This window comes from Vigna unguiculata, chromosome 1, assembly GCF_004118075.2.
Source record: "Vigna unguiculata cultivar IT97K-499-35 chromosome 1, ASM411807v1, whole genome shotgun sequence".
Taxonomy (NCBI): domain Eukaryota; kingdom Viridiplantae; phylum Streptophyta; class Magnoliopsida; order Fabales; family Fabaceae; genus Vigna; species Vigna unguiculata.
In genome coordinates, this window is record NC_040279.1 from 18,256,531 (window position 1) to 18,328,619 (window position 72,089).

The window sequence follows — 72,089 nt, forward strand, 5'->3', positions numbered from 1 at the left end:
AAAGAATATTAAAATTTGAATATAGTTTTACATTGCTTTTGTATCTTATTCAACATGCTTTTGGTATAAGTAATACAAAATTGAGGAATAACTTGAGGAATTATTAAACCAACTTGCCCCAATGGTGCTGCTTGACCATTCAATCTCAATTACTAGGAAAGCTTCAATTTCTTTTTCCTCTGCTCTTAGATTTTGCCAGGTGAGGAAAGACTGTCAAAATGTTGTGTGCCAGCAGATCTTGCCTGGTCAAGATCCCAATTACTGGGGATACCTGTGACGAGGTGACATCATTTGTTTAGTCATAACATAATTAAATACTATAAGAATTTTTCAAAAAAAATTGAAAATGAACAATGAATTTTGTTTATCTCCCTGAAATATTAACATATGTATTTCGTTTTTGAATTATGTTAATATTATGTGCTTGAAAAACTCACCCCGGATGCTTGATACTTGGGTACTACAAGCAGATGACGAATTCCAACTTGTCTGAAGAGAATCATTGCTTTTGCTACTGACATGCTCTCTAGCACGGTAAAGGGAGTTGTATTGGTTAGAGGATGTAGATCTACAAACATCTCCATTTCCTCGCTGGTCACAGCCACCCCTTCAATACTTCCTTCTCTCTCAGCCAGCTCTACCCAGGTAAATTTCTCTCTCACTTCCCAGTCCATTGTTCTCCTTCTTTCTTTAAAGAACCACTTCTTCTTTAGTGCTTGGATGAGATGTGCTCTTAAAACTAGTCCATGCAACTCTGTTGCTCCATTGGCTTGTCCTACTACTGGTGGTACTGCTACTCCTCCATCACCCAAAACAGGGAAGCCATTATGCGCATTGTTTTTCAAGACATCTACTATTTTAGATACCTTTTCTATTCCTTGGAGGGTAACCACAGATGGTTTTACATCAACAAGCTCACCCACAGTGAGATTTCTCATCCATGGCTCGGGATTTGCATCCATGAAAGGGAGGCCTTTCAAGTGCAGTATAATCTCGTAGATACTTGGGTTGAAACTGTCTCCCACAGTTTTGGCTATTAGGAGAACAATCATCGTTATTGGTAGTAGGAGAAGATTATTGGTGAGTTCAAGAAAGATCACACAAAGGGATACCGTCATCCTCATGGAACCAGCCATGAGGGAGGCTGCACCAAGTACGGCAAACAGCCCTTGGTCAATGTTTGTATGAGGCCCCATATATAAGCCAAGAAGGCGTCCATAACCTGAGCCCATTAGAATAATTGGGAGGAAAAGCCCAGATGGCACTGCAATTCCAAAAGTAATTAGTCCTAATATGCAATATAGTACAAAGAAAATTAGGAGGGACATGGGTTGATATTCTTGAGGGGTGTTGGTTGAGAATATGTTTCGAACAGCATCATCATTAGTGGTAAGCAGCAGAGTGGCCAGATCGTTATAGTAGCCAGGTGGACAGTTGAATTGTTTGAAATTTCCGGATCGTCCATTGGTGGGGCATGCCGACTCTGGAATCGATGAATCACATGGGGTACATTTTGCTAAGAATGGGAGACCATATTGGCACATGGACGTGAAGAGTGCAACTGCAAGACTGAGGAGGAGTTTATGTATCTTTCCTTTCCTGCAACAATTAAAGGTAGGCATTACCTTAGTAATCATGATATTTTTTTTTCCTTTCACTCTTATTAAGTGTTTTTAAAAGTTAAGGATGTGCAATATGTTGAGACGAGGGTTGGATGATTGCTTACTGATTGATGAGATTGTAGAGTCTGAGGATCTTGTGTAGAACATGATTGTAAAGGCTTCCCAATACCCCGCCTATGATACCGATGACTACAACGATGACAATATCCATAACATGGTACCTCACTGTCACATTGCTTACATCAAACATAATCAAACCTCCTTCACCAAAAAGACCACATTTTCCAGAATTGCAGATTTCAATGAAGGCCCTGAGAATCACCACCACCACAGCTGTGCTAAAAAAAGTTCTCCATAGTAGAGCACTTCTCCACCAGGTTGCCACCTCTTCAAGAGCAAAGAGAACTCCACCCACCGGAGCCCGGAAAGCTGCACAAACTCCCGAAGATGAACCACAGGTGATAAGATCACGACGGTCACGATCATTGTTAAAATATCGAAGCCAACGCCATTTGATCCTGTAATTGTCGGGACCTCCCTGGCCTAGTAAGGAAGCAATGCAGCTTCCTATATGTACCAACGGTCCTTCTTTTCCCAAATCTAGTCCTGCGGACACTGCTCCAATGCTTCCAATTATCTACAACAACCAATGCATGGTATATGTATGTTAGTAACGCGTCACTGTGTTGTGCAGAAAATAAAAAATGGCCAAGTCCAGTACTAAATCATTCCATTCTGTGTTATAGTAATTAAGGATTCCAGTTGGAATGTTAGAAACATTGGATGAGAATTGGTATCTAAATTTTTTTATGTATTTCTAATTGGTGGCTCGTTGAAGTTTCCAACTTCAGCATCAATTTTCTAAATTTTTTTATTAAATTTGGTCTATGGTTTAGACAATTTAAAAATCCTACATAAATTTCATTATATGATAAGAAAGTATCTTACATCCAAATTGGAACTCTGTTAAATTACGCGTTTAAATTTAAAATTCTCAATTGGAGCTTATTATATTAAAAATTGGTCTTGTTCATCAAATCTATGATTATTTTGTACGATGAATAAGAAAATTTTTATAAATTATATTAAAAATAAAAAATAGACAGACAAATAAAGTACAAATACATGCTCATTTTTCCGCCGCAGAATCAAAATATAAGGAAGTTCTATAGACAAAATAATTAAGCAATAAGAAAAGGCTATACACAACAAAAATGGAGAAAAACTTCAATTATAATCATAAAACAAGTATTTCCTTAAGCATTGCGCCAAGATTAATTCAAAATTAATTGGAAATAAAACTGAATTTAAATTTATCATATATAACAAAATGTCAATTTTATCTAAATTAAATGGGTTAAACGGATATAATTTACACTGATTTAAATGAGATTAAAAAACCCAATCAATTTAGTCCAATTAAATGGATCTAAATTTGAAATAAAATCAATGTTGTCGAATTCATGATATCAGATATAGATTAGATTTAAAAATTTTGAAGTCATGCCCAGCCTTGTAAGTTATAAACGAGTTTTGTACCTTTAAACTGGTTTGTTGTGAGTTGAATGCAATGAAGTTACCTTGACAATCAATGTTGTAGCACCAAACATGTTAGGAGTATCTACACCATTAAGATAAGCTTTGATTTCAGGAATTCCAGGTCCTGCTGCTGTGGGTGCAAAACACACGCAGAGAATTGCAGCAACAAATGTCAAAATGAAATTAATGCCCGTGAAATATAGGAAACCTGTCAAGTACCTGTTCCATACACATTCACTCGATCACACACTAATAATAACTCAACACATTCTCACTACTTTAAGAAACTAGAAATCATTCATTCACCTTTCTCTGTGGATGTATTTAAGAACAGCCAGAAGCTTATACCCAGCAATGTTCTCAATAGCAAGATTGATGAGAGTGGCTATGATACCAGTCAGAAGTCCAACAAGGAATGCTAATAACCATTTCAAGAATATGTACTGCAACACTTGAACTCTTGATCTGCTCCTCCAGTCATGCTTGAATAGATCATTCTCATTTATTCTGCAAACAAAACTCTTTTCTCATTAACAACAACCACAAAAAATCAAGCATCCACTACGCTAATGCCTTCTTACTCATAATCCAAGCTTTCTATGTACGAAACTTTTTCTCCAACCAGAGCAAGAGGGTTGGAAGACAGTGTTCGGTTCCTCTTCAAAAGTGGCTCATTCACTGGATTGCTTTCTGGGTCTATTTCTTCCTCTCTCTCAACTTCTTCCATCTTCTCCTTCATTTTGGTGCTTTCTCCAAACTCCCTACAATCCTCCCCCATTGGAACAAACACAGAGATGTGTTTCTTTTGGATCACACAACAACTTCACACTGCTAATTATTTTTTCTCTCTCCCATCATTCCATCCTTTATGATATCATCACTCTTAAAAGTCATACCAATAGTCTTGAAAATAATTGAATCCGGATTCCACATCGGATAGAAATTACAAACATTTTACCTTAGAACAAATTTTTAAGTTATATCGATTTTTTTTTTCATTCATTGAGATGATGCCATGTGTATATTATTAAAAGTTTGATAAAAAGCAATTTTCTAAAAAAAAAATTATAAACTTAATATTTCAAAATTTTGAATTAAAAATGACACTAATCTCTTGTATGTTGAATAATGTGATATACATATAATATTTTTCTAATAAATCTCTATATGCAAAAATCCATTAATAGTATAAAAGTTAAAAATGATGTCAATTTTTTATCCTCTGAACTATGTTACGTTGTACATATAATATATCTTAGAATCTTTTTCTAAAAAAAAAAAGAAAAGAAAAGAAAAACCATTAGAAGAAATGTTATATGAGAGAAAATTTAGGGAAAAGAAAATGTCTTTTCAAAGTGAGAGTAACTACTCCAAAATTGAATCTTTTAGGTAAGAAAGTTATAATGTATACGTAGCCTCAACTAAGTGTATATATTTGTTAAAGAAGGTGTTACCTTTTATAAATCACTGATTCTTGGCTAAATGGTTGGGACCAGAGACAGTGAAATGCAATTGTTGTTTGCGATGAATGGATAAGTCTTATATTGTTATGATTATGTGCCATTCAAAAATAATCTAGTTTAGCCAAATTGGTGCTTCCAACTTGCCATCTGATGTGTGAATTTGATCATTTTTATCTATAAGCTTTTGTTCTTTTTTCCAAGGATTCCTTTCCAACTATCAAGCTAATTAAAAAAAAGTTGAGACCTTTTCCACTTTAATTTTGGGGGTGGGGTGGATCTAGCTTGTTAAAGTAGTATCTTCCAAAAAGATGATGCACTTTTTGTTTTATTTGAAATCTTAATACATATATGGATCTATCATCAACAAGTGCTAAGAATAAATAAATAATTGAAAAACTACCTTTATGCTATTCAAATAGCTAAAGTGTAACTATACATGAAATGTTTAACAAAACCAGGGCAAACAAGGTGGACAAAAGTATATTTTTGTCTATTAATATTTGGTATATTTTGTACAAGTAGATTTTATATATTTAGATAAAAGTCTTGTTATTATTATTGAATTCAAATGGAAATTGATATAACTCTGGCCAAACTATGCAATTGACTTCAGCTCAAATGTCTTGTTTTTTAGATTGATTATATGCATATATTATAATAATTAATCGTAATGTCATAACAAGTTACAGAAATATATAACGCAAATTTTTTAAAATTATAATATCATTAGATCCAATACTGAACATATACCAAAAACATATAGACTCTGCGTCAAAAGAGATGCAATGCAACACTTTGACAAAAGTACACTTAAAAGTAATTATTCTAGAATAGTCAATTATGAAATAAAAAGTTATTATATGTCTTTATTGTTATGAAAACAAGTTAATCATGTTAGGAAAGATTGCCTCTAAACTTTTTAAGAAATTCAAGTATAAAAATAATTTATTTTGATACATTAATTTATAAATAATTATAAGATACGTTTTGTTTTGAATCGAAAAAAGAAGAAGAAATGAATGAAATTGTGAAACAAAAAATATAAAATAACTAAGCTAGTTAATATTAAAGGCGAACCATACATGTATAATTGTTTGAATAGGAAACTTATTGTAAAAAATATAAACACATTATTGAAACCAAAGAAACATATATTGAAACTGATCGTAACCCCTACCGGAAATGGTTATTATACTACTTTCTATTTAACAATATTTATTTTAACATTTAATATTTCTCAATATTGATTTTAACATTTAATTTTATCATTTCATAATATTAATTTTAAAATTTAATTTTAACATTTAATAATATTAATTTTAAAATTTAATATTTCACAATATTAATTTTAATATTTAATTTTATCATTTCACAATACTAATTTTAACATTTCACAACATTAATTTTAACATTTAATATTTCGCAATGTTAATTTTAATATTTAATTTTAACATTTCTATTGAAACGTATATTCCTTTTTTCTGTTTATTGAAACGTATATTCCTTTTTTCTGTTTATTAACATTTAATTTTATTATTTCACAATGTTAATTTTAACATTTCACAATATTAATTTTAACATTTCTATTGAAACGTATATTCCTTTTTTCTGTTTATTAACATTTAATTTTATTATTTCACAATGTTAATTTTAACATTTCACAATATTAATTTTAACATTTCTATTGAAACATCTATTCATCTTTTTTATTGTGTATTAAATTTTAGTAAGTTGATTCTAAAATTTTAAAACAGACTATTAGTCAAACTTAATGGATTCTTCCTTCCCCTACAAAATTTAAGAACAGTATTGTCAAAATAATGATGATGTAGCAGAAAAGAAAAAAAAACACCTCATTCAAAAAGATATTGGTAGCAGGGATAAGGATAAGTTTTAGAGCCAGTTGTGATGTGCCACGTGGATCCTTTTAGAGGAGTAAATGAAATTGATGATTGAAAAAAAATGGCCATTGACCTCTTCCAAAGGCCACTTACACCCACATCATACATCTCTCTATTATTACTACTAATCAATCTTCATACATCATCAATTATAATTCTTTTCAAATATTTTTTTTCTCTTCCAAATTTAGGTGTTTCGATCCAACGAAAAATAATCATCTTATCCACCAATGCTTCAAATACCACTTATTTTAAAGCAATTGTGAAAATATTAATGCTATAAAAAAATTAAAAATAACACTCACACTCACGTATGTATTTTATCATTCAGGGTCAATTTTAATTTACTAAATTCTATAATTAGATTTGAAATCCGATTATTTTTAATCAAATTCATAATATGAATAATAAAGAAATGTAGGGAGATAAATAATGTTTGAATATGTTCCCCTTTTTTTTAAAAGGAATATTGATTTTTCATTCAATTTCTTTTCTTTATTTAACTATCAAATTTCCATTTCGTTTTTGTTTTTCAAAGTCACCGATTGGTCAAATAATTTATAGGGTGATGAGTTGTTATAGATAAAAGTTTTGTAAAAATAAAAAACGACATAAAAATTCGACAACAAAATGTGCTCTGTTTTGTATTTTCATATATTTTCGTTGTTAGAATATTATGATAAAAGTAAAAATATTATATGATAAAATATATAAAAATTAATTCAATGATAAAATCTTGATTATAAATTAGAAAGTAATTTGCTTTGTTTCACTTTTTAATTCTTTTGGCCTTTTGCGCACGTTGGAAGCATGAGTACCACTGCAATCAGATCCATAGACACCCAAGTCCTCGTGGCTCAGTCATTGGTGAACCACACCAATTATTCTATTTTGTTTTTTTATGAATATATAATTCATTTTAAGTTCTTCACTCTCACGAGAATAGGATGCTGTTTTTTCAATACCCATTTTATTTTATTTTTATTCTTTTAAAGGAGAAAGTGAGTGAAATATACTTTCGAAAAAAGTTTGATTCTTATAAATAGTTGATGTAAAAGGCTTGCACCCTATTTATCATTTAAAAATAATGTTTTTTATTCCATTGAACGGTTTTATATATATATATATATATATATATATATATATATATATATATATATATATATATATATATATATATATATATATATATATTCTTGGAGGACGTGTGACATTTGAAATTATTATTTATATAGGAATATAAAAACAATAATATAACTATGCTTAAATTCAAATGTTTTTGAAAATTTCTTATCAACATCAAACAGTTAATTTTTACGAAAGGAAAAACTATAATTAAAAAATAAATAAATGTAGACTTTTTTAGGAAAAAATTTAATATGTTCCTTTCAATACTTCCTGTTTTCCCTTTTTATATTATTTTTTCCTTAACACTACTATAGAATATATTTTTACTTTGCTTATGACTGATCTTTTAGAAGACTGATTTTTTTTTTAATCACAAGAGTATTTTAAGATAATCTAAATTATTGTTCATTCAAATCAATAATATGTTGTTTTTCCAATCATATAGTCACAATAATTTTTGAGAAGCATTTCCCAACATTCCGTGCAGAAGATTGTTGCGTATGCATGTAAGATTAGTGGAGGTTGCAAAAGACAAATAATGATTGGGCCACAAGAACAACCACATAATTTGTGTGGTGGGGACTACCAATGTTGTCAATTACTTGTAAAACATGTCACATGTTTAAAACTGTTACACATAATCAATCAGTGGCGACTCGAAATTGTGGTATATATACAAGATGTGTTTTTGCATTTATGGCTTTCATTTCATGACCTTATTTTTTTGTTTCTTTTCTATGTTTTTTCTTTTCCTAGAAAGAAATGAAGATTTACTTAGGTTTGACAGCCATATAAAATGCAGCAATTCAATTTGAGTTTTCTAATTTCAGATGGTACCTTTGTAAGTTTCTAGGGAAACTTAATTTTAAAGGAATATGAAGAAGGGGTATTTATTTATTTTAAGGAACATAGAAAATTTTAATTGGTTAAAATATTACATAAAATTTAAGAAAAAGGATTATTAGATTTTTACTTTAACAGGTAAAATATAATAGTAAGTTCCATTTTCACCTTTCCAAATTGTTACAACATTTACACTTTTTTTTTAGTATTATATAGTTTTATATATCATAATAAAAAAATATAGAAGATCTATGTCAATAAAAAATAAAGTTAATTAAAATAAAATATGGAAGATCTATCTCAATAAAATATAAGTGGAAATGATCTTTATTTCACAAATAAATTTTAGGTTAAAATATCTTTTTGGTCCCAATTTTCGTCAATTTTGTTCAATTGGGTCATTTTTTGCTAACACCGTTTAAATCATTAACGGGCATGAACAGTGACTACCACGTGTCACTTCGTAGGTTTTTTTGAATTTTTTTTAAATGTCCACGTGTCAACCCAGTAGTGTGCCACATGTCAAAGTCAATATTCTATATTCAATTTGGTCCCTATGTATGTTATTTTTGTTCAATTAGGTCTCAATTTTTGTTAACATTAACCAATTTGGTCCCTATCGAAGATGTGACCAAATTTAATTTTTATATCAAAGTTATAATGATGTGAATTTTAATATATTATATAAAAATATTTAATAAAAAATGTGAATTTTAATATAAAAATTAAATTTGGTTTTAATTTGGAGAGGGACCAAATTGATTAATGTTAACAAAAATTATGACCTAATTGAATAAAAATAACAAATATAGGGATCAAAATGAATTTAGAACGTTGACTTTGACACATGGCACGCTACTGGGTTGACACGTGCACATTTAGAAAAAATTTAAAAAATTTTTAAAAAAATTCAAAAAAAATTCAAAATAAAATTCAAAAAAATCACGAAGTGACACATGGCACACTCTTGGGTTGACACGTGTACATTTAAAAAAAAATTTAAGAAAATTTTAAAAAAATTTTAAAAAAATTTTAAAAAATAAAAATAAAATAAAAAAATTCAAAAAAACCACGAAGTGACACGTGGCAGTCAATGTTCATGGCCGTTAATGATTTAAACGGTGTTAGCAAAAAAGGACCCAATTGAACAAAATTGACGAAAATTGGGACCTATTTGAACACAAAACCAAAATTAGGACTTATTTGAAAAAACTTGATGAAAATTGGGACCAAAAAGATATTTTAACCTAAATTTTATGAAGATTTCATTTTCTAAAAAAAAAAAATTAAAAAAGTATTTGTAAGGCCCACTTTTCTGCCCTTAGTGTTTAAAGGCCTAGCTTAACTGTTGGGCCTAAGGTCAGCCCATAGGGTGTCCCAAAACCCCACTTCCAGCCCTAACTCTCTCATTCTGCTGTTTTTTCAGAAAATTGTTCCCATCCTCTCTCTCACAGCTGAAACACAATGCTTTGCTAGAGTTTGAGTCAGTTCCTCTTTGGGCTAGTCAGAAGCCTTCTCCAAGTAAGTCGAACATCCCTTTTCTTCCTTTTTCATTGTGTGTGCGTTTGTACGGTATATGGTTTATCCTTATAACCCTATCTTCGTTCTTGTATGTGTTTTTTGGCTCCTTAATATGTTCCTAGGGCTGTAGTGCTCTTCCTTGGGACCCTGTTGCTTTTGGCTAACTCTTATGAAGGTAACAAAAGCTAGGGCTTTACTGTTTTTAAATTAATCTGCATGTTTGGTTTTTTTTTTATGTTTGGGAGCTTTATATATGTTGTTGGTCGTGTGATAACATGTTGCTTATACTGTTGTTATGGTTTGAATCAGGTTGTGCACACGTGAGAGCAGGTGGGTTCTGCTGAACTCGCCCAGGCAAGCTGAATGGTCGCTCAAACGAAAAGCTCTCGCTTAAGCGAGATCCCCCTCTCTGTTTCGAGGGCTCGCCTAAGCGAAGGTCACTCGCCTGAGCGAGAATTATCTCGCCTAAGCGAGATGTGCTAGCTTGAGCGAGACCTCAACGCGCCCTTTGTTTGCAATCTCGCCCAAGCGAATGCTGGTAGCTTGAGCGAGGGGTTCCTCTCGCCCAGGCGAATGCTGGTAGCTTGAGCGAGGGGTTCCTCTCGCCTGAGCGAGAGCTCCTTAGCCTGAGCGAGATTGACAAAATTGGTTGGTTTACTGCTTTAAAAAGTTTAAGTATGATGCCTTGTATGTTCTATATGATATAATGGGAGTGGAATTGATGAGCTTGGTATGAATAAATGCATGAATCATGGTTGGTTGGTTGGTTGGATATTGGCATGAGATTGTTATACTTGATAAATTTGTGGTTGGTTGGAGAGACATGGTTGTGGTATGAGATTAACGTAATTCTATGAACCTCTTAATGAGATTTCATGGTGGTGTTAGAGGTGATGGACGTAATTTCATGAATCTCTTGGTGAGATTTCATGGTGGTGTCGTAGTATATATATGTATCTGGATAAATTGAGTCTTAAAGTCTTGCTTGTTTGCTATCACATGCTTGGATGATTGATGTGTACTTGATTTTAAATTGCATGCTTAATTGTATGATAAAAATCTTTTTACTCTAGCTTACCCTTCTTGCTTGTGTCTGTCTTCTTGTGTGATTTTCCTTCTTGCAATGATCACCAATTCCATGGTGTAGCAGATATGGGAACCCCTGGTGATCGCAATGACGATGGGAATGCTGTAGCGTAGTTGTTCATGTGTTGATGTTGGACTCATGTTTAAAGAACCCTTTATTATTTTGTAATCCCTTGTTCTATGAGCAAGCTTTATGGTCATCTGTTGAACTTTTATTTTCTGTCCTGGCATTGTGTAGTGCATCTGCTTTCCTTGTTGGTATATTTAGATGACTGTAAAATCTTTTATACTTTAAGTCTCGTACTCTTTGGATATTATAAAGTACGCGATGTTTTATTTAATTAGATTTATCTATTAAATGTGATATTAAAGTATTAGTCTCATATTAGTGTAAAAATAATCAAGTTATCTTTAAGGATTAATTTGATGAAGATGATTTTCTTTGAGTTGGTATAATCATCACGATAGGATTTTCTTTGAATATTTAAAAAAATTCTGTTTATAAAATTTGAATTTGAGATCACTTGTTAATTTTGAATAATTTCATGTTATTTTATTTACGTATTTAATAATTGATGAATTAATTTACTTACTTTAATAAAATATTATTTTATCTTAAACTTTATATATTATATTTTCGATCTTATAATTATTGAATTATTTTTTATATGACGATTATAGTTTTACAGTAAATTATAACATTACATTCAACTTTTTTTAAATGATGTTTTTGTTTTCAAAGAATTTAGTTTCTGACTGTTGTTTCATTATTACTCATAATTAAATTGACCCGACATGAGTTATTTGTCCACAGAATAAAAAACACTTGATTTTTTAATAGTTATGGTATTTTACTTTTGAACGTCAACGAAGAAAATCAATTTGACGCAAAAATCGTTACTTTTTTTTAAATTAGTCTTATTCAAATATTTAATAAATTCAATTTCTTTTTTATTTGAATTTCAAAAGAGTTTTACACATAACCAACTAACACAATTTATATTCTTGTTTACGTGGAAAATTAAAATAATGATAAACAAAATAAGATTGAGATATAGATAAAAAGAGATGATCAAGTCAAACTCTTCTTATAACAAATAATAATAATATAAAATAATGTAAATGAGGGAAGGATAGAAAAGGCACAAAGAATGTTATCCTTGGAGAGAAAAGGTTCCCATTGTAAAGGGCAATACACAATATTATGCTCTCTTCCCCCAAGATACAATAGCTCGTCCATCATATCGATCGATTGCAGCAAATGATTTCTGAACTTATGAACACCACTGTTTTAAAAGACACTATATAAAAGAAAAGAAGAATATTTTTGTGAGAACTCTAGTGTTTATTGTGTGTCTTTCCCCATGCACTTAGGTGGTATTTTTAGGTAGAGAAAAGGAGACACAAAAGTAAATAGTCATGAAACTGATCTAAACAAGAATAATTCCTAATCAATGAAATAAATAAAAAAATTGTTTATACATAAATAGTATTTAACTCTGGAATTAACAATATATTAAAACATCAATAACAACAATATTTTATTTTAATTACTATTTTTCTTTAAATTATACTAATATTTCTAACAATCCCCGCATAATTTTTAAAAAATTATATTATCTTTTAAAATAAAATATTGTATTTCAGTATAAGGAATATTTCGGGTTTGAGCCTTACACCTAGTGCTTATAAACTTCCAAACTTCCATCCGAGAAAATGCAGAGACTTAATTGTCTTGAACTACATCTCTTTTAATTGGGTTTTAGTAAATAACACATACAATATTGGTGTTTATTATAGGTTCTAATTAGTTATTGCACGTTACGATCTTGTGCATATATTTTGTTTCATGAGTGTCACTTAGAGACTTTGCCCATGTCTCACAATGGCAATCCCAACATCACTCACTAGGTAAACTCTCAAAGGGTGATTTGTGACTCACACCCTTACAAAAATTTTCATTGCATTTATTAAGAGGTATTTTACAAAATAAGCATAATAATACATATACCTCAACCTTATTATTCTTACCATTTATATTACATCTCCCCATAGGAATGAGACATAACATTTAATCAAATCAATTGGTGTACTTTAGTCAACAACAACTTCGTTATTACCCATTGAACTCCATTCCATGGAATCACCATTCATGTGGAGATGAGTGTCCATTGTTGCAACTAATTTATGGGCTTTAGTCCTATTCCCCTCGACAACTCAATTACTTGTTGATGCGTCAACCTTTTGGTAAGCGGATCCAAAATATTTCTTTCTGATTTGACAAAGTCAAGAGAAAAAATACCATCAATAATTAAGTTTCTAATATATTTATGTCTCACTCTCAGATGCCTTCTTTTTTCATTAAATTTTTTGCTAGAAACTTTAGATATGGCACCTTGACTATCACAAATTGAAATATGAAGTATATGTTTATTTAACAATGGTAAATCATATACTTGTTGCTCTTAGGGTTATCTTTGTGTGTATATATAGCACACCTCTTGTAACATTTTATATACACTCAATAATACATAATTTCCTTCTCCAAATATTTCTTTGTTTTCTACATGGTATTAAGAGCCCTAAACGATCCATGATTGTGAAAGGATCCTTGTAGTAGTTTGTCTTTCCTAAACCCTTATCCTTTATCCCTTATCCCTTAGCCCTAAGTCTCTTTCACAAATTTTATGATTGAGAAGGGATTCTTGCAATAGTTCCTCTTTCCTAAATCCTAAGACCTAAGCCTTAAACCTCTTTTGCACTTTTTTAGGTTTCACCTAATTCCAATTTTGTTTTCTGCTTTGAGGCGTTTTTAGAGCTTCTGCCCTATGTTATTTATGTCTTTTTAAGGTATTTGCAATTCTCTAATATTGTGATCTATTTTGTTCGTTGCTTCCACTGTGTGATTAATATTTTTGTTTTATATTTGATTTATTATGGCAACTTATAAAGATGATTCTCTTTAGTCTATTAGTGTGCAATTGGATGAAGTCATTTTATTAAAAAAATTCTTCATGGAAAGTCATGTGGGGTTATGTTTCAAGTGATTGGGAGAGGGAGTAGGCAAGGTAGACTCTATGTCTTGAATCAGTTCAAGGAATCAACAATTGCCGCCTCTAGTGTGGGTTTATCTTCGTTTCGCTTGTCTTCTTCTTCCTCAGCTTGCATTTAGTGGTGTTACAAGCACCTCAACATTCAATATTTGGACCTTTTGTAATTTTGGCATTTGATATTTGGATCTTTCGCAATTTTGGCTTTTGGTATTTAGAATTTTCGCAGTTTTGGCATTTGGTATTTGGACCTTTCGCAATTTTTGCATTTGATATTTGAACCTTTTGCAATTTTGGCATTTGGTATTTGGACCTTTGGCAATTTGGACATTTGGTAGTTGGACCTTTGGCAATTTTAACATTTGGTACTTGGACCTTTGGCAATTTTGGCATTTGGTATTTGGACCTTTTTGCAATTTTGGCATTCTTGTTTTGTCATGTGTCTATATCTCGTTTAAAGTTTTTAGCGGTCTATTGGAGTCTTGGGGGGTCTATTGGAGTCTTGGGTCCCAACCACTAATCCTAGTGTCATTGGTCGAATGCAAAATAATTATTATCACATCCCCAATGACCATCCTAAGCGTGATTAATCACACAATAATCAGAACTCGGTAAAACCACTAATCACTGGCTGTTTACAAAACACAACATCGTTGGAACACCAACTAACAAAAACCAATCGCGACTTTGAACCCACCCAAACAAATTAATACATGAGGCGGCTCGAAAAGTCTACATACATGGTCATTCTGTAACCAAACAAGCAACCATACAAATATATCACAAAATTCATGCATACCAAACTAAGTTGAAACAAAGCAATATAAAGCACATTACTAAACAAAATTCACACCAAAGAGGTATTTAATTTAACAAAAAAAGTATGAGTTATCAAACACATACAAACTTTGATAGTATTCCTTAAATAAGACCAATAGGCCACCCCCAAATACAAAAAGATAACTAATCGACGCCCTCGCCCTAATCTACAAAAAAAGCAAAATATTCGGCATCCTTGCCCTAATCTACAACAAAGAAAACAAATCATTCGGCATCCTCGCCCCTATCAACTTCTTCTTCAGTCATCTCTTCACCGCCATCGTTGTCCCCTCTAGCAGCTTCCTCCTCCATATCCTCCTGGACATCATCATTCAGTTGAGAGCTTGCCATTGTTGTCCCCTCATCCACAACCTCAGTAGCCTCCTACGCTGTCTTCAACCTAATTATCTCAGCCACATCAAGCAAGCAGTTGTCATATACATCCAAGTTAACATCAAAATGATAGTTAGTCACTAACACCTCTCGATAAAGGAAATATGCATGGCTTTACGTTTTCTGGAAACCATTGACATGCTCCGATTGCTTCAGAACAAAAATTTCGGCAGCTGCCTCTCTCGCTGCCGCCTCCTTCACAATTCGGACCTCATCCATCTCTAACAGCTTGCTCTTCAACTTCTTCTCCATACCCGCAAGACTTCCTTTCAACTGATCCTCCAATATTCTCTTTTCATCCGCCCATGCTTGTTGATCACGGTCCATTTGCCCCTTCAAGGCAGCAATCTCCTCTACCAACTTCTTCTTATCCCCTGCAGCCAGCTCCTCTTGTAACATAGTTGTTACCCTCCTGCTTAAAACAACACCCCAGGCCAAATATTCGTTCCTGGCTCTCATGATTAGTCTCGGGTCAGACACCAACACAAAACCTACCTCCGCATCACTCAGCTTGATCTCCACACCCTTCCTCATTTATACCTTTGCCTTTTTAAAACCACCAAGGTCAAGATTGCTCGACCCACTAGAACCAACCCCACCAGTCTTTGTGAGGGCCCTTAGCCTCTTTCTATGCTTTCCAACACCCTTCATCTTCGATGGTGTCGGCCTTTTTGTCACCTAGGGGCGGTGTGTGTCAACAACTTGTGCAGCCAAATTTGGAACCTGAGATTGCCCCTCTACCTTGGTAACATCCGCCATCTAGTCCCTTACTAGATAAAACTCATTTTCACAAAATATACTTTAATAAATTTAGACATTATAGATAGTTCCCAAGCGCGGGAAATTTAAAACTTATCTCGCTATAATCCATTCATATTGTCTCATCGTTATTACATGTTCATAATGGATAAAATATCATAATGTCTATTACAAAAAGTAGGAAAGCATAGTATAATGAAAATCCCCCATCGGTAGCCCCGCTCTGTCGCTAAGCATCAGCATGATCACCTGAATTCACGTCTGCTCCCACGTAACAAGTCACGTGATCATCGCCAAACACAAACACACAAACAAGAAAGGGTGAGCTGAAAAGAACACAATATAATCATAAGATAAATTAAACTGTCCCCTTGCCCAAATCCAACTTCATAAATTTTAGTTTGGTACACTTGTTATCACAATATACTTCCAATCTCCCACGAACCTACCCATTCGTGGTCCAACTCTACGGACCTCTCCGCCCGTAGTCCAACTCTACGAACCTGCCCGCTCGTAGTCCAACATGCGTGAACACCTACTATGAACCTCCCCGCCCATAGTAGCCTCAGGTGTGAGCTCGGAACATACGAACTTACCCGCTCGTATCCCCACACAAGAGTACAACCGATACGAACCTCCCCACCCGCATCAATCACGCATCTCACAACTCCGTTACGAACCTCCCCGCTCGTAACCAATCCAGCATATCCCTGACCAAGCTACCAAGAAAAAGGAAATAAAACGTCCATGCAAATCCATCTGCAAAGGACCCCTGCCACTGAACTCCCGCCTGGCGCCTCTCCATGAACCACTAGGCGAACTCGCTCCAGGCCGCCTAGCGGTGTCTTTCTACCACCGGGCGCCTGTCTTTCTACCACCGCTCGAAGCCCCGCCAAGCGCCACACCAGTAAGGACACTCCCTTACTGGTTTAGACACTTGCACAAATTTTCATGCACATTCAACCATTAAATCTCACATCCAGATCACTAGTTACACATATTTACAATACTACAATCATCAACTCATCCAACTCACAAGCATTCAACCAAGTAAGCACTCATTCATGAATATTGGAAGTTAAACATACACAAATCAGTCCCCAACTTGCACATGCAGTACTATGACCCGAGTATCATTATCAGCTTTACCTCATTTCTTTACAAAGACACTACTTTCATATCATACATTCCTGACAGATAGTTTATAACGATACTCACCACCCAAATCATTCACATTCTCTGTATCAACTTAATATGACACTTTAACCATTATCAATATATCACACATTTCATAAAAGCACAACTTCATACTAGCATTCTGAACACGCATACAATGGTACCAAAACAGTCCTGCCAGGATACTAATTCGCTAATCTTCAGTCCACATAATATAGTTCATGCATCAACCCATCCCACTAGATAACTCTTACACCACACAAATACCCCAATTTTATATTCAAAATCATTCCCCAACACCCATACCTAAATCTGTGATTCTCCGCTGCACACCCCAACCCACTAGTCATGCTAACCTGCTACTGGCTGCCCGAAATCGCCTAGCGGTACACCAGATACCGTCGGGCGGCGCTTCAGTGATTCCTTAACCATTCAGGTTCCCTCACCTCTGCAAAACCTATTATCCCTAGTTTTTCCCAATTAAATTCCTCATCACAGATTCAATTCATGGATCCATACAATCAACATGCACCGTTCAATTTTTATACAAACTGATTTAAAGCTTCTTATTATCATATTGTTGGTTTACACATATCACAATAACAATCGCACGCACTCCATAAGTATCATGGGTTTGCACCCAACCCCGTATCCATCAGATTCTCATACACAAATTCCTAATCACATCAATGACATATTATTTGTATCATACAAGTGCAACAGTCCAAGCATATTCCAAAAACATCAAAAATAGGTCAAAATATGCAGCTCCAGTCCGCGCCGCCTGGCGGGTCCTCCAAGGCTACCAGGCGGTTCATCACAGAACCCAGAAAATGCTAAAAGATGTTGCGTCGCCTGGCGGAGCACTCTTAGCCGCCAGGTGGTTTTGGTAATTTTTGCCCAGAACTTACGATTTTGAACGCGAAAATGGTAAAACACAATTAACGAGCCACAGAGTCATTCCAGAACAAAGAAAATACGAATAACACAATTACCTCTGATCCTCGCTCCAATTGCAATTTAACTACGAAAATTCCCAGCCTCCTCTCTGTTTTCCTTTGCTATCACTCACTCTAACTCTTTGCTTCTGCTTTCTTAGGGAATTCCTATAGTTTTTTCAGATTTTCCATCACCTGGCAAAAACAAAAATATAGGTAGAGTCCATTTCCCTTAACCCAAGGTTCGAACCCATGACCTCCCAATTACCAAGTACATGCACAACCATCAAATTAATTCATGTTTCTTGTCAACTTACCCATTCGTATGAACTTAAATCATGCTTTCACATTCACAATATAGTAGCAAAATAAAACAAAATTAATTAAATCTACTAACGACATGCTAGGGACGTGAACCCAAGTCCCCTCAACGTAACTAAGTGCTCAAACCACTTAGGTTCACATTGTTTCTTGTCTAGGATTTATCAAAGAACTCTCATAAAGTAGTCTCAACCCTTCATCTCTTATATTCTTTTAATTATTAATTTTTATGAATTTCTTGGATCTCACAGTAATTAAACCAATTTTTTTATATAAAAAAAACTAGCGCATCAGCTAGGCCGACTCTTTTCACAAAAACTAGAAAAAAATATGTTTTTGGTCCCTGATAAAAACTTGGTCACTGTTTGGTCCCTGTACTTTCAAAATCATTGTTTTAATCCCTATTTTTGGACGACGTTAAAAATTAGAAACGACATGCCATGTGTTATTTAATGTTATATATATATATATATATATATATATATATATATATATATATATATATATATATATATATATATATAAACTAGCGTGTCGGCTAGGCCGATGCTTTTCACAAAAACTAGAAAAATATTGTTTTGGTCCCTGAAGTTTGAACTTAATTTGAAAATGGTCCCTGGTTGAAACTTGGTCACTGTTTAGTCTTTGTACATTGAATAATAATTATATAATAATAATACTATAATAATAATATATAATTATTAATAGTATTATTATTGTTAATAATAACAATTATTATTATTAATTTTTAATAATATTAAAATAAATAATAATATTATAATAATTATTAATATTGATATTAATAATAATTACATAATAATAATTATAATAATATATTAGTAATAATATAAATAATAATTAATAATATTAATATATAAGTAATAATATTAACAATAATTAATGATAATAATATTAATATTAATATTATTAAAAATATAATTATAGTGTTGATATATAATTATTAATATTATTAATTATTATTAATATATGATAATATTATTATTACTATATAATGTTATTATTATTAATAGTAGTATTATTATTATATTTTAACAATGATTTTGCATGTGAGGGACTAAACAGTGACAAAGTTTGAACCAGGGACCATTTTCAAATTAAGTTGAAACTTCAAGGATCAAAAGCATATTTTTTCTAGTTTTTGCAAAAAAAAACGTCGGTTAGGCCGATGCTATTTTTTTTATAAAAAAATTTAAATAACACATGACACATCGTTTGTTATTTTTAACACCGTCCAAAAATAGGGACTAAAAACAATGATTTTGAAAGTACAGGAACCAAACAGTGACCAAGTTTCGGCTAGGGACCATTTCCAAATTAAGGTCAAACTTGAGGGACAAAAACATGTTTTTCCCAACTAAATAAAAATCTTCCCTGATGTTTGCAAGAAACTAAACCATCCTTAACTGCACTTGGCAAACACATTTGTAGTTTTTTCCCATGTATAAGGAAAGAAAACAGAAACCACCACGACAATTTGAGATATTGATTCCAGAGGCCCTACAAAACCCACCAAAAAGCAAATCCCACTGTCCACATTAACATTTGTTTTCATGTTAAGAAACACAACATTATACATGTTAAGAAGTCTCAACAAATATATTAATCATATCAATAGTTATACATGTTTGCAAGCAGCACAAGCACAATAAAATTAGTAACATAACAATTAAGCCTATCCACCTTACACCTCACCTAAACCTCTCAACAATTTTTATTACTTACACATTCCCCATATCCTACTCTCTTTATTTTTGCTCCTAAAAGTTTTCTCTCTAATTAAATCCTAGATTACTAAACAAAAAAAAAAAATAGTCAAATCAAAATAAGGGTGGGGGAATATTATGTTATATTGATGTTTAGGGACCAAAATCCATGAGAATCGGAGTTTTTAGTTGGAATAGTCATGTTTTTGTGTGCAGGAACTTTATATTCATAATATTTGTTTTCAAATGTGATTTTATTGTTTTTGTATGCACAACTAATTCAGTTTGGATGGAAAGCTGAAAGAATTGATTAATAACTAAGAACCTCCGTAACATAACTTGGAATCTCAATATCTCATATTGATCCATATAATTCTATGAAAGTTGTACCCTAACCTTGTGATTGTTAATATTTTGGATATAAACCATACTTCTAGTTTGCAACCATACCTCTCTCGATGGTTGATTTGATCCACCTCCACCCGGAGAAGGTCGATGACATTTTCAATGGAAGATACCCTTAATGATCAAGAAGTTCAAACATACACCAAGAAGTGTAATTCTTAATGATTGAAAATATTAACAACATCAAGTCCTTCATGGCCAAGTGGATAAATGATTGAAATTCTTAATGAGTTAGAGGAGACAACATCAAGTCCTTGACAAACACCCTTGGTACCTTATTTGATCAACGATGATAGTAAGTGTAAAGTACTTGATGATATATATTCTTTAGAAAAAAATATAAAAACCAGATTATTCTTTTGTCATTTATTATAACAGGTCTTGTTATCAAGAAGAAAAAGGTCCAACAAAGTGTCTTAAGACTCATGGTTTAAGTTTTGAAGATTGCATTCAAGTTAAACTAAATATTTTTGGCCAACCTATTGGTTAATATAGAGCTACCTTGAGTTCTTATTTGGGAACATTGGCTACGAATACACACATTGCTCATTTGACATACACAACTTGGAGAGAGTTGAAAGATAATTGGAAGGATATGTGGCAAACAATCAAGGTATCAATTTTTTTCTTATCATTGATATATGCTTTCTATTTATTTTTGAATTGATTTTGGACCAAGATTGAAAATTAAATGCCAATGTATTAGTGTTAAGAGCAATACAACTCGCTATTGGTATCGGGCAGCAAAATGTTTGGCATTTGGACAAAAACCAAGAGGAGGGTGAAATAGGTTCTTAATAAAAATTGTGCTTTTAAAATTTCCCTTTTAATGTCAAAAATCAATTAAAATTATCTTCTTTATTTTAATAAACACAATAAAATAAAGAGAGTAGAGAAGAGAAAATTGCACAAAGTATTTATACTGGTTCAGATCAAAAGTGTTAGACCCACTAAATTTAAATAATTAAATAAATAATTATTTAATAAATGCGGGTAGGAGAAGCCTTTATGGCATTAAATGTAAACCTTAATTATGTGAAAAAGTACTAGCTCAAGTGGTTGAGAGTACTTTGATTGTGTGAGAGGACTTGGGTTCGAGTCTTATGGATGCCAATTGTGTGTACTTATTTGATATTATTTTAAATATATGTTAGTCGTGATGTGAAATAATATAATACTTGAATTTTATTAGTTAACATGAAATATGAATTGGCATGATTGGTTTGGCATTGCATGGTTATGAGTTCAAGTCTTGGGGAAACTCAAATTAAACTTCATTTTTGGCTATTTGAAGGGTTAAAGGAAAACCCTAATAGACATGGCAGCCAAGCCAAGCCAAGCCAAGGGTGACTGAAAAACAGATTGTAGTTAGGACAATTGAATGGTAATTAACCTACGATTAATGTCATTTTCGTTTTTCACATTAAACCCACATTAAGACCATATTAAAAGGGCATTTTGAGGTAAGAGAGAAAGTTTGGTTAGGCTGTCATTGTGGTTGCAGAAGAGAGCACGAAAATTGTGAGTTTTGAGTGAGGTTTGGGGGCCGAGTTGAGGAAAAGGCAAAGGAGGACATTGGTGTTCAAGGGAGAGCTTGCAAGAGTCAAAGCTAAGGAAATCCAGGTTAGGGGAGTTCGTATTGCTTGTTTTTATTTCGTTATTTTATGAATGTATGATCTGAATCATAATGGAATTGTGGAACTTGTTTTCTCTTGTTTTTATTCGCGTTTCTGGAGTTTTCTAGAAATCGCCTGGCGGTAGTTCATGAGCTGCCAGGTGACACATACACTTGCACCCATTTTTTTGGGTTTCACCATGAACTGCCTGGCAGTCGGGGGTGACCCGCCAGGCGACGCATATTGCACAGCCCAATTTTCTTTATTTTTGATGAGTTGGTCAGTGGTGTTATGGTGTTTGAATTGGGTTTCTGCTGGAATTATACTGTTGTCTTTGTGAATCATTAACCACCAATTGTTAGTTGGTGGTAAATTGCATGAATTCTTGAATGAATTTGGGGATAAGGATTCTTGTTGGGGTTGGGGTAAATAAGCATAAGTTTGTCAATGTTTGATGCACTCATTTTGTATAAAAGATGATTGTATGAATAAAGCAAGAACCTGTATGGTGTGAGCGAGTTAAAGTTATGCTAGTATGACGTGAATATTGTGTTTGGGTCATCACAAAAGGTGCGAACAGACCTGGGGAGAACCCAGTTTTTCACGCACCGCTTGGCAGCGCTAAGGCTTCCGCCAGGTGCCCCATCAGACTAGCAAAAAGGTGGTTTTGGGTGTGTTCGCATGATGGGAGTGGTTGAGTGGGGAATTAAATGCATCGTGGTATGTGATAGACTGGAATTAGTAAGCATGATAAGATTAACTGGTTAAATTGTAATGTGTAATGTGAAGTAGAAGGGCATTCATAGTTAATTAGATTGTATGTTAAGAACTGAGAAAATGATAGGTGCAAAGTGTGTAAATATGCTTATCAGATTTATACTCACGAATGGACTATGGAGAGTGATGTTTCGAAGTGATGGAGATTATATGCATCCATATTGGTGTATTCCAAAAGTACATGTATATTATTGACAATCTAGATGGCATGTTATATTTAATTGTTGATTTGCATTGATAAAATATTTGAATTATATTGAGTGGAATAGGATAGAGTTCAATTCAGTACATAAAAGAAAGCATGGTGTGTATAAATGAGAATAATTGTCTTATTGACTTGATTAAGATGTGTGCATTGTGATTGAGTCATTTTAGCATAAATGGATAATTGTACATGTAATGTGAGTTGTGAAATGTGTGATTTGAGGTCCCTTAGGACCTATTTAATGTGCCAAAAACCAGTAACAATTGCGCAACTGGTGTGGCACCTGGCAGCGAGGGCGAGCTGCCAGGCGATATCAACTTAAAACAATGGTAGTGGGCCCTGTATGTGCGAGGCGCCTGGCGGTAGTGTTGGTTTTGCCAGGCAGAAGTGGTGCAGCATATGACCCTGATGGTGCAGTGGCGCCTGGCGGTGCGAGACGGGTGCGCCAGGCGGTGGCGGTGTGAGGCGCCTGACGATAGGTCGGAGTCCACCCAATGATGATGGTGTAATGATGATTCTGCAGGCGCGTGGCGCTTGGCGGTGTGTGATGCCCGCCAGGCGGTCTGGACCCAGTATCCGCCTAGCGACGTGTGATGCGTGCCAGGCGGATTTGGTTCAGTGACGATGCGTGAGGAAAGGTTTCTACACAGCTTTAGGTGATGTTCATGATGTGAGGCTTTGGATGGGGGCCCAGTTACGAGTGTATCCTGTATTGGGGGAACACATGACCATTCTAGGTTGTAGCCTGGTGGTTGAGGAAGTCCAGTAGAGTGTGCGAGTTGTGGCTCGTACGGCGAGGTTCGGGTGATTGCCTTCTTCAGTGCATTCTGATAGAGTTTTGGTAGTCTGGAACAACTACAAACTTATGTTTGTTTTGGGGAGCTCCACTTGGTGTCACGGTGAGATGTTGTGTCAAAGTTATTCCCACGTGTGGACTATCAGGTGGTGGCCTGTAGTCAGAGGGGCGAGTAGACACTCGTGCAGCAAAGATCGATCATTGATCTCACCTAAAGGGTATAGAAATGATAAACATCTAATGCAAGTATTGGAAATGGAGAAGTAAGGAAAAATGGAGAAGAATACTAACCCGGGGTTTTAATGTTGAGATGTTATATTTAATATTATAATTGTTTGGTTTTATTTACATGAGCTCACCCTATCTGTGTGTGATTGGCGATGATCATGTAATTTGTTACATGGGAGCAGATGTTGGTGCATGTGAGCAGGCTGATGCATAGACTCGGAGCGGGGATAGCATGGGAGTCTTTTTATTTATTATGTTTAAGAAATAAATTTGTAAACTCTCTTGAGATACCTTGATATCATTTCTGTTTTATAAACTATGGATTATCGCTTTTATTGTACCTTAATAAAAGTTTTAAATATTTCCACGTTGTAGAAAAGTTGTTGAATAATAAATGAGGTTGTTTTATTAAAATTTATTTTTTGTTTATTTTAAATAGTAATTTCCGGCTAGGACGTTACAAAAAGACCCTACGTCCAATTGTTAATCTCTCAAAAACGAGATTAACTCAATCACTAAAATAAAACAAACTTACAATCAATGATATGAAAGATTAGGGTTTAGAAAACACCTCTCTTAAATCACACAAGAGATGAAGACACCTCCCTTGAAATCCACAAGGGATGAAAACACCTTCCTTGAATCACACAAGGAATGAACACCTCCTTTGAATCACACAAAGGATAATCGGCTTCTCCTAGCAACAACAACAGCACTCAATCACTCAAGATCCCACTTGATGAAAGTTATCGCTCTACCCACACTAGGTTTTTCAAAGCCTTCCCACAGAGAGTTCTCAAGTACTCAGACTTCTCTAACTTCTGTATTTTGATAATAAAATACTACCACTCTATTTATAGAAGCCTATTTAGAAATTAGGTTAAGAATATGAAAAGTTAAGTTGCAACTGCCATATGATAATCGATTATCACAGAAACTTTTATGAAAATATTTTTCTCGCTGTGATAATCTATTATTAGTCAGGATAATCTATTATCAGCAGGTGATAATCGATTATCAATATTGATAATCGATTATTCCAGAGGCTTTTGTCAAAAATTAGTTTTAATTGAGATAATCGATTATCACTAAGAATAATCAATTATTCCAGTGAGTTTTGCAAATAAATAAAATTCTCTTGGTGCTCTACTACTTGGGTTTTGCCTTTTGACTCTTGAAATACTAATTTAACTATTTCAAATAACATACACATATTACAAGACCTAAATAACTAAACTCCCAAGTCTTCAATGTATCTCTTGAATCAAAGCATTCTTTTAAGTCTTCAACATTTTTTCATGCATCATCATCAAGTCTTCCATACTTCTTCATAACTCATCATCATCATCAAAACTCCTTATTGGAGGAAGATGTCCATCTTCTTCTTTTTGTCAACACTCGCATCACTTTTTGGAATAGTACTAGCTCAAGTGGTTGAGAGTACTTGGTCATGTTAAGAGGACTTGGGTTCAAGTCCTACATGTGCAAATTGTGTGTTAATTAATTATGTGTTATTATAATGATATGTTTTACAGTGGTGCGTGATATTATATTTCTAGAGGTGTAGGAATTATCACGAAACATGAATTGGTTGATTTGGTTGAGCACTTGCGGGAGTTCTAAAGGCTGTTTTGAGTGAAAATTCAGGAAATCGAGTGCATCAGCAAGGAGGCAAGGGCTGATTGGTTGTGGTGCAAGAAGGGGAGCTATTTTCGTATGTTTTTAATTGTGTATAATATATTGTGCCTTATTATGATCAAAATTGCATGAAATCCCTTTTGTGTACGTTGTTTTCGCAAGTTTTTGGGTTTCTACCGATGAGTCATTATTTTCCTCCATTCCACTAGCCTTTGTGTACCCATTTGATAATTGTTTAGTGTTTAATTTTCTTTTGTTAGTTCATTTTCCTCAATTGGGCTTCATTGAGCCATTTTCCGAATTTTAAGTAATTTGGCATTAATTGGTATAATTATTGTTTGTAATTGTTTTGAGGTATTATGTGGAGCAAATTTTGGAGCTTGGACATTTATCTTAAAGTCAAGAGAGAGTTTCCACGTGTTTTCCACATCATTGCCATGTCTACGCCATGTTAGTCAGCCTATCCACGTTATTGGGCCAACATTTTTAACTCATAGTGGCAATTTTGTAATTCTGAGTGACAGAATGACATTTTTGTAACTTTGAGTGGCAGAATTGATGTAACCACGTGTTTAGGTCATTTTTCTCAGGCAACCGTTTCTTCTTCTTCCCCCAATCTGTTTTTACGTTTTGGAGAGCATTCATTGTTAGGGTTCATCCATTTTGTTGATTCTTCCACAAATTGGAGCAATTAGTAACGTTTTTTGCACATTATCTCTTTAAATTTGAGTTTTCTGTCTTATTTTCTCTTCTTAACTATGCATTTCAGTTCGTATTTTATTGTTGATTCGAATTCTATGGGCAACTAATTTTCGTATGCACTGATTCCTTGCAAAGAATGAAATGAAACCTTGAAATTAATGTTTTGTTCGGTGGATTTTGTTATTTCTTTGTTGTGGATTTGCATTTGCATTTTAATTGAAGAACCCAATCTGATTTTGCTTAATTTTCAGAGTGGGAAATTTGTTTTAGTTGATTTTCATACTTAATGAACCATGACAAATTCATGAACGCTTGCATTGCTTAATTGCATGTTCAATTCATGGTTAACCTTCACTTTGTTGTTTAACAACGAGTTTCATGAGGAATAACGAAACCAATTTAGTTTGTAATCTGTGATGGGTGAAATTTCTTTCGAAGCAAGGAATCACTGTTGTTTTCTTGGCTGTTTAATCAAAATTGCAATTACGTTTTATTGTTGTGTTGAATTTTTGGAATCTGTCAACCCCCCATTTTTGGTGTTGTTTTTGAATCTGGAAATTAAGCTTTAGACGAAAATATTGGTCGTTGGAAGACGACTTGATTCAACTTTCACATATTGCATTTAATCTATTTTATTTAATCAAGTACGACCTCGATCAAATTTGGCGCTATTGACGGGGAACAATAGTTTTGTTCGAAGTAAAATTTTCAGTGTGTTTGTGTTCAGTGTGTTGGTGTTTGTGTCGTTCAAGTGTGGTTGATTTGGTATATGTTTATTTTGATAATGTTTCTGTGTGTTTTGTGTAGTGTGCGTGTTGTTTGTGTGGTAGATAAATAGTGTCACAGCGCATGAATAGTGTCATTTCTAGAGTAGTGAATAGTGCATGAATAATGTCGAATTTGCCAAAAGATGGAGAGATAGCAATTAGGCAGGAAAACATAACAATATCGTGTGACAAATTTGAATAACGTTTTTAACTGGTTAAATGCAGCAAACACAACGCTATCATGCTCATTCATGGCATTCCAGAATCATTCAAGGATTGAAGATATTGAAGGTGCAATGCTTACCTTGTGATGACAAATTTGGGAGTCACATTGTTTGGATGTTTACTAGTATAACATTCATTTTGTTGTTTGGTGTTTGTTGTAGGATGGTCTTTGATCCTGGAGGAGGAAGACACAAGAAGAACAATAATAAAGGCTGCTGTCATGAAGAAACATGTAGATCTGAGGATAGATCATTCGCAAGAAGGAGGGGATGATGACAAACGCCAACCTTGGCCAAATGTAGACAAGAAGAGTGGTCCTCAACTGTTGAGAGGGCCCAAGCTTTTATCTTTTGGGCCAACATTGTTTAAATACTAGATTAGGATTTTATTTTGGGCTTTGTATTTTGGGCCCAGTAAAATAGTGTTTTCTTTGGGCCATGTATTGGGCCTTAGAGGAAATTGGGCTTTAGAAGTAATATTGGACCAAAAAGGGGAATTGAGCCAAATGGGCCAAGAGTAGTGTGTCTACTCTAGAAAAGCCTAAAAGCTTCTCAAACTTGCTCTCCGAGGATGAGAGTTAGCTTCCCATGGCAAGACAAGTGTGACTTGCTTAGGTGGCAAGTCACACCTCCCACATGCTCCTTTTTGGCTTCAAAATTTAACTTTCTAGACTCCTTTTTCCCTTCACTTTTTGGAGACTCCTTGGTCTCATTTTAGCCTATAAATAGAAGGCTTAGGAGATGTATTTTTCAGCTTGAAATTGAGTAATGAATTGCTGTCCAAATTTGTGCACAAATCTCTTTTGAGCTCACCTTAGAGTAAACTCTTCTCTAGTTTACTCTAGTCTTCTTCCTTAGGAGTTGGCCTCACCTCTCTTAAGAATCCTTTCACCTACACCAAACCAAATACCTTAAGCTTCTTTCCTTCATGCTTTCGCATCCAACACCATCTATGGAGCCTCCATTCTTCATGCAAGCTTCAATGGAGACAAGAAGAAGCCATCATGGAGCTTCCTTCACTTGTGTTGGTGCTTTGTGATTTTGGTCCCTGTGTTTTCCCGTCTCCGACTCCAAGTTTGTGGTTTCTTTGTATTTCTTCTTATCACTTTGTTGCTTCCTTCCCCTTTCTGTTCCCCTCTTTCTAGATGTACATCTTTAATCTTTAAATGTTTCTCCTCGAGAGTGTACTCAAACCTTGTGCTCCAAAAAATATCCCCCCAATGGTAATCCATTTTTTTTGTATTATGCTATCCTTGTCTCAACTTCTTGTTCCCTCCTTTTTTCGTCCCTTCCAACCTCAGGTCGTGGTATAAGGCTGAAAAAAGTGGTTACTTCCTGCTCCTTCAGCCACCATGAGCATGACCAGTAAGCCACCACAACACGTAATTCCCATTTGACATACAAAATGAAAGGCAATATAGTTGATGCATTAAACTTTTAATTAACCAAAAATGGAAGGATATAGTCTGCTGTTATCAGAGACCTTACTTTGACTTCTTATTTTTCCATTTTTTTTAAGTTTGGAGATTAACGTTCTATTTTTGGTTGTTTGTTTTTTCCTTTCTTTTGTGATGAAAGATTATCTTGTTTTCTTTTAGAGTTATGAATATGGTGTAGTTGTTTAAGAAAGCTTTTTGAAAATTCCCACTGGACATTAAGATAGCATGCTATCTAGATGTGAAGGTTCATTTCTCAAGCTCATGAAAGGAAGAAGAGAGTTGGATTCAAGTTAACACACACACACACACACACACAAATTCAACAACACTTAAAGAACAAATGAAAGAAGAAACATTAAAAATGGAAAGCATAGAAGATGAAACATGGAAGAAGCACGCCACTCATAGGGGGGGATCTAAGCCAACCAAGCCCTAGAGATGAGTGATGGTGCCACCACTTGCAAGCAAGATAAGGCAAAGGTAAGTTCACTTTTAGGAAGGAGAGCTCACGAAAAAACAATGGTTGAAACACAATAGTTTAGCAACAAAATGATCAACCCTTTTACAAGACAAGGAGCACCCTTTAAATAGGAGTTCATATGGGTCTTTAAGCAAATACACAAACATGGAATGGACTAACAAGCAAACCCTAGAAACCTAAAACTAATGAAGTCTCAGCCAAATGATTGAATATGATTGGTGGATGCATTTCCATGAGGATTCTAGGCCAAAAGAGGAAGGAGACCAAGTAGCCTTCAACGGAATAAACCAAAAAAGTCAAAAGGAGACAAGGTACATGTCTACTTTTGCTTTTGCTTTATGCTTTTTGCTTTCCTCTCTCCTCCACATCATCCATGTGCTCCAATCACCATTTGCCACCTATCCATGCTCTACTTCTTCTTAATTACCTACAAAACAAGACAAGAAAGGATTAGCATGTTGGTTTAAGTTAATCTAATCTTGGTCAAAGGTCAACTTTGGGGTCAAAGTCAACAAGTCAACCAAAATAAGTCAACTAGGAACCAACTTAGGGAATTCAAACTAAAGTGATGCCAAATAAAGATAAAGATGATGGAATAGAAGATTCCCCTCTAGACATGCTTCTAGTGATCCTTCTCGAGGGAGCTTCTAAGGTGGTGGTGGTGGTCACACCTTCATCATCCTCCCTTCTTGGAGAGAATTCGACCATGAATTCTTAAACCCTACATCAAAAGGAGAAAGGTCACAAACATTGAATGAGTTACTTATATTGTAGATTGGGGGTAGGTCTAACTCATAAGCATTGTTGTTAATTCTCCTAATGACTTGAAAGGGGCCATCCCCTCTAGGGAGGAGCTTAGACTTCCTTTGAGTAGGGAATCTCTCCTCTCTCAAGTGAAGCCAAACCCAATCTCCCTCTTGGAAGATGACTTCCTTTCTTCCCTTATTACCATCCTCTTGTTGTTTCTTAACTCTCCTGTCAATGGTTTTCTTGACTTGTGAATGCAAGTCTTGGATGTACTTGGCTTTGGTCTCACCATCTTGGCAAGTCCATGCCTCATGAGTGGGTAGGGGAAGGAGGTCTAAGGGAGTTAGGAGATTGAACCCATACACAATCTTAAAAGGGGAATGAGAAGTAGTGGAATGCACAACCCTATTGTAGGTAAACTCTATGTGGGGAAGAAGTTCCTCCCATTCTCTAATGTTTTGCACTATCATACATCTTAACATTTGCCCTAGGGTTCTATTAACCACCTCGATTTTGCCATCACTTTGGGGATGACAAGTGGTGGAGAAAAGAAGCTAGGTGCCAAGTTTACCCCACAAGGTTCTCCAAAAATGGCTTAGGAACTTGGAGTCCCTATCACTCACAATGGACCTAGATAGGCCATGTAGTCTTACCACTTCCTTAAAGAAAAGATTTGCAATATAAGTTGCATCATCAATCTTATGGCAAGGAATGAAATGGGCCATCTTAGAGAACCTATCCACCACTACAAAAATGGAATCCCTACCTTTCTTGGTCCTTGGGAGGCCTAAGACAAAATCCATAGAAATGTCAACCCAAGGTTTGGAAGGGATAGGCAAGGGATTGTAAAGATCATGAGGTTGGACTCTAGACTTGACTTTCATGCATGCTATGCAACTCTTGCAATGCCTATCTACATGCTTCCTTATGTGAGACCAATAGAAATTTTATACAAATTTTATTCTCACAATTTTACGAATGAATTTATGAATTTTTTATGATCGATGACAATAAAATAATTTATAATATAATATGATAAAACATTAAATCGACACTAAATATATTTACTTTTAATATTTATTTCTGTTAGTATAAACTAAATCAAAACAAATCCGAAAATAATATAAATATCTTTTTGTTATTAAAAAAAAGTTTAAAATAATTAATTTCAACTTAGATTAAACCATATTTGTTATTGTCAAATGTTAAGAGTTCACTGCCTATACATATATTTCTACTTATTAAAAGGTCACGTCGACTGACTCTATTTTTATAGTGAACTTCAACGAAACTAACATATATGTTTTAAACTTTACAAAATTTATTTTATGCTTTTTAATTAACATCGCACATTTATTAACACTATTATTTAAAAGCTAATTCGATGATTTTTAAATGCTTTCAATAAAATAAAATTATTAAAATTATTCTTTATAATATAATTATTTATTAATTTTTTAAAAATTAACATTTATTTTTATATGTTTTTTAATTTTTTTAATTAATAGTTATTTTTTATTTTTTTATTATTTCAATTTATTTTTAATAAACATAAATTTATTTTGTATATTAACTTACTAATATTATAATATTATTTATTAATATAATATTATGTACTGGGATTTGTTCTGTATTAAACTTTTTTATGATGCAATCCCACCTTTTCTTAATTTCAAACATTCTAAACCATGCTGTTATTTAGTAGTCTTATTAAATATCATGTACATTGCTTTAAGTCCACCATTATTGCTATATTCTTCAGTTAAGTCCTCCAGCAAGAAAAAAAATAAATAAATATATATATATATATATATATATATATATATTATACTTATTACTTTTTATATTTATAAAGGACTAAATATGGAAGAGAATAATACTTTGAAAACCAAATTGATAGTTTTCTCTTTAATTTTTCTTATATATTTAATTAATCGAAAGGTGAAGATTAATGGGCTAGAAAATTGAATAGTAAAATAAATAGAAATGAAAATATCAAAAGTTGGAATCAAACTTTAGTAACCTCTTTTTCATGATTACCAGTGATCATATATAGGCATTCATCATATAAACCAAAAAACATTAATGGAATAAAACAGGTAGCAATTTAATTATCGAAAGCACAAAATGTCTGATGTAAACTCTAACTATGTGAAAAAAAAAATACAAATTAGTCTCTTAATTTTATAACTTATTGTCAAACTGGTCCTAAATATACCAATTAGGGTCAAATTGGTTCTTAAACGTTACAACTTAATGACAAAATAGTTTAACAATTCAATGGAATTCTTTTTTGATTTGATTTTAAGTTTGTTTATGGATTAATACTTACTATAACCTTTTTAATAAATTTTGAAATTAGTTAGGGTAAAATCGTATTTTGATATGTGTAGCTGTTTTTTTTGAAAAGATTTAAAAAAAATAAAAAATTATAAGCTGACATATATTACACTTAACGTCGTCAATCCTAATCGAAACGATGAAATTGAAAAAAAAATTAAAAAATATGACCTAATTAAAATTTTATAACTAAAACAGATAATTTTGGTGTGATTAAACCTTTAATTTATCGATGTAACTGTAATTTCATTAAATAAGCACTCGTACTGATCTGAATTCTTTTAGTACTGTGTCTTTCAAAATCTCTAACATTATTTACGAATATTTATCACATTGACCTATGCATTCCACCACGCAACTCTTCCGTTCGCCTTCCTAGAAAGTTGAAAAGATCTATACGCAAATTGCTTCATTACGAAGGACATCGTAAAGATGACACCATTGAAATACGCAATCGAAAAGCCAACGGACACATCATGAAAAAAAATGAAAATTATGTGACCGTTTTATTTCACCAATCTCTGCTAATTCTCTTTGTCTTGAATCTCTCTTCATTAATGAGAGTCACGTTTTCTATATAAATACTTGAAATGCGTAGATCTCTTTCCACCAGAAGAAACATATTTTCAAAAGAAAAAATATTATTGCCCTAGATTCTTGGATGACCACCATGGCCCCAACTGAACCTGAAAAGCAGATTTCGTTGAAGCTTATGGTAAACAAAGAAAGGAACAAAGTAGTTTTTGCAGAGGCGGGGAAGGACTTTGTGGATGTTCTCTTTAGCTTCTTCACATTGCCTTTGGGAACTATTGTAAGGCTTGTGCGTGAGGAATCAAATATGCTGCCAATTGAAGTTGGATCACTTACCTCACTCTATCAGAGTGCGGAAAATCTAGACAAAGAGTTTCTTTGCACAGATTCATGCAAACAAATCATACTGCGACCCAAGAACTCATTGGAACGTTATTGCATGAATCTGAAGCTGAAGATCGACGACACAGAGCCCGCAGAGTACTTCGTTTGTAACAACTTACTCAGCTGTCGATTCCACGACCCTGTCTTAATAAGCATGTTCAAGAATAGAAGATGCAGATGTGGGAAAATGTTGGACAAACCCATTTCTCCTAGTACATCTTATGACGGTTTTGTCAAGGACAGTGCTACTTTTATTATCACAGACGATCTTACAGTTGAGCCAAACTCATTGAATGCATTTTTTGATATGTTCAAAAATTGTGGAATAGAAAGCATGTCTTCGGTGAATGAAATGATGGTTACCATAACCAAAACTCAGGTGAGTTTCTATGTTATTATGGTATGTGGACTAATTTGGAGTTGTGATGAGTAATATGTGCTTTTTATAACTTTTACAGGTAATGGATCTGCTGAAGAGTTGTTTGATCTCAACAGCAACTTTGACAAGTTTGTTCTTAGAAAAACCGTATATTGAGAAGTGTAGGAAAGTTGAATTTCCTCCCTTTGATGTTAATGTAGAGGGGGGTATGAAAATCAACGTGACCATAATGCAGAGAAAATCAAACGGGAAGATAGTGTTTGCTCAAGGAAAATAAGATTTTGCAGACCTCCTTTTTGGTTTCCTGACAATTTCTTTAGGAGGAGTGGGACATTTGATGGAGGGCTTTTCTTGTATGTACCAGAGCATTGTTAATTTAGATGAAAACTATTGGACTACAAAAGATGTAAAGATAAGCTTGTTGAACCTGGTTTTGTCCCACAGTTTCTGCTAAGCAACCAGCTACTCCCACTCTACGATGACTTCGAATATTTTTGTCTCACTCACAAATATGCCAACAACTATAGTGCATCGGATCTATATCTTAGTGCCTATAATTTAACTAATATATTTCAGCTAGAAAACAGTGATTTTCGTTCAATTACAGCTGTGGATTTTGTTGATACCATATTAACGAGAGGAAATAGTAAAGGATATGTGAAAGGGCCAACAATGTACATGGCAACAGATGATTTGGTTGTGACGCCAATGTCCACAACTTCTGTTATATCCTTACTATCAACTCTCAGCATTCCCTTCAGTGACTTGGAAGAGAAAGAGGTTACCATTGGCATCAAGGAGGTAATATTTTTGTTCAAAATTTACAATATCTCTTTGTGCTTAATTTATCTGAATATTATGTCGTGTGTTGGTGCAGGGTGTTGGAATACTACAGGCATCATTGACATCAAAATCAGTCCTAACAACTGCTCTCAGCCACCTGTTAACTGAAGTTAAGCAGGAGTAATCATTGTCATAATAGTGTCATTTTACCTTTTTTCTTCGTAGTACTTTGAAATGTATTTGCTTACCTTAATGGTAAATTGTGTCCTTTTGCCTTTAATAGGTCGGTCCATTATGCTTTTTTATAAAAAATATATATGGACATATATTTTGAACTCACTTTTGACATTAGTGATATGGCACAACATTTACTTTTTAAATTTATTTATTAAAAATGTTTTTAATGCTTGCACGTGCGACATTTCTTGGAGACAAAATTGAAATGACAAAACATTTGGCCATTGTGTTTCGCATAGAGAAGAGATACACGAGAATCCACTATGATGTTTTCGTGTTCGATATGTATTGGACACCGACACTCATACGATATTTGTAGGACATATTATGTCCAATTAGAAATATTTTTTTTTTATCTTTCTCATGATTTTGATGATTAAAATAAGGAACAAATATTATACTATCACTACTTTTCGCATATTGAATATTAGATAGATAGATAGATTAAATTCATTTCTATATTAGTTGACAATGTGTTAGTTGACAATTTCAAACTTAACATGTATATACAAGTTGTATCCTGCGTCCTATATTTTTTCCATTTAGTTGTATCTTCGTGTTCGTATTTGTGTCGTATCCATACCTGTTTTCGTATCCGAGCAACATAGAGAACCTATCGAGTTCGAGGGGAGTGAAAAGCAGGGGGTTTTGTTGTCGTCTATCACTTTGACGGTCGATTGTTAGTTCCCTTTTGTTTAGTGGCACACATGAACCATAACTCAAGCGTGGTTTGTTTCCAAAATGATGTTTTTTCACCTTTTTGAATCTCTATAAAAACCCACCTCAGATCTAGAATAAAAAAAAAGTTTATGTGTAGCTCTCTTTCCTTTAGTCTATCAAAACATGATTTTTCTTATTTGGTTGTTGTTGTGGTGTAGCTTACAATGTTGAATTTGCTTTAAGGCTCACGAGTATATTCAAGGGGAACCAAGGTGCTGTGAAGTTTTAACTCTTAGAAAAATAACCCTTGTTTGCATTGTGTGATTGGTTGAAAAAAAATAGGCAAAACCAAACCTTCATAATAAATGGGGCATGATGAACAAAGAAGTGGGAAGCTATGTGTACAATTGTTTAAAACTTACTAATTGATCTTTTTTGTCTTTCAAATGGGATGTACTTCTTATGTATCATGAATTCCATTACAAGTCACAAAAATCAACATTTATTGCTTGCATTGGGTGATTGACTTGAAAATAAAAAAGACAAACGAAATCTGCAACATAAGTAAGACACAATGAACAAATAAGTAAGAGTTACGTATTACTTTTTATATAATTTTTTAAAACTTATCTATCAATCTTTTTTGGTCATCCAATGGGATGTACTTCTTATCTACCATGAATTTGATTATAAGTCACAAAAATCAATCCTTATTGCTTGTATTGGGTGGCTTGAAAATAAAAATAGAAAAACTCAAATTTGCAACATAAATGGGACATAATGAACAAATAAGTAGGGAGTTGCGTATTACTTTTTGTAAAATTGCTTAAAAATTATCAATTAATATTTTTTGTCATTCAATGGATCTACTTCTTATGTACCACGAATTTGATTACAAGTCATAAAAATCAACCCTTATTGCTTGTATTGGGTGATTGACTTGAAAACAAAAATTAGGCCAAAACCAAATCTGCAACATAAATGGGGCACAAAAAATAAATAAGTGGGGGACTGCGTATTACTTACAATGGGATATACTTCTTATATACCACAAATTTTATTATAGGTTACAAAAATAAATCATTAATTCTTGCATGGGGTGAATAGTTTGAAAAAAAAAAGGCTAAATCATATCTGCAACATATATGGGACACAATGAACAAATAAGCGGGTAGTTGCATATTACTTTTTGTACAATTTTTCAAAACTCATCAATTTGTGTTTTTTGTCATTCAATGGGATGTACTTCTTATGCACCACAAATTTGATTACAAGTAACAAAAATAAACCATTAATTCTTACATTGGTGAATAACTTGGAAAAAAAGGCCATATCAAATATGCAACATATGTGGGGCACAATGAACAAATAAGTGGGTACATGCGTATTAACTTTTTGTACAATTTTTAAAAACTTATCAATCAATGTTTTTGGTCATCCAATGAGATGTATTTCTTATGTACCAGAAATTTGATTACAAGTCATAGCTCACCAAGGTAAATGTCAACTACAACAACACTAACGTTAGATCTGTTTTGGACTTCTTGTAGAAAAAGTGTTATTTGAGATAGATATAAATCATAGTCTTAAGCACTAATTTCCTCTACATGTTATCTTCATTGAGTAACCAATCACATATATATTTTCGTCTAATTTGTTGGAGATCTTGCAAAAAAAAAATGAGTATGTCATACCTACCTATCTAAAAATCTAAAAAATTAACACAACCATATACACATTCAATAACAACCTCAATGGTGTGCATTCTCATACCTCGAAAACAATTTCAACCGCATCCTATTCATAAAATCAATTTCAATTATTTTTCAATAGAAACGAATTCATAAACCAAAGCATAACCTACAAAGATAAATAATAATAATAATAATAATAATAATAATAATAATAATAATAATCAAAGAAAAGGAAACATCAAAGATAAATAATAAAATAAATTATAAATATACACTAGCAATATTCATAACCATCCAACTACTTGTGTTAATGACAACTTATATCACAACTTTGACTACAATTTTTTTTGCTTTGCATGTCCAAAAGCTTTCTAACTATAACAAGAACAACATTACAAAATATCAAACCATGAGGCGTGCACAAACTATAGAGCATTAACTACAAATCAAGAAATTAGAAATTGGTCAAGGTGGCCCTTGACACCTTCAATGAACTCTGTAATGTTTTGAACAACTCCAATTTCACTCAGCATTTTAAGGACAACCTGCAGAGTTAGAAATTGTACAAAAGGTATGATGAAGGATTCACCCCAACCAAGGATGGAGGCACATGCTTAAGAAGACTAAGCATGTTTAGAAAGGAAGTTCACTAATCCTTCATCCTTTTCATTTGTGTTTGTTATTTTTGATTCCCTAAGTTGACTTAGTTGAATCAACTTTAGTTGACTTGTTGACCTTTGACTAGGTTTGACTTGTTGACTATAGTTGACTTGACTTAAGCCAACATGCTAATCTATGTTTATTTGCTTTGTAGGTTAATTAGGAGTAAGAAAGCAATGATAGGTGGCGCATGGTGATTGGGGAGCATAAATGATGTGGAGGAGAGAGTAAAGCAAAGGCATAAAACATAAAGTAAAAGGCATAAAACAAGTGTACCTATGTACCTTTGGTCTCTTTTGTTTTTAGCACACTTTGGCCACATTTTGGAGACATATGAGACACATTCTTTGTCTCCTTTTGTGCTAGAACGAAATTAGCCTTGCACACACCATAATTAGCTCTTTTGTCTCTCTTTTTTGTAACCTTATTTGACCTAGTTTCTAGAAGCTAGGGTTAGGTTTTTGTAGAGACATCCTTAGGTATCTTTTATTTGCTTAGAGGCCCTTAAACTCTTCTATATAAGGGGTGCTCCTAGACATGTAAAAGGGTTGAACATTTTGAAGTAAAAACACTCTTGTGTCTCAACCATTTGTGAGAGTTTCCTCCCTAGGGAGTGAATACTTTTAAGCCTTATCTTGCATAGCAAGTGGCGGCACACATCCACTCATCTTCAAGGTTTCCATGGCTTCTAGCCTAGCCTTGTAGTGGCGTGCTTCTCACATTTTTTACCATTTCTTTCCTTTCCATTTTATGTTTTATTCTTCCTTTAATTGTTCTTGGTTTTCTATGGTTTATGTGCTTCCCATTTCCTTTTTGTTTTGGATCAATCCATCATCTTCTTCTCTTGAGCTTTGTGAAAGGAACCTTCACATCTAGATAGCTTGCTATCTTAATGTCCAGTGGGGATTTCACTTAGCTTTCTTAATCAACTCACACTATATTCAATAATCTTAAAAAGGAACAAGATAATCCTTCATCATTTGGTATCTAGAGCCTAGGTTATCTTGAATATGGTGTTTTTCATGTGCTAACCTTGTCTTGTTGTAGCTATCTTTGTATGGTTCAAATCCACTTCCATTGCACACAAAAACAATGCTGGCAAAAACTGTTCACGATTTTAAAAGATTAAACTGCACTTGCTCAGTGATCCAAAAATTACGTTCTTGATGTCAAAAGAAAGCTCTGTTAGTCTAGTTTCTAACAAAAAAAGAACCAATGCATTTGGAGTTTTTTGGAGAGAGTTATGATTGAAATAGTGAGCAAAGGTCAGAGCTGCCGAGATCACCGCGAATCAACGTTTTTCAGGTTATGTTGGGCAGTTTTGGCTACTGTTTTTGTTACTCTTCTTACTCCTAAATGTGGTTGGATAACATGTCTTTGGATGCTTAGTCTTTGAGCCTCAAATCCATGAGTTTAAATGCATGATAACTACATGTTTGTGTCTTTGTGTATGTCATGTTGAGTCTTTAAATGTGTCTAACTTTTGCTTGAGTCATATGTCATATGCTTCTTTGAGTTTTCTTATTCTTGTTTCTAAGTATTTGAGCTATTGCGTGAGATCTATGCCTTTTGTTGTATCATGCTCCTTGAAATTGATTTTGACCTAATTTTAAGGAACTAAGTGTTCAAGACACCCTAAAACATCCTTCTCATCATTTTAAGTACCTAGTTTTGAAAAGAAAAAGTGTTTTCAAGACCAAAAACAGTTTGGCTGAGAGCTAATGTGTTGCTTGGTGAATCCATTTGGCCATTTTTACTAGGTATTATGCTACCAAATTTTATACTTGGATTTTGGGTGATATTGACAAATTAGTTCCATGTTTTAACTTGGTTATGATCTTTCTTGGTGTATGCATAATTTGAGGTATAATCTTGGCTTGTTCAAATGCTTTCCATAGAGTCTTTAAAAGTGTTTTTTCATTGCTTTAGTCTTATTCAAGTTTTGTATTTAAAACAAAATTTCCTTAGAAGTTAAACTTTCTTGTTTTTGTGCTTTTCTTGCTTGTCCCTAGGTGTTCTTTGTTGTGTCTTAGTAGTTTTCTTTTCTTGAAACTCTTGGGATGTTGTGGCCGAATCACTTGTCTTGCATTTGAAAGGTTTTGAACAAGTTTTAAAAAGTGTTTGCTTCACTCCTTTGGTGGATTTTGAGTGCTAGCCTTGCCTTGTTACTTTGGGAGAGTGATCTAAACACTTGGGTTATAATTTGGGTTGGATTTGGTCTCGGTTTTCATGTTGTCTAACCTTTAATCCATTTATTTTGTCTCAGATTTGAGTGTTTTTGTTGTAGGAATCATGGCAAGTTCATCAAATGCACCTACACCAAACAAAAACAATACATTGATGAGATTGCTTCGGCATTTGGAGTTGTCTAGGAAGGAGGCCTTTGAACAATTAAGAAAAGACAAGGAGCAAAGTGACCTAAGAATCCAAGAGCACATTCAAAGGCTTGAAGCTAAAGAGCAAGAAAGAGAGGCTAGGAAAAGAGGGCATTCTAGGCACAACCCATCACAAGAGAAGCAAACTCCAAAGATTCCTAAGTTCTATGGAGGAAGTGATCCCAAAGTCTTCCTTGATTGGGAAGCTAAAGTTGATCAAATTTTCAATGAAAATCATGTAAAGGATCAAACACAAGTTGATCTAGTAGTTTTAGGATTTTTGGAGTATGCCAATACTTGGTGGCATAAAGTTTGTAAGAATTATGACCAAGGGCCACCCGCGGCTTCTTGGATGGACATTAAAACTCTTATGCGCACTAGATTTGTTCTTCCCTCCTATAGGAAGGAACTTCTTTTGAAGCTCCAAAGGCTTCACCAAGGTTCTATGAGTGTGAGTGAGTACTTTAAAGAATTAGAGTCTCAAATGCGTAGGGTTGAAATAAAAGAGACTAACAAAGAGAAAATAAGAAGATTTATGAGTGGTCTTAGGAGAGACATACAAGACCAAGTAGAGTTGTATGAGTACTCCACTCTTGAAAATGTTTTCACACTTGCCCTTGGGATTGAAATTCAATTGAAAAGAAAAAGAAGGGCAAGGAAGAGTTACTCACCCAACCACTACTTTAGTCACTCATGGAAGGGAAAGGATAAAAAGAAACATGATAAGTTCCCTTCTAACTCTCATCAAGAACCACCAAGTAAAAGTAAGTCACCAAGTGATCACATTCACCATTCTACTTCTCAAAGATCAAGTTCCATTAAATGTTTTAAATGTTTGGGTTATAATCACATTGCTTTAAATTGCCCAACCAAAAGGACCATGATCTTAAAGAAGAGTAATGATGTTGAAAGTGAACACTCATCTCCCCATTCTCTTTCAAAAGAATCTTCTTCCTCTAGTAAAACTAAAATTTTTGAGAAAGACCCTATGTTATTAAGGCACATGATAGGTCAAGATCAAAGTGAGCTTGAGCCAACTCAAAGAGAAAACATTTTTCAATCTAGATGCAAAATTAACAAATGGGTTTGCTCTCTAATTATTGATGGAGGAAGTAGTACCAATGTAGCTAGCACAAGGTTGGTGGAAAAGCTTAGCTTAGAGACCATTCCTCATGCTAAGCCCTACAAGCTTGCTTGGATAAGTAAAGAGGGAGAAATAGATGTCAATAAACAAGTCCTAATTAACTTCTCTATAGAAAGCTACAAAGATGAGGTGCTATGTGATGTTGTTCCCATGGAAGTCACACATATCTTACTAGGTAGGCCATGACAATTTGATAAACAAACTTTACATGATGGCCATACCAACCAATACATTTTCTTCAAAAATGGGAAAAAGACAACTTTACTACCTTTATCACCTCAAGAAGTTAATAAGGATAGAAATATAATAAGAAAAGATAAAGAAGAAAAAGAAAAGGGGCAAGCTTTCACCAAGGTGTTACTTGCCTACAAAAAAATTCTTCTAAAGCAAGATGTGCATCACCCTTCCTTCTCTTCCCAAGCCAAAAAGGAAGGCCCAAAACATAAGCAAGAGAGGAAGAATAGTTTAGAAAATAAAGATGGCCTAACCAAAGTTAGGGGTAATACCCTTAGAAAGGATGGAACAAGAACTCATAAAAGGGAGGCGCAAATCCTCCCCCAAATCAAGTCAAGCTCCATCTACAAAGGCTTAAAGAATTTGTGGTCAAATTCTCTCCAAGGAGGGGAGGATGATGAAGGATTCACCCCAACCAAGGATGGAGGCACATGCTTAAGAAGACTAAGCATGTTTAGAAAGGAAGTTCACTAATCCTTCATCCCTTTCATTTGTGTTTGTTATTTTTGATTCCCTAAGTTGACTTAGTTGAATCAACTTTAGTTGACTTGTTGACCTTTGACTAGGTTTGACTTGTTGACTATAGTTGACTTGACTTAACCAACATGCTAATCTATGTTTATTTGCTTTGTTAATTAGGAGTAAGAAAGCAATGATAGGTGGCGCATGGTGATTGGGGAGCATAAATGATGTGAAGGAGAGAGTAAAGTAAAGGCATAAAGCATAAAGTAAAAGGCATAAAATAAGTGTACCTATGTACCTTTGGTCTCCTTTGTTTTTAGCACACTTTGGCCACATTTTGGAGACATATGAGACACATTCTTTGTCTCCTTTTGTGCTAGAACGAAATTAGCCTTGCACACACCATAGTTAGCTCTTTTGTCTCTCTTTTTTGTAACCTTATTTGACCTAGTTTCTAGAAGCTAGGGTTAGGTTTTTGTAGAGACATCCTTAGGTATCTTTTATTTGCTTAGAGGCCCCTAAACTCTTCTATATAAGGGGTGCTCCTAGACATGTAAAAGGGTTGAACATTTTGAAGTAAAAACACTCTTGTGTCTCAACCATTTGTGAGAGTTTCCTCCCTAGGGAGTGAATACTTTTAAGCCTTATCTTGCATAGCAAGTGGCGGCACACATCCACTCATCTTCAAGGTTTCCATGGCTTCTAGCCTAGTCTTGTAGTGGCGTGCTTCTCACATTTTTTACCATTTCTTTCCTTTCCATTTTATGTTTTATTCTTCCTTTAATTGTTCTTGGTTTTCTATGGTTTATGTGCTTCCCATTTCCTTTTTGTTTTGAATCAATCCATTATCTTCTTCTCTTGAGCTTTGTGAAAGGAACCTTCACATCTAGATAGCTTGCTATCTTAATGTCCAGTGGGGATTTCACTTAGCTTTCTTAATCAACTCACACCATATTCAATAATCTTAAAAAGGAACAAGATAATCCTTCATCAAGGTAATACGAAACTTCTCACTTATTTGTTCATCGCGCCCACTTATTGTGTAAATTTGGTTTTGCCTATTTTTTATTTTCAGCCAGTCACACAAAGCAAACAAGGGTTGTTTTTCTAGAAGTTAAAACTTCACACCACCTTGGGTCCCTTGAATATCTTTGTCGACAGATACTCGTGAGTCCCAAAGAAAATTCAACATTGTAAACTACACCACAACAATAACCAAATAAGAAAAATCACGTTTGATAGACTAAAGGGAAAAGAGAGCTATCCATAAACTTTTTTTATTTTATTCTAGATCTGAGGTGCTTTTTACAGAGATTCAAAAGGGGTGAAGAAAAACACCATTCTGGAAACAAACCATGCTTGGATTATGGTTTATGTGTGCCATTAAGCAAAAGGAAACTCACAATCTACCGTCGACGTGATAGACGGTAACGAAACCCCCTGCTCTTCACTTCCCTCAAACTCGATGGGTTCTTGCATACCTCTTGTCTCTGTGATCTCTCTATGAAACACAGTGGCTAAAAACTTTGCCTTTTCAGTTTTGCCTCCAAGAATTGTCGCACATGCAAACGTTTTAAAACATTTTTAATTAATAAATTAAAAAAACATAATTGTTGTGCGTAGTCAACCATGTAAAAATGAGTTAAAAAATGTCCAAATATTATTTTCGGTTTCAATTTATTATTATTTTGGCAAAGTTGAATGAATATTCTGTTTTCAGTGTCACAAGAAAAAAAAATCAATTCAATGTACTCGGATATAACGTCCCACTTATTATTTCAGTTTTTATTTATTTATCAACAACGCATTATACTAAACTCATTTTACGTGGTGTACCACAAGCCAACCTACTTATGGTGTTATTTTATTGAAAAATCTACATGCCTCGCATCTAATAAACCTAATGATATTGTACTAACGCTTTTTGGTATTATTCTACCAAACATATCAAATTGCATCACATTTTTTAAAATAAAAACTTCATTGAAATAAATAAAAGATTAACGAGACCAATTTAAGATTCTTGTACGAAAAAGAAGACCACAAAAACATAATTTAACCAAAATTCTACTATTTTTTCGTATTTCTATGCATAAAATGAGCATAGAGAACAAACAATGACATTACAATTGAATTGTTTTATATATTGAACAAATTATTTTTTTATAAATAATTTTAGAATAAAATATATATTTTAAATATAAGCTATAATAATTTTCTAGTGAAGCTTGGAATTATACTTCGTAACTAGTTATCTTGAATTTATGTTGATTAACTCATAATGTTAAAGTGATTTTTTTATAAATCCAATTGAAATTTTATATTAATTAACTAAATTAGAACCACTTAATAAAACTTTGAAAATAAGTTATAGAATATATTAAGTGATTATTTTAATCAATAATAAGTGATTATCAATATTTTAAAGATAACTGACATTTGTCAAAGGGCTTTAAGAAAATGGAATACACATGTGTCAATATCAACAGCTCAAGGGTATGCACATGAATTTAAAGCCCTTGCTTTATGAGGCAAACCCAATATCATAATGCGAGAGGAAATCATGGAAAGGTGGGCCACCAAGAGAAAGAAGGATACCACTTTTGAAGGAACCATCTGCCCCAAGATCCTTGACAGACTTGATAAGGAAAAAGAGTTAACCAAATATTGGATCCCAAGGTTAGGTTTTATGTTTTTACCACATTCTAGTTGGTTTTGTATTTATATGTGTACTGATTAGCACATTTTTACAATTGGTTAGGAGATAAAACTATTTGAAGTGAGGCACATATTCATGGTTGGATATAAGTACACGATGCTCAACACCACAGCTACAGGAAGTGGCTTCTGAATGCTATCCCTTGTTGCCATGCTATTATAACAATGAATTTCATTGATGTCAATGTTGAGGACTTCATACCAATCTGGTTCAGGAGGCCTACCTACAAAGAAATGTATCAATCCATCATCCTTCCAATTAATGGTGAGGTCCTATGGGAAAGAATTCCCTACCTTGACGCCCACCTACCACATAAGAGGATCTTACTTGGAAGACCTAAGAAAAAAAAGAAGGTTGGAAAAGTGAGAGTTAAGGAAGGATAACACACAAATGAGCAAAGGTGGTGACAAAAAGAAATGTAGCATATGTCGTCAGATTGACCATAACAAGAACAATTTCCCAGAAAAAGCTGTGGATGAGGAAACTGCAGCAGAAGTACAGGCTGAGGAAACTGCACCACCTACTGAGCCTGCTGACCTTGTTGATTCTGTTGATCAACCACCACCCACACAACAAACAGAAGGACCCCTAATAACTCAACCACCACGAAATGAAGTGGAGAGTCAATCCACTCAAGCGCCACAATCAATGAATGAAAGTCAAGCACCAACACTATCAGCACCATATTAACCATGTCAACAGTCACAACCATCAACCACCAAGATGAAATTGTAGTTTAGGAGGCCATGCCCATGAACGTCTACGTGCTATTTATTTTTTGGCATTTCTGATGTAGAATTGGAGAACCTTAGTAGGCCATTATATGCATTTTAACTTTTGCCAAACTTCGTTCAATTTCGCTTTTGCCAAGCATTGGCAAAAATTGATGTACTGAATTTTTATGAGGATGACTTAATGTACTGAATTTCACTTTTACCAAACTTAATTCAATTTCACTTTTGCCAAACTTAGTTCAATTCAAGTTTTGTCAGGCATTGCCAAACATTAATGTAATGAATTTTGATTGAGGAGGACTTAATGTACTGAATTTAAATCAATTTCACTTAGTTCAATGCTCAGGTACTAATATCAATATCATATGATTTTGAATGGGTTGGGACTAATATCAATATAACAACACTAATTCATTTCTTCATTTGAGAACAATACAAAATAGATTGGACTTTAAAACCCCTATGACTTTAAAATATTACACAAAACAACACTATGTAAAATACAATAAGAATACAATTGAACCTTATTACTAATTGCAACCTCTTCATAGCAACCTTCACCTTGTGTTTGGATAAGGTAATTTAACAATTCTAAGAAATTGAAATGTATAGCATTTGAAATTCTTACAATTGAATTCCCATTATTTTCTAAATAACTTGTTTGGATAGGGTAATTAGAATACCATACATTTGAATTTCTTGTTTGGATAAGACAATTGAATTTCTTATAAGATAAAATTTTATTTTAACAATATTTATTTCAATGTATAAAATTTTTAAATTAAATTTAAAAAATATTAATGAACTTAAAATATTTAAATAATATTTAATAGTTCAATTTAAAAATATTAGCCAACTTTTTAATATTAATTAATATTAAAAATTCTGGATCAACAATAATATAATTTTATATCAATATCGATTCACTCTATCAAAGAAATATATTATTAATTACTAATTACTTCATTTATAAACAATAAAACAATTAAGTATAAAAATCACAAGCTTAACATATAACGTAAAAACACAATATCATTAATGTGATATAATTAACCCACAAATATAACATAAATCCATAAATTGATATCACAATTAACCAAACTCATTATCCAAAGTTATGATGTCAAGAATTTTACCGTTAAAAAGGAAAACTAAATAACATGTTAAAACAAGTGTTTTCTTATTTAATATGTTTGTTTTATAATTTTTCCTCATGCAACTGGTAAGTCTTTCAACACCCTCTTTAGTTCTCTTTAACATCCTGTTTCAGTCCTCTTCAACATCTGCTTGACCTACAAAAGTGCAACAAAATTTATCAATCATAGTGTTGTACAATTAATACGAATATGCAACAGACTTAACCAAATACCATGAAATTAATCAATCACAAGAAAATATATATTACATACCATGATTTAAGTTGTAGAAATATGTATTAAAACATAATCTTTCTTCTGCTCAATTGGAAGGGCTTTCATAATAGCTAATTGTTTTGGCATGTCACCTAACCATTTAATAACTTTAGCCCATTGTTCCTTAGTAAGATTTGGCATTAAACACACCTCATCTAGCACTTCTTTGATTTCATTTTCATCAACCTTTTCACCATATACATGTGTCAATCGCTTAAAAGACTCATCCATATCTTTCAATGAAGCAGCCATTAGCTCTTTTTCATTAATCTTTCTCCTTTGAGATTGTGTACTAGTAGAACTTAAAGTAGATTGTGCTTTTCTTTTTAAGTTAGAGTTTGGTTCCTCCAAATCTATAGTAGCATTCAAGTCCTCCAAACCCACAAAATTTACTTCATTTACCTCTTTACTCATGACTTCATCAGCATCCATAGTAGTTTCAGCTCCATGACCAATAGCTCTATCTTTAGCACATAAATCCACTATATCATCCCAATTTGGAATTGCTTTGAATCGAAAATGTCTAGCCTCCTTATGCGACTTGAAAATAAAAAGGAAGAAGTCAATAATAACACAACTACAATTCCATACAAAGGAATTAGACTGTACAATCACTGCTTACTCAAAGATATAATGGCATATAAAAAAAACAATTGCTACAAGATTGCATGTAAAAGAGTACTTAGAGTGACATATTCATTCCATACATTTTTATCACCAACTATAATCATGTGTTTGGTTCCATCCCAATCAAATCCTCTCTGACCAAGGATGTCACTTACAACTCCATACCATGATCTCCAAAGTTTGATTTGATTTTTAACATTCTCCCAAGTGACTTGGACTTTGAAGTTGTTGGATAACACTATAGCTGCAACATTATATGCAACTCTTTTCCAAGCTCTATCACTCTTATTGCCCATGTTTCTTTGATCTCTTAATAGTTCAGCTAACACACGTTCCATCTCCAAATTCCATGAAAAATAACTTCTTGTTTCATCATTGCTTCTTCCTGTCATATTTTTTTTACCCTTCATATTTGCTTAACCTACACATAACAAATAAATTGCAGAAGTTATTCTAAAAGATAAACAAGAAATTTACAAAACTTATCAATTCAAGCAGAATTCTCAATTTATTGTGATGATCATAAAGACAATAATTTTCACCTGCTAAATCTAACACTAACAATCTACAATTACTTATCAATGCTCAAATGTACATATACTTAGATTAATATTGCATATGCCAAACTAGGTTTCTAATAAGTGTGCAGGTGACATGAAACAACAGATCAAGTTTTGGGCTAGAGTAGTGGCAATAGTAAATTCAAAAGATATTCGCACTATATAATATGGTTGAAAACAAGTACAAGATTTTGAATAGTACTTAGAAAACAAAAAGACATAAAGAAATCAAATTAGTTTATGTTTTGTAGGTCATGTGATTCTTGCATAGCTCGTGCTAATCTATTCCTGGAGATAAAAGGATAAGATAGATTAGTTACTAACAAAATTGCTAGACATTTCACTTTAATAGCACATGCATACCTGAGAAAAAGGAAAGAAATTAAACCAGTCTATGTTTTTGGTTAGAAGAATCATTGTTGCATAACCTGTGCCAATCTATGCCTAGAGATAAAGAGAGAAAAAAATGGAAATGTTATAGGTAGTTTTATGTGATAAAGAAAACAAACAGTGTCAATTAAGTATGTGTATTGTGAGAACTTTCATATATTATTATCATAAGCAAAAGGAAAAGAATGTTAATTATACCTTTTGCTTTTCTTTTTATGTCTCACTTTTCCTACCCTAATCGATCCCACAATCTGCTGGAGTTTATCATAATTGTTAGAAAACTGTTTCCTTTTTAGTGCCAAGGTACCACCTGTAGATTAATTTAGTTTTTAATAGGCAATAACATTGGTGTGAAATGGGTGTAGAGTGATTAATCAAAGAAAAATTACAATAATCAAGAAATTATAAGAGAACTACTTATGGACTAGAGTGGAAAAAATTATTCAAAACAATATATAAATTCTCAAGATGTGCGTATAATTAATTTTAAAAGTTGTGGTAATTATATTTGATAGGGTTTGCTTCCAAATTATAGCATCATGTCAGGATGAATTCCTACTAGATCAACTAGAAGTATTCACAATAACAAAAGAAAGACACTAATACACTACAGAGAACAAAATGTAGTGTTTAATAGTGATACTAAATAAAAATAGATTAACTTTAATATTGGTCTCAACAATCAGAACTACAGAACAATAGTCAGAACTAAATGCACCCATATTATGTTGTAATCCTAAGTTGTTAGGTTTTCATTTATTAAACGAATTATGGGAATCACAGTTATTGTTTGCGACTTTTGAGGCTAGTATATTTTCACATTCATTTTATGGAGCATTTTTGCAAAGCAATTACTTAATTTAAACAATGATTCCCTTGATTTTTCAATCAAAGTTTATATATAAGCTTGTAAAAAGCCAAATCCTATTTTTATAGTTTTCTTAGAGACCTGATGATTCAAAACCTGAAATTATTGGGGGTGCCGAGTGTGTGAAAAAGAAGTCAGACATAAATGAAAATAGATATGTTGAGCATACAACATAAACCACGACAATTGTTATAATCAAAAGATCATATTAGCATAACATCTATGTAACTCAAAGCAATAATCATATCCTGAAATTAACAAATTCTTCTCAAAAACTCCAGTCTCAATCTCAGATAAAGAAATAATCACATAATGAAATAAGCCAACTAATGACATAAAAGGTGACTTCATCTTTGATAACTAGCAAACATATTCATAGCTAATGTGTCTCCAAATCTTGTCCATTCTTCGGTGACTTGAATAGTTGCAACTTCATCTGTAATATAGTTTTGAACTATTTCCCTTGATAGAGTTAACTCTTCATCTACATTAGCTAAAAGCTCTAGGTCTTGAACTTCTAAAACTTTATTAGTTAGTCCCTCATTTCTGATGAAGTTGTGTAACACAAAACAAGCATTGATAATCCTTATTTGTGTCTTTATATCAAAAAATGAAGGAGTTCTTAATATGCTCCATCGTTTTTTCAATATCCCAAATGACCTTTCTATTGTATTTCGTGCACTTGCATGACGAATATTAAACAACTCCATGTAAGTTTGAGGGGTGTTCCCAATCCACTCATTGAGATGATATCTAGTCCCACGATATGGTGCTAAAAATCCAAGACCATTAGTATATCCCGCATCCACAAGAAAGTACTTACCTACAACAGTTTAAAGTAAAAATCATAGGCTTCAATTAAAATTAAATTAAATATTATTTTTGAAAGATATTACCAGTTGGGATTTTAAGTTTAGTTTGACGATGTAAAGCATCTCGTAATACTCGAGAATCTCCTGCAGAACCTTCCCACCCAGGTAACACATAAATAAACCTTAAATCTGGACCACAAACTGCCAACACATTTGTAGTGACATCAAACTTTCTATTACGATATTTAGGCCTATTTTATGGAGAAACTGTTATCGGAATATGAGTTCCATCAAGTGCTCCAACACATTTCTACAAGAAACATACATGTATTAATATGTAATGTCTATACAAATGTGTAAAGTTAATTAATCTAGTATAATTATCAATAAACATACCTCAAACCATCTCCATCTACTTGCATCAAGACCTTCCAGGTTATAAGTATGAAACTTCAAATAATCCTTGCTCACTTTCATTATCGCTCTTAAGACATTATTGAATTGTCTACTTATTGTTTCTTTTGATCTATAGTAACTAAATTGTATCACCCTGTACTTAAGATTGTGAGCTAGGATATGTAAAAACATCGCCACTGCCTCAGTTATTGGAATATTTTCCGTTCTAACCAATCCACCTCTCTCTTGTAAAATTTTACAAAGTTTGAGAAACGCACTTTTACTAACTCTTAGTTGTTCAATACAATATTTTTCTGTCCCTCTATAAAGACGATTAAGGAAATTACATCGTTCCAATTCCCAATTACGAGCAGGTTCCTTATCTAAGTAATTATTGTGATACCATACTTCTACATTCATAAACATATAAACGACATAAGCAGCAGCAATCATAATGATTTTCTTAAATTCCTCTCTTTTATGTTTCCTTGAAATAATTGCACCATCATTTATACTAGTATCCATTTCTTAACAATATGTTGGCATTGAAAGAGTAAAAGGAAACAACAATTAGTTAAGTATGTACTCGTGGAACCCGACTCATGAGATTAACCACGTGACAACAGCAAAATTCAGTCAATCATAATCTAGAAGCTGGGTTGAATGAATGTAGATGGGGACATTTTAAGAAATACTAATTAAACAACAAAATCCATATTGAATATAGTATCTAAAAGTTGTGTGTGGTATGTGAATTTTGTATCTATCTATTATCATCAGTTTATGATTACATATAGTATTATGTGTACAACTAAAATTAAACTAGCTTTTGGCTTTTATTTTAGTTTTTTTTTAGAAAAGATTCACTTGGTTGAGAATTCAGCCTAATTGTGAATTTTTCATATGGGTTTACAGATGATGCCCTTATTTCTACTGGTCTTTCTAAGCTTGGATACACATATGTCAACATAGGTACATGGAAACACCTATTTTTTTCAAGTTTCTTCTAGCTGCTTGTTACCGCACTGGTGACCAACTCACTAGCAGGAGAAACTACACCTACACTCAAGCTGTCAGATCCTATCTAGGTATGCATGTTGCCAAACTCAACTATGTTACTTTTCCAAACTCTTCTCATAATTTCTACAAAAACTATAACTTCTAACTAGCTTGTAATTGGATTCAAAGAGTTGTTATTGAAGAAAATCGTTCTTGGGTTTTCCAGGTGGAATGAATGTCAAGTTTTGTGCGTTTGTTCAGTATGCCTATAACATCCCTAAGGAATATTACTGATTTTTAATAAATAAAATAAAAAATAAAAAATAAAAATAAATACCTCATTTAATATGATACTGTTTCCCAAAAACACGGGAAATTTAAAACAAAAATAGTAACCATAACATAGTTCGAATGTACACTATTGTTATATACAAAGGTTACTAAAGTTCAGCCTAAATAAAGTTACATCAAAATCTAAAAATAAAATTTGCTTTAAAAGCCCAAGTAGCCCCTACTCTCCGTCTCTAGGCATCTCTTGGCTCACCTGTCAAATCATCTGCTCCCAGATAACAAATTATCCGATCATCGCCACACACACACAGATAGGGTGAGCTATGCATAATATATAAACATATACATGAAATAAATATGCCATCCACCCCAAAATAGCATAACTTAACATTTCATGATTTTCAAATTACCCAACCATGACCTCATAGTCCTTCATCAGTTAGATACATGAACTAGGTCTTGGGACTTCATTGTGCTCCCACGAAACTAACTCATCCGTGGTCCAACCCTATGAGCCTATCCCGCTCATAGTCCTACCCTACAGACTCCTCGTCTGTAGTAAATCATCCAAGCCTCCTCAACTTGGACCTTGGCACGCACGCAATCACCATACTATGGACCCCTCGCCCAATAGTAGCCGACGGGAACATATCAGTTCCTTGCCCATCGTGTACCTGACACTTGTAATCACCATACCAAGGACTCCTCGCCCATTAGTAGCCGACGAGAACTCAACCAGTTCCATGCCCATCATGTGTCCAACCATCAAGCACATCCCAGACCCCTATTGGACTTAGTCCTTCAAGCCCAAACACCACACCACATGCATATACTTCCTATACTTAGGAAAAAGTAGCTAAATCAGTGGAAATTCGCAAGCACACACAAACATGGAAATTCGCATAAACTCGCTTAAGCTAGGGACTCTCGCCCAAGCTAAGCCCTCAGCCTCGCTTAGGCTACTTCACCTCGCCTGAGCGAGCTTAAAACAATGGTCGCATCACGTTATCTTGCTAAGGCGAGATCATCTCTCGCTCAAACACCCAATTCAATCTCTCTTGAGCGACAGTGCAAGCAACACATCCAACTTGATCACGACATCTCACTTAGGCGAGATCGTCTCGCCTGAGCGAGACCATGGTTCGCTCAAACCCACAAAACTCCTCGCCTGGACGAGGTTTCGTGCTCAAAACAATCTAGGTTTCCTCGCGACCTCGCTTAGGCGAGTGTCTCTCGCCTGAGTGAGAGACTAAGTCGCTCAACCCCATCCAAGGTCGCCTAGGTGAGTAACGCGAATCAAAACCAAAAACGAGACTCTACAACTCTCGCTTAGGCGAGATGGTGTCTCTTGGGCGAGACTTGCAGGGTTTCAAGTCTGATCACGTGCACAGTTCACTCTAACAATGCACAAACATACCAAAACATAGTACAAGTATTACAAAACAATGTATACCATTCCCATTCACTCTAATCCAACACTAAACCCATATAACATGCTTTGTACCCATTGGAGATACCAAAACTCGAAACTTACCCAAAAGAACCACGCAATACCCCAAAACCCCCATCCAACACTTGTTAAACATAAAGGACTTGACAACAGCACCAAGTGTACCAAATTCTCAATCACAAAACGCATATAATACCAATTCATACCACAAAGAATCCAATTGAGAACAGAAACTCGGGAACACATGCAAAATTCATATACACTTAATTTCAGCACCCTTGACCTGGATTCTTGATTGAATTTGCGAATAGAATAGGGATTCCTTGGTTCACCAAATTCTTTGTTTCCACCTCTCTCCCAATTTTTGCACTCTCAATTTAGCCTCTCACTCTTCCAATTTTCGCTCTCCGCTCAACCAAAACGAAAATAATTGCAAAAATCCCCCTTTCCACCTCAATTTTGCCTTTTATATGTGACTTGTTATTGAGTTAAAGGGCTGAAACGAATTTAGGCTTTTTGGTATGGTTAAGTCTCATTTAATTATCATTATAGGATGATTTCTAGTCCCTCTAAGCTTCCCCTTCTAGGTTTTCTTTTGCCCTCTCATATTCCCTCCAAAACTACACTAAAAAAATAAAGTTCCAATTTCATTCCCAACCAAGTTTGAACCCATGACCACTTAGTCACAATTCAAGTGCATAACCAATTCAACCTAGTCATGTTTGTGATACACTCCAATCATGATAAGCTTACAATACCAATTCCATACTCATACATATTATTAAAAATAAATAATAAAACAACAACACCTAATTGGCATACATAGGACTCGAACCCAAGTCCTTTCACACAAATCAAGTACTCTTGACATCTTGAGCTAGTACTTTTCCACATCACAGCAAACAATAATTAATGCCTTAAAGGCGCTTTCTACCCGCATTTATTAATTAATTAATTATTTAATTAATTAATTTTCTCGGGTCTTACAATGCCAACCTTTTTGGAGTGGCAATCGGCTACACAATAGCAACTTCCATAAGCATGTTGTGAGTTTTCAAAGATGCAAGTTGTTGTTGTGTGGATCAAAGTGTAACAACAAATGAACTAATTTATGTTTTGGGTTGATCATGAAATAGGGTAGTTAAAAGGTCTAATTGCTATCATAATAGCGGAGGAAAACATCCATGCAAAATGAACATCAATGTTTACATGATTTCATTTAGAATTGCAGAAATTATTTTATCCCAAATTGCAAATTTCAACGAGTTATGGTGGCTCTCTATTGTGGCTGCTGTCATGTCCTTCACATACTCAATAATTGGACTTGGTCTCTGAATTGCTAAAGTCATAGGTATGATTTTATTCAAAGCTCGTCCAATCTTCTTTTCACTGTTTGAATATATTGTGTAGTTGATGTTGCTTGCTTAAGTTTAACACTAGAAAAAGTAGCTAACCTATTCAACTGAGATATGTGAAAAAAGAAAACTAACATTTTGACTTGAACATTTCTTCGAATATGTAGTGGGAAATGGGAAAAAATGATAAACACAAAATGTTAAACTAACATTGAAACCTAAATCCCAAATGCAACAACCAAAAAAGGAAGAACAATGAAAATAAAACAAAATGTAGAGAAAAAAAGGGAAAGAACAAGTTGTGATGGTGTAAAGGAAATAAAAATGTGGTGGAAGAGGAAAAATGTTGTGTACCTGCAGAGGAGTAAAATGGGTTGAGCCAGTGAGAGAGGAACATTGAGGGGGTAGAGCCAGTGAGAGAGGAGCAGAGAGAGCACCACTGAGCCAGAGAGAGCACCAGAATATTCGTGTGAGCAAAGAGAGTCCTGTGAGGTGAAGAATTTTAAATTCTAACTATTTTGAGGGCATTTCAATTACTACTGTTTTAGTTAATTAAAATTCTTTAAAAAAATACTTGCATTTCAAATACCTTTTAATTTCTCTGTCCAAACAACACATTTTATCACAAAGAAATTTAAATTCTTTAAAAAAATGAATTGACTCATTAAATTACCTTATCCAAACACTATCTCAATGAATTCTCCAAATCATTTATCTGCCTCCTTTGTGTCATGATGATGACATCCCTTTCGTCAACATCTTCTTCATACCACCATTTGAAGAAGTTACAACACACAGTATTGGAACCACTACTTTATCAATGAACAAACCAAAAATTAACACACCAATGTTTTATTAACAAAAAAAAACATATTGTACAATTAATCTCATCTTGTAATTGAGACAACCCCAAAATTTGCTACCAATATTCTATGGAGTTCTTGCCATCCTCAAAGCTGCCATCTCTCTGTAGTTACAAATTGGGGTTAATCCATTTTTTCGTTGAACCACCAACATTGCAGGAAGCGCTACAACATTGTTGCCTCCAACGATTACAACCAGAGGTAAAGGAAGAAGATTGAGACTATGACATACCTAGATAATGAAGGCACCAACACGAATTGGGAATGGATGAAGGAATATTGTAAAAATTTCTTCTGCCCACCAATTCATTTTCAAAATCCTAGCTCACCTATTTATTCTCAACTTTGTAATTATTCCAGCTCACTATACACGTAATGCACCACAATTAAACGTAATACAAACAGTGCCACATGTACAATACTTCGTTACTAATTTAAACGACGTCACACAAAAAGGACTAAATTACACACAAATTGTGAAAATGAGGACCATTTTAAACATTCGGTAAAAATTAGGACCATCCGCAACAAACACTACGAAAATAAGGATGAAAAAGGTATTTAAGCCTTTTTTTAAATAACCACTTCTTTAAGTATTTGTTGAAAAACTTGTTGACATAATTAGAACTTGAGAATACTCACTTGGTGTAGTACCAAAATCTTTTTCACATCAAAAACTAATAATGAACCAGAGCAGGAAGGTGAATCAAAGGAGTGAGCTTCTATTGTTGAAAACAACACTAGCATAATCAATTGCATGACTTTCTTGACAATTTTGCTAGAAGCATGTCCAAGCCATGAGTGCCATAATTGAAAAGGAGATAACAAAGAATCAAGAGTTGTATTATTCGCAGTAAACACACAAGGTTGTAGAAATTCTGGAAAAAACATAGAGACTATCGTTGAGGATTTCTTTAAGAATCATCACCCTTGTGTCCTTATGTTTAACATAGCAAGAATCATGACTTTTATCTTTAGCAAATTAGAAACAATGGTGAGATTCTTGTTGGTACGTGGCATGCAAAACTTTTATTCAAACAAAATTGTGTGAACATGTGTGGAACGGAATATATAGCAGTACCAATATGATGAATTTTCATAACTGATCAATCGTTACCTGGTTTGACAGAATCATTGGAAACATAGGCCTTTTCGTGGGGAAATTATTGGCATCATTTGTGATGTGATGAGAGGCACCATTGTTAGAATACATAGAGGATTATGAATTGTTGAAGGTATTTCAAGCCAGGCAAGAACTGAAAGTGAGTGGCAATGATATTGGACAATAGAAAAGTTTTTAGAATGCACTATGGAAAATGCAAAAATCAAAGTCGTAAGCACTACAATATTTTGAATACATATTGTATTCCATGTAATATATATATATATATATATATATATTTGTACATGTACCAATAGATAATTTACTCCAAATATTTAACTGTTATATATTTATTTGTGTTGTCAACAATTTTAGAAATTTTATATCAATTGATGAAGTAATGAAAAAGAGAAAGCTAATCCTAAATGTAATAATTTATAAGATCTTATATACATAATTTCATTAAAATAGAATCATACTAAAATTCTGAGAATACAAAGTGATCTTCTTATTCAAGTGACTATATAGCAAGCCTTGGACAACATTGATCAGAATAAATACATGTAACTCAATTTTTGAGTTTCGACTCAAATTTTGTTTGTATCATTTAAAGCTTTGAATCATAAGTTCATCCATTTTTAATTCATGATATTTGATATTCATGTTTCATTGTTGTGTTTTACATTATACTATAGGATTTAGATTGTATTTCTAATTGAAAAAGCTCACGATTGGACTTAGGTAGTTAAGGTAGGTAAATTCGATAAATTTATTATTTAGGTTAGTTGAATTTATGATTTAATGCTTTACTTTTCTTTTATTGAAATCAACATTTTTTATTTCAATTTCTAACAAAGTAGATTGCCAGCTCAGATTACCACTCCACCCATTATTATGCATTTTCACAATTTTGCGAAAATGATATTGTAACAACCAAAATCTTACAACTTCTCTCACTACCTGACGTGACAACGTTTTCTTTCTTTTTTTTTACACAATTTCCATGTTGGCCATGTCTTTGAGTGGGTGAAGAGCAAAGAGAGAAAACGCGAGAAAGAACTGCTTGCTTGATTCGTGACAAAAGTGGAGAGGAAGCGAGAGAGAGAAGAGTGGAGATGGTGAGAGAAATGGAGAGCAGTGTCTTGTTCCTCCATCCCCTAAGTTTTTTCTAGTTCCCAACTGTTTCTTTTCGAAGTGGTAATTGATTTCCCCGTTGGTGCACAAAAAATATTGGGTTTACCCACTGCAAGAAAGTGCTAGTATTTCGTGTTGTTTGTGCATATTTGGTTGAAATGAGACATTTTTGTTTCCCCTTTTGGAGAATATTTGATAAATTTTCGATTTTTTTGGTACAATGTTGTGGAACAGCAGAAAAGGAAGGTCTGGTGTTGAAAATAATCATTTTGAATTAGAATCTGAAGGATTGGTCTTTTTCGTGCTCTTATGGCACTACATTGCTGAAGAGGTAAGCAAAGCCATTGTTGAACCCAACCCATTGCAGGATAGTGGGCTAAGGTAAACAGACTTAATGTAATATAAATTATTTTTTGTTATTGGAAGTTATTTATTGGGATATTGGTTTGCAAGGTTGATTGGTTATAGGAAGTAAGATTGGTTTGCAACGCATTAGTTTGAATGTTTGTAAGGTGCAAATGAAAATATTTGCTAACCTGTTAGTATCTAAGTGTTAAGCCAGGGTATTATTTTTGCACACACAATGTCCTGTTTGCACTAATGAGTTGGGGTTGTATATGTATAGTGTTCGCTTATCAAAGGTTGTAATCACTTTATTACTTCATCATATATCACTTTCATTGGTTTGAGTTTAGGTAGGTTGTTAATAAAAATAATTGGTAACCTATTAGTTGTTAAGTACTAAGCTAAGGTATTTTTTGGCAATATGATGTCCAATTATTTGAGTTGGGGATGGGTGATATGGATTGTGAATTGTTAATGAGTTGGCATTGTATATGTATAGTGTTCGCACATCAAAGTTCTTAATAACTTTATTACTTTCATTGGTTTGAATTTATGTAAGGTGTGAATAAAAATATTTGCTAACCTATTATTTTTTAAGTGCTAAGCCAGGGTTTTATTTTTGCACATATGATGTCTTGTCTGCTTGCAGTTGGGATGGGTTATATGGATTGTGAATATTTAATGAGTGGAGATTGTATATGTATAGTATTTGCACATCACAGTTCTTAATTAGTTTATCACTGCACCATGTATTACTTTCATTGGTTTCAATTTATGTAAGGTGGGCAAAAAATGATTTGCTAACCTCTTAGTTTTTAAGTGCTAAGCCATGGTATTATTTTCCACATATGACAGGACGTGACATCAGTTGTTTACATAAGCGATACTGTAATGACTAATTATAGTGACAACAGTCAATGCGGTGGTGAGAAGGAGCATGAGTTGAAGGTGTGATATTAAATTTATTTTATTACTAATTTATAGAATGACATTTTATAAGTTTTGTTCATCAATATGTGCATACTTTTAGGCATTGTTGTCGGACGAAGTATATTGCTTCCTTAAATAATAATTTAAGTGCAGAACTAAGGTCCGTGATTGAAGGGACACCATGTGGATGGTTCACCATGTTGAAAGGAAGTCTAAAAATTAGTAGGAAACTTCTTAGTTCATTAATTAGTTTGTCGGTTGAAAGGAATGGTGGGTTTTTTATAAGTAATAAAGTTCTTCGTTTATCTTTATTGGATGTTTGTTTGGGATTGGGTTTAAGGGTTCATGGTGAGAGTATTAACTTAGTTGAAATTTGTGTGCAGAGCGAGTGTAAGAAATTATTGAATAACGAAAGTGTTAATTTCACATGTTATATGATTTTCTAGTAAGATGTAGGGATGAGGTTACCTTGGAGGATTATTGTAGGCTATATATTTAATTGGGAATATCCGAGTTCCTTTGTCCAAGTTGCAAGGGAACATTTTTCCCCATTTTATTTACCATTGTGGATGACCTTAGTAATCTTGGGAAATAAAATTGGGGTGGACTTGTTTCTGAATACTTAGTTGGGAGCATATGCAATGCATCATGTTCTTAATGGATAAAGGAAAGAAGAGATGCTTCCACATTCTTGGTTGTGTTTACTTGTTACAGGTAATTCCTAATGAGTTGGTTTGAATTCAAATTTGTTTTGTTTGAAATAAGAATAAATGTATTAAGTTTTTTTTTGTTGAGTTGTTTTAGTTCTGGACTTTTGAGCACTTTTTGATTTCAAAATGTAATATTGGAAATTCAGGCACAAAGTTCCCCCGAGTATTGCAATGGATGGATATGAAAGTGGCTAAGGACAAAATTACTACTTCTTTGAATAAGGACAAAATATGAAAGTGGATTTTGTGTGAGTAGTTAGTTGTAGTTATTGTTTTTAATTTTTAAAGTCATTTTTTGGGTAATGTTTCAGGTTCTCATGGATGTTAGTGTATCAAACTTTGAGCTTTCTCATCCTTTTGTGAAGGAAGCTTTTGAGAAATATGGTACAAGATTTGAGGAGGATGAAGAAGACGAGTAACACTAAAGTATAGAAATAGATAAATAAGAAGCAAAGATTTTGGAACTGCGGAAGGCAATGACAGAGTTTAAAGCAATAATGAATTATATGTGCAATAACAATTTGAAATAGCAGCTTCCAGCAGAACCATATGAATATGGCAGAGACGAAGACTTTGATGAATAGGGGCAACAAAACAACTTTGAATTTGTTGAAAGTACTCCTCAGCAACTGTTGGCACAAGCAAGCTTGAAGCAAAGAATTGATAAAGCCATGTGCATGAAGATCTTAAGTGTTTGATGAAGATTTATGAAGATCCATTTGAAGATTATGGTTTTAGTGTGTTAAATTTGTATATAACTTGTTAAATGTAATGTGTTAGTGTTATACATTGTTGATAGGCTATATGACATAGGTTAGATGTCTTGTGTGCCTTAGTGTGTCTCTTTTAATTTGTTAAAATGGGTTTTAACAGGTTAAAAGGCTTGTTGTATATAGTTTCTAGTATGAATGCATTCAGTCAATTGAATTATTTTTCAATCGACTGATTTCACTTAAGTCAAGTGAAATCAGCCGACTATACGGAAAATTCAATCGAATATTTTCACTTAAACCAGACTATATAAGTTGTGTTTTCACGAGTAGAGGTGCACATCTGAGTTTTTCTGAACAAAATCGTGTCATTCATCTCTGGGAAGCGTTCTCTCTTTGCAATACACAGCTATAACTCGTGTTTGAAGATATTGGTTGATCTTGGAGGCATTTTGGCTTGTCAGTAGCTTGAAGAACACATGTATGGTGTGCTAGGGACAACCACCATCAGGTTTGGATGTTCTTGTGCCTTTGGATGGTTTGCCTGATGTGATTTAAGGTCTGCAAGTGTGATTCTTGTAGGTTGAGGTTCTAGATTTTTGTGTTAGTCAAAAGTCTTGTGTGCTTTGTGTTCAAAGGTGTAATCTTGGTGTTTGATTTGTAAAACTTTTGAATATAGTTTGAAACTAGACTCATGTTGTCCTGGAAAACTGGATGTAGCTCTGTGATTGAGTGAACCAGTATAAAATCAATTGTGCATTCTTCTTTCCCTCATCTCCCTCTCTTTTAAACTCTTTAAAAACTCAAGAAAACCAAGCAATTTGATCTTTGGTGTGATTTAATGTGTGCTTGTATAATCTGAAGCTTTATACTTGTTATAAATATTGATTGGAACATTCTTGTATGTAAAAGATTGTTGTTTGAGTTGAATTTGCGAATTCTGCATTCTACATAATTCTCCAGTATTTTAGCCGACTGATTTATCTTTTTAATCGACTGTTTAATAGCATCAAGAACAATTTAGTCTACTGTTTTATATTTTAATCGACTAAAATTGTACTGGTCTGTTGCATTTACATCCAAACATTCCAGTCTATTAGATTCAATTGAAAGAGGTTTTAAGCTTTCGAAAAAGTTTTATAAAACCAATTCAACCCCCCTTTCTTGGCTAAACTCACCATTTCAAAACTAACAATTGGTATCAGAGCAAGGTTCTTGAAAGGTATTCAAGTTGATCAAAAATCTTTTTGAAATGGCTGAAAGTAAACTCCCTTTTAGTGAAGGTGCCTCTATTCATAGACCACCTATGTTTTGTGGCCTAAACTATCAGTTTTGGAAAATAAGGATGCAAATCTTCATTGAATCTATAGACAAGGGAATTTGGGATGCAATAGTTAATGGACCATATACTCCTAAATGTGTTGCTGAAAATAAGCAGGTGGACAAGCCTTGGAGTGAATGGAATGATGAAGAAAGGAGAAGAGCTCAATATGATTGCAATGCCAAAAACATCATCACTTCATCTTTTAGCATGGATGAATTTTTTAGGGTATCCCAATGTAAGAATGCAAAGAAAATGTGGGATGTCCTAGAGGTTACACATGAAGGAACAAGTGAAGTGAAGAGAGCAAGGAAGCATGCCTTGATTCAAGAGTATGAGCTTTTCAAGATGCAAAAAGGAGAGTCCATAGCTGAAGTGCAAAAGAGGTTCACTCACATAGTCAACCATCTCATGGGTCTAGGCAAAGAATTTGACAAAAAGGAGCTAAACATCAAAGTGCTTAAGTGTCTTGATAGAAATTGGCAACCAAAGGTGACTGCTATATCTGAATCCAAGGATTTATCCATCATCACAATAGCTGCAACGTTTGGTAAGCTTAGAGAGCATGAGATTGAAATGCAAAGGCTAAGTGAGCTTGAAACAAGTGAGAAAAAGGTAAAATCCATAGCCTTGAAGGCTAGCTCTAAGAAGAGTGATGAAACCGAGGAAGAGGTTGCTGATTCTAGTGATAATGAGAACTTGAATCTCCTAGTCAAGAAGTTTGGAAAGTATCTCAAGAGGAAAGGCAACAAAGGTAATCAAAGGAGGTACAATTCTAAACAAAATGATTCAAGTAATTCTTCTAAATTCTCATGTTATAATTGTGGAAAGCAAGGACATATCAAGATTGAATGTCCTAATGCTAACAAAGAGAAGGAGAAGGTTGATGATAGGAAAAAGGAGAAAAAGGGCAAGGAAATACGTGCCTACAAAGCTTGGGAGGACAATGATGATTCAACAAGTACTTCATCTCAAGAAGGAAGTGAGGAAGCAAACCTATGCCTCATAGCCGGATATGAATCATCTTCATCAAGCCAAGTAAGTTCCTTATAATCCAAAGATAAGAATGACTATTACCAATTGTTGCATGACTTTGAAGAGTTGCATAGTGAGGCAAACAAAATTGTTGTCATGAACAATCGGCTAAAAGGATTAAATAGCTGGCTAGAAAACAAAATTAGCCAACTAGAATCAGAAACAGTCGACTTAAAAAAACTGATTTTGAACATTTGGAAATGATTTACAGTAATTCAGTCAATTGTTCTGAAAAATAGCTTGCTATAAAACCTTGTGAAAATTGCACTACTTTGAAAAATCAAGTGAAATATCTTTTGAAAACATGTGCAAAGTTCATAAGAGGAAAAGCAAACTTGGAAGCTGTTCTTGGCTTTCAAAATTGTGTTTTTGGAAAGGCTGTACTTGGTTATACACCTATCCATGAAAATAAAGCCAAGAAGTTCTCTAGTTTCTTTTCCAAGAGTGAGCCAAATGCTATGCCCTTCATTTCATGCAACTACTGTATGAAGAAAGGTCACATTATTAAGAATTGACATGTTAAAAAGTATGATGTACCTAAGGGATTTATGAAATGAATCCCAAAAGGATCTAGAAAGGCATAACCATGTTGGATCCAAACTATCAAAGGGTACCATGTAATACTATGTTGTTTTGCAGGTCATAAAACAGGAAAAGAAGGATCTATGGTACCTAGATAGTGGTTGCTCAAGGCATATGACAGGAGATAAGACCAAATTTGCAAAGTTGGAATTGAAAGAAAAAGGATTTGTAACCTGTGGAGACAACAACAAAGGAAGAATCCTTGGAAATGGAGTCATAGGCAATGGATCCTCTTTCAACATCAAGAATGTGCTGCTGGTAGAAGGGCTCAAACATAATTTGATAAGTATAAGTCAATTATGTGATAAAGGCTTTAAAGTGATGTTTAAACCAAATAATTGCTTGATATATGATGCACATGGTAGTATTGTTTTGATAGGAAAGAGAGTCAACAATATATACTTGATCTGCATCATGCATTATTTAACATCCATTGTTTGCTTACAAAAGAGGATGACACTTGGTTATGGCATAGGAGACTTTGTCACATACATATGTAGAATTTTAATCGGCTAAACAGAAAACAGCTGGTTGAAGGTCTACCAAAACTTAAGTTAGAGAAGGATAAAGTATGTGAAGCTTGTCAAAAACGAAAACAAAACAAGGCCTCTTTCAAACCCAAAAATGTTGTTTCAACCGAAAGACCTTTAGAGATGCTTCACATGGATCTATTTGGTCCATCTCGAACCATGAGCCTTGGTGGCAATCTTTATGCATTAGTCATAGTAGATGATTTCTCTAGGTACACATGGACTTTGTTCTTAGCTGCCAAAATGACACTTTTCATGCTTTTAAAAGACTTGCCAAGATGCTAGAAAATGAAAAGAGTTCCAAGATAGTGTCTATTTGAAGTGATCATGGTGGGGAATTTCAAAATGAAAGGTTTGAACACTTTTGTGAAAAGCATTACATTAAACATAATTTTTCTACACCAAGAACCCCACAACAAAATGGTGTTGTTGAAAGGAAAAACAGATCACTTGAGGAACTAGCTAGAACTATGTTAAATGAGAATTCACTACCTAAGTACTTTTGAGCTGATGCAGTCAACATCGCTTGCTATGTTTTAAATAGAGTGTTGATTAAGCCAATTTTGAAGAAAACACCCTATGAACTTTTCAAAGGGAGGAGGCCTATTTTAAGTCACCTAAAAGTATTTGGATGAAAGTGTTTCATTTTAAACAATGTCAAAGAAAGTCTTGGCAAGTTTGATGCAAAAGCGGATGAAGGTGTTTTTCTAGGTTATGCTACACAAAGTCATGCATATAGAGTTTATAATAAGAGATTGATGATTGTTGAAGAGTCTATGCATGTTGTATTTGATGAAACTAACCCAAAATTGCAAGATCATGTGCCTAAGATTGCAGATGAAGAAACAACACTGAAAAAGAAATATGCAGCAAAATTGGAATCTGCTACAGGAAATCAGTCAGTTGAAAAGGAAATTCACTCGATTGAAAAAGCTGCAGACAGCAATTTACCCAAGGAGTGGATTGAACCCAAAGGATTATCAAAGGACAACATAATTGGTGACATAGAACAGGGAGTATCCACTAGACTCAAGCTTGCATTCTTTCAACATGTTGCATTTGTTTCTCAAATTGAACCTAAGAATGTGAATGATGCATTGTGTGATAGTAATTGGGTTATTGCTATGCAAGATGAACTTAATCAATTCACTAGGAATGATGTGTGGTCTCTTGTTCCTAAAACTGATGCAATGAATGTGATTGGTACAAAATGGATATTTAGGAATAAAATGGATGAAAGTTGTAATATAGTTAGGAATAAGGCTAGGCTAGTTGCTAAAGGTTATAATCAAGAGGAAGACATTGATTTTGATGAAACATATGCACCTGTAGCTAGGCTAGAAGCTGTGAGGTTATTGTTAGCATATGCATGCATGTGTAATTTCAAACTTTCTCAAATGGATGTGAAAAGTGCATTCTTGAATGGTTTCTTGAATGAAGAAGTGTATGTATCACAACCCCCTGGCTTTGAAGATCACCTCTATCCTAATCATGTTTTCAAATTGAAAAAGGCTTTATATGGTTTGAAGCAAGCACCACGACAGTGGTATGAGAGGTTAAGCAACTTTCTTTTATCTAAATGATATGCTAGAGGTGCTGTTGATAAAACACTTTTTATTAGAAAGCATGCAAGTGATGTAATACTTGTTCAAGTATATGTAGATGATATAATCTTTGGATCAAATTATAACTCCATGTGTGAAGAGTTTGTTGCAGCTATGCAGGGAAAATTTTAGATGTCTATGATGGGTGAGCTAACCTACTTCCTAGGGCTGCAAGTGAAGCAACTCAAGCATGGGACATTTTTAAGCCAGTCAAAATATTGTTTTGATCTACTGAAAAAGTTCAAAATGGAGGACTGCAAAGAGGCTGCCACTCCAATTGATACAAACTGTCTTATGGATGCAGATGAAGTTGGAAACCAAGTTGATTCAACCAAATATAGAGCGTTAATTGGTTCCTTGCTATATCTAACTACTAGTAGGCCGGATATACAGTTTGGTGTTTGCTTGTGTGCTAGGTTTCAATCCAATCCAAAGGAATCACACTTCAAAGCTGCAAAACGGATTCTCAAGTATCTGAAAGGGACAACTAATGTTGGATTATGGTATCCTAATGAATCTAACATTGTTCTTAGAGGTTTTTCATATTTTGACTATGCAGGGTGCAAATTGGATAAGAAAAGCACAAGTGGTATATGCCATCTACTTAGATCAAGCCTAATCTCATGGAATAGCAAGAAGCAAGCTTGTGTAGCACTCTCTATAGTTGAGGCTGAGTACATAGCTGGACATGCATGTGCTCAAAGCATATGGTTGAAGGATCAACTTATGGATTATGGTGTAAAGTTATAAAGCTAGAGAAGGTACCTCTTTATTGTGATAATACAAGTGCAATCAATCTAACTAAGATTCCAATTCAACATTCTAAAACTAAACACATTGGAATCAGGCATCATTTCATAAGAGATCATATTAAAAAAGGTGATATTGAAATCATGTTTGTGAAAACTGAAAATCAATTGGCGGATTTATTCACTAAACCACTTGCACGTGGTAAATTCAATAAGCTTAGAACTGAATTAGGTGTTCTTGACATGAAGAATTTATGTTGATATCTGTTTGGCTTGTTAATCTTATTAGATCATGTGTGTGCTGCACTTAAAATGACAAAAATCTGCATAATTTGAAAACTGCCAGAATTTCAATCAACTAAATTTACAATTTCAACACATAAATTTCATTTAAAATGTCAAAATCTGCATAATTTGTGTTCTAGAACTGTTTCAATTTGCTAAATCTCACAAAATAGCACATATATTTGATTCAAATTGGTCAGGTGTGAATTTCGTGAAATCTGAAATTTTTAGTCAGCTAAAACTGCAAATTTAACACATAGATTTCACTTAAAACTGCCACTGCACCAAAAATCAGTTTATTGGTACAGTTTTAGTCTACTAACTCTATATTTTTATGTGTTAAAGTCACTTATGCTGATGTGGAATTGCTTGAATTGATTTTAATTGATTGACCCAGTCAAAGAATGCATCACATGATTATTTTTGGACTGTAGCAGCAGTTGTAACAGCTATTACATCAGCTAAAATCAACTTTTCAGATTGAATTGACCATAAAGTGCTTTAATTACATGATTTCCAATGTGTATGCATTAGATGTCAATTGTTTGTGAGTGGATTATTCATAAAACGCATGGGAAACACATCATTGCATCTCTGATTTAGATTCCCCTCACATTTAATTGTTGTGATTTCCTGTACTGCATTGAAACCAGATAATCTGCACGATTTAATTGACTGATTTTGAAAATCAACCTGTTGATTCTATAAATACTTGCATAAGCATCATGCATTGGCATTGTCATTTGCTGGTAAGAGCCAAACCTACTTTTCACCATGCCTAGAAGATCACGAGCTGCCCCCTTAGATGATGAAAGCTCCACTCAACCTACTCCATCCACTCCAAATGCTATGAATCAAGGAAGACTTGAGATATGGTTTGAAGGTCATGAGGACAGAATTCAAACCTTCTTGATTGAGATCAATAGGAAACAAATCATTCTTCCTAAGGTGATTCGTATGTCATGGCTAAGGGCAAAAAACTTTTGCAACCTTGAGCAACATCTCAAAGCTCAAAAGTTGAAGACTTTCCTTGAGCTTTCGGGTAAGGTGTATCCGAATTTGGTGAAGGTGTTCTATGCCAACCTCAAGTTCAGCAATGGTGTTCTCAAATCAAGTGTCAAAGGTGTGGAGATGGAAATCACTAGGCAACCATGGAAGGATGTGGCTGGCCTAAGGCAAAGAGGTGTGCAAATCCGCAAAGGTGAAACTAGTGCAGTGGATGAGTTCAACAAGGTGCAATACTATTACCAGTGTGTGAGAAATCTAGGTGAGCAAGCTAGAAATTTCCATGTGGGAAGGCTTCGTGTGGAGGAAAGGTTGCTAGCCATGGTGGTGACCAAAATCATCATGCCTAGGGGGAGCAACCATGCTACATTGAATGAAGGTGATCTTGTGGTGATGTATTGTATCCAAAATGGTGTGATGGTGGACTGGACATACACAATCCGTGACCATATGATGAAAGCAAAGAGGCTCACGGATTTCAAGCCTTCATATGTGGTGCTCATCTCCAAGTTCATTGAGCCTTTTAGTGTGGATGTGGAAGGAGAGCTTGAGGAGTCTACTGGCCTTCTCAATCATGTTTCAACACTAAATATGCACAAGATGGGATTCACCAAGGTAGGCAACACTTGGCTAGTTGAAGGAGATCAAGGTGCAAACATTGAAGTTGGAGCAAATGATCATGAAGCGGGAACTAGTGGAGGAAACCAAGAGGAAGATGAACCACAGCCTATGGCAATTGAGCTGTACAACCCTCTTGAGAATATTGGACCTACATACTCCCAATTTGACAAAATGGTTCTCAACCAACTTCAAGACCTTAACATGGCTCAAAATGCACATCACATATACTACACAACAAGGTTTCAAGACTTGGATGACCAATTCCATAATGTTCGTGACCTCCTCTCCAATGTCTACAACAGAGACAACCCTAGGAATGAGTGAAGGGGATGGCTCATAGGTCATGCATTGCATTTTCATGTTGCATTTTGTGTGTCTGCTGTATGTTCCAGTATTTTAGTTAGCTATTTTCTCATTTCAGTCGACTGATCATATCAGTTTTTAGCTTCATGATGTATCTGCATTTCTGTTTCTGGTTTGGTGTGTTTGTATTCCTGTCAGGTGCCCTAGTACATGATGGCTTCTTCTTGTCTCCATTAAAGCTTGCATGAAGAATGGAGGCTCCATGGATGGTGTTGGATGCGGAAGCATGAAGGAAAGAAGCTTAAGGTGTTTGGTTTGGTGTAGGTGAAAGGATTCTTAAGAGAGGTGAGGCCAACTCCTAAGGAAGAAGACTAGAGTAACCTAGAGAAGAGTTTACTCTAAGGTGAGCTCAAAAGAGATTCGTGCACAAATTTGGGCAGCAATTCATTACTCAATTTCAAGCTGAAAAATACATCTCTTAAGCCTTCTATTTATAGGCTAAAATGAGACCAAGGAGTCTCCAAAAAGTGGAGGAAAAAGGAGTCTAGAAAGTTGAATTTTTGAGCCAAAAAGGAGCATGTGGGAGGTGTGACTTGCCACCTAAGCAAGTCACACTTGTCTTGCCATGAGAAGCTAACTCTCATCCTTGGAGAGCAAGTTTGAGAAGCTTCTAGGCTTTTCTAGAGTAGACACACTACTCTTAGCCCATTTGGCCCAATTCCCCTTTTTGGTCCAAAATTACTTTTAAAGCCCAATACATGGCCCAAAGAAAATCCTATTCTACTGGGCCCAAAATACAAAGCCCAAAATAAAATCCTAATCTAGTATTTACAAGCAAAATGTCCTAGGCTAGGTCTTCACATCTTCCTTGGCCCATGTGAAGTTCATCTTGGGCCTTGCATGTGCATTTAAGGCCTATTCCTCTTGTATTCTCCTAGCCATGACTCTTGTTGTAGGTCCTTTGGCTCGAGGCATCTCATCAGTACACCCCTATGTTACTGCTTCAATGAAAATTTTCATCTTTCCAAATTGATCTATGCATTTACTTTCATTTGATGAATCCAAAGGGGGAAAATGAGTTAAAATGAAATGAGTTAAAATGAGTACAAGTGTGTTAAGGTTTGAAAATCTGAAATAAATCTGCCGGAACCATATAATAATGCAAACTTAATAAATGTATATGTGATATGTGACATGTATGTATGCTTGTGTGCTTTTGCTTGATTGTATATTTGGAATATTTGTATCTTGTATGCAAAAGCTTTTTCAGGTTTCTCTATGGATCCTAGCTCATCAATTCAACTTGAGGGTGTTAGCTTCATCAATTCAGGGGGAGATTGTTGGCACAAGCAAGCTTGAAGCAAAGAATTGATAAAGCCATGTGCATGAAGATCTTAAGTGTTTGATGAAGATTGATTAAGATCCATTTGAAGATTATGATTTTAGTGTGTTAAATCTGTATGTAACTTGTTAAATGTAATGTGTTAGTGTTATACATTGTTGATAGGCTATATGACATAGGTTAGATGTCTTGTCTGCCTTAGTGTGTCTCTTTTAATCTGTTAAAATGGGTTTTAACAGGTTAAAAGGTTTGTTGTATATAGTTTCTAGTATGAATGCATTTAGTCAATTGAATTATTTTTCAATCGACTGATTTCACTTAAGTCAGGTGAAATCAATTGACTGTACGGAAAATTCAATCGACTGTTTTCACTTAAACCAGACTATATAAGTTGTGTTTTCACGAGTAGAGGTGCGAATCTGAGTTTTTCTGAACGAAATCGTCTTATTCATCTTTGGGAAGCGTTCTCTCTTTACAATACACAACTGTAACTCGTGTTTGAAGATCTTGGTTGATCTTGGTTGATCTTGGAGGCATTTTGGCTTGTGAGTAGCTTGAAGAACACATGTATGGTGTGCTAGGGACAACCACCATCAGGTTTGGATGTTCTTGTGCCTCTGGATGGTTTGCCTGATGTGATTTCAGCTGACTGATTTGTCTTTTTAATCGACTGTTTCATAGCATCAAGAACAATTTAGTCTGCTGTTTTATATTTTAATCGACTAAAATTGTACTGGTCTATTGCATTTACATCCAAACATTCCAATCTATTAGATTCAATTGAAAGAGGTTTTAAGCTTTTGAAAAAGTTTTATAAAGCCAATTCAACCCCCCCCTTTCTTGGCTAAACTCACCATTTCAAAACTAATAGCAACAACAAAGGAAAGAGGTTGGTGGGCACCTTGACAGTGAGCAAGCGCAAAGCAGTAATTTGTACCACCGATTGAAGGAAGAGCCCAGGAAGTGTTTCAAGAGTCAAGTGATACAAACTCCGTTTATGACTTACGCGAGGAGGAAACAGGTTACTTAGAAGTTGTTGCATCTTTGTAGTCATGTTAGAATTTAATTTCATTTTATGTAAACAATGTGATAAATTTCTACTTCCCTTTTTCTATTCAAGTTATGGATTAATTCTGAATTTATAAAAGTGATGTTTGGAACACCAATTTTGTTATTGTTGTTTATTGCTTAATCTCCCTGTACTATTTGGTTGTTATTTTTTTATTTTATTGAAGTAAGTTCAATGGATTGAAATCATTTAGTTTAATTCTCGTTTTATATTGAAGTGCGATTTTTATAAATGGCGCCTAGCTTAAAAGGTTAAATTCAGCAAAGAAAGATTCAGAATGACTAATGTTAAATTCCGCTGTCATGTATTTGCTAAGCCATGGGTTCATAAGTGCTAAGCAATGGGTTAAGTGGTGCTAACCCATGTCAAATGTTTTGTACATAACCTGTGGCGCAATTCACTTTTTTTAGAACTTATACTCTTAACATTCCGCTTCATTTCATGATTAATATTTATAATATAGAAAATAAGTGAAGTAATTGCAAGTACTCATAATTTGTGTAGGAATAACTGATTTTATCTTATATACTGTTAAATTCCAATGCATACTTGATGTGCTAACGTGTGGGTTCATAAGTGCTAAGCAGTAATAACTGGTTTTCACTTAGGTTGATTTTGGGAGGAGGCCTTAAATATTCAAGGCTATCCATCTTGGAATATACTGAAGTCATTTAAACCCATGAGTATGTTTGTCTTCATTCCATTTGTAAGCGCAAAGCGATGACATAACTAATGCTAACCCAAGTTAAATGTTTTTAACAAAACCTTTGCCCTGCTTAATTTTCTTTATAAATAATACTTTGAAGAATCTGCTTGATGCCATGAATAATATTTATAATTTTGTGACCTTACTGCAAGTAGTCATAATTTGTGCAGGAAATACTAATTTTGTCTTATATACTCTCAATTTGCAGTGTATACTTTATTCGCTAACCCATCGCTGCATAAGTGCGAATTTGTATGACTTGTTTTACGTTCATATCCATATTCGAGTTAAAATAATAAAGGACAAAAAGTAACCTTTGACATTTATTTTAATTTTTTT

General features: G+C 34.0%; 3 protein-coding genes and 2 pseudogenes across 3 annotated transcripts in view; 3 read left to right on the forward strand and 2 right to left on the reverse strand.

Annotated features, from left to right (window-relative positions):
* LOC114180547 (uncharacterized RNA methyltransferase pc1998) overlaps positions 1-48 on the forward strand; it is an 8,770-nt gene extending 8,722 nt beyond the window's left edge. The window contains exon 15 of the mRNA XM_028066859.1: positions 1-48. This exon is cut by the window's left edge and continues 296 nt beyond it. The gene's annotated coding sequence lies outside the window, so the exon portion shown is untranslated.
* Positions 1-4,049, reverse strand: part of LOC114180541 (chloride channel protein CLC-b-like) — a 4,071-nt gene extending 22 nt beyond the window's left edge. The window contains exons 1-6 of the mRNA XM_028066852.1: positions 3,743-4,049; positions 3,468-3,668; positions 3,203-3,380; positions 1,727-2,259; positions 438-1,599; positions 1-271 (exon numbers count right to left, since the gene is read on the reverse strand). The exon at positions 1-271 is cut by the window's left edge and continues 22 nt beyond it. Coding sequence (XP_027922653.1) covers positions 164-271; positions 438-1,599; positions 1,727-2,259; positions 3,203-3,380; positions 3,468-3,668; positions 3,743-3,939 — 2,379 coding nt within the window. The 5' untranslated portion in view covers positions 3,940-4,049 and the 3' untranslated portion in view covers positions 1-163. The remainder of the gene's footprint in view (positions 272-437; positions 1,600-1,726; positions 2,260-3,202; positions 3,381-3,467; positions 3,669-3,742) is intronic.
* A 29,228-nt stretch (positions 4,050-33,277) lies between these two features.
* On the forward strand, positions 33,278-34,914 carry LOC114176507. The gene is made up of 3 exons (XM_028061607.1): positions 33,278-33,942; positions 34,022-34,743; positions 34,820-34,914. The coding sequence occupies exons 1-2, from the start codon at positions 33,310-33,312 to the stop codon at positions 34,217-34,219; spliced, it is 831 nt and encodes a 276-aa protein (XP_027917408.1). The 5' UTR covers positions 33,278-33,309; the 3' UTR covers positions 34,220-34,743; positions 34,820-34,914.
* A 14,934-nt stretch (positions 34,915-49,848) lies between these two features.
* LOC114189073 lies at positions 49,849-50,901 on the reverse strand (annotated as a pseudogene).
* Positions 50,902-51,685: 784 nt separating this feature from the next.
* On the forward strand, positions 51,686-60,307 carry LOC114189082 (annotated as a pseudogene).
* The last annotated feature ends 11,782 nt before the right edge of the window (positions 60,308-72,089 follow it).

Bases quoted from the DNA above. Each gene is read 5' to 3' on its own strand.
- LOC114176507 (XM_028061607.1), top strand. From the start codon at position 33,310: ATGACCACCATGGCCCCAACTGAACCTGAAAAGCAGATTTCGTTGAAG. The intron at 33,943-34,021 runs GTGAGTTTCTAT...TAACTTTTACAG, and splicing joins TTACCATAACCAAAACTCAG to GTAATGGATCTGCTGAAGAG.